Source organism: Pithys albifrons, chromosome 1, assembly GCF_047495875.1.
Source record: "Pithys albifrons albifrons isolate INPA30051 chromosome 1, PitAlb_v1, whole genome shotgun sequence".
NCBI classification, from domain to species: Eukaryota; Metazoa; Chordata; class Aves; order Passeriformes; family Thamnophilidae; genus Pithys; species Pithys albifrons.
Window position 1 is genome coordinate 117139392 of NC_092458.1, and position 68967 is coordinate 117208358.

The following is a 68967-nucleotide window of genomic DNA, read 5'->3' on the forward strand; positions in this document are numbered from 1 at the left end:
ATCGTTCCACCTGGACCTCAATTTGCTCTCCAGATGGCTCGGTCCCCTAAGCTGCCCTGGCGTGCCGTGTTTTCCCTGCGCTGGGCTGGCTGTGCCGTGTCCCGCTCCTCCCTGGCTGTCGCTGACAGCTGCTGGCTCCTGCCCTGGAGCTCCCGGCGTGTCATTCAGCAGGAACAAAAGCGGATTTCTCCCCCACCTCTCCGCCAGGGAGGATAAAGGCGAAGCTTTTGTGCTTGCCCAAGCGTCGGTGCAGAAGGGCTGAGCTGTGCGGAAGGGACCGGAGTGCGAGCAGCTCCAGCGTGGATGAGAGCGCTCCGAGAGGCAGCCTGAGTGTGCGTTGGGTGCCACCGGGACACGAACTCCTGAGCCAGGTAACGCTGCGCTTTTTTGGGCTTGCAAAAACACCCCGAAAAACTCCCAAAGCAGCATTTGCTGCTCTGTGGGAATTGAAAGGAGAAAGTGACCCGCGGAGGGCAGTGGGGTAAACACACTCCTCTTTGGAGTTGGTATCACTTGCCTCATGGATAGACAGGAATGATGTGGGATGTAGAAGGGCATTTGGATTGATTGGGGGGGAAGAGCGAGTGGTTTCTTTCTGTAAGGAGGTCAGCCTGAGCTGTCTCTGCCCTGCACTGAGCTGTGCATGACCCTGATGGCTTGGGAATGTGCATGGATCAGGGAGCAAAGTGAGGATAATTTTTCTTCTCGGCCGCGTGTGTCAGCAGAGCGGGGAGTGTGCCGTGCTCTCCTCAAAGGCATCTCCACGGAGCTGCCTTTGTTGGAACTTCTCTAGGATACTTGGAACTAATAGCTGTTCCTTTCTGTACACAGCCCCGAGCACTCAGGAGCGTGTTGGGCGTGTTTGGAGCCTTCACCCACTCCCATGGGGGTTCTCAGATGTTTAGGTAGGGCTTGTCGAGCTGCTTCCCTGCTCTTTGGGTCTCTGCAGCTCCCTGGGGGCACTGGCAGCGGGGTTTTCCCACTGCCGGGGATTCTGAAGGCACAAAGGATTCAGTGATGCTTTCTCAGGGTAGCGGGGTGAAGATTTTCAGAACCAGGTGTGTGTCCCTGGTGCAGGTGCAGGAGGTGTCCTCTGGAGCACGAGGGAATCTGAGCTCCTTTGGGGTGTGTGGTCACACGTGGCTGTGCAGAAGATGCAGGTGTAGGAACAGATGAAGGACTAAGGCTAAGTTAGGGGTTTGACTCATGAGAAATTCAAGGTGATCCCCCTCCAGGGATGTGCTCCCTGTCCTCCTGCAGGGAGTGTGTGGACACCACAAAGCCACTGATTTTCTGGTAACTTATCACCCTAGAGGGGACTTGTGTTCCTGTCAGAGGCTTGTGGTGAGATGCTCCAGAGCCTGACCTGGGGGGAGCCCTTAAGAAGAGAGCATCTTGGAGCTGCTACAGAGCCTTAGAAAAGCAAGGTAAAATGTGCATGGCTGAGATCAGGAGCTCTGCCCTGGGTCAGGGCTGGGTCCTGCTGCTTGTGCCATCAGTGTGAGCTGTGAACTGTTAGAGCTTGACTGAGAGAAGTCTGCTGTGCCTCATGAAGTCCTTCAGAAAATACAAAAAATCATCTGGATACTCCATCTAGCACAGAGAGATGTCAGATGCAGCATCTCACCTGATTTTGGGCAGGTCATGCCATAGCAACCTTTGGCAAATCTCAGACTCACAGCCTTTACCTCTGGGTTCTGGGGAAACGTGGTGGGTCCCAAAAGCCAAAACATTGCATTGCTCTCAGCTGGGCTGTACTGTGGAGCACTCGAGAGGGTGGGGAAATCAGTTCATAAGAGCTGAGAGACATCAGAAAGAAAGGAAAGGGTGTTGAGGTGGTAGCATAGCACAGGTTGGGGAAGGCAACAGCCTTAGAAGGAACATCTACAAGCAGTTTGCCTGCTAAAATGGGGCTGGATTGGGAATATCACAGGGCCCATTTCTGTGCTGTGGTTTGGAGGAAGTGTTAGCTACTGTGGAGGAGTTGTGGGTGGATGAGGGGGCAGAGCCTGATTATATTTTGGCTGGATTCTGTACTTCCTCATGGCACTGAGGAAGATGCAGAAACCAGGATGTTGCTGACCATTGAAGGCAGATGTGTGAATAGTGTACTGACCTCTTGTCTCCTGCCTTGCTTCCCAAGCAGGATGCATCGAGTGATGAAAGAAGAATCCAGTTTGAGGACAAGCAGCCTGGAAAAAGTGCCCCGGGACCCAGGCAAAGACAAGCTACATGTGAAGCTGTGCAGTGGCTCCTGCCACGCCCAGCAAATCCTGCAGACTCTGAACTCCTTCCGGCACAGTGGCACCTTCACGGATGTGGTGTTGCTGATTGAGGGACAGGAATTCCCCTGCCACCGGGCCACCCTGTCAGCCAACAGCACCTATTTCAGGGCCATGTTTGGTGGCAGTCTTAAGGAAGGCCACCAGGACATCATCAACATCCAGAAAATCTCTGCTTCCACTATGTCCCTCCTTCTGGATTATATGTACGGGGGGAACATTGTCATTCAGGAGGACAATGTCGAAGGCATCTTGGAGCTGTCTGATCTGCTAGAGATCTCCAGGCTCAGGGATGCCTGTGTCACCTTCCTCGAGGGCCAGCTGCACCCGTGCAACTGCTTGGGCATCATGAAGTTTGCTGACTCCTTCTCCATTGCATCCCTGACAGAGAAGAGCAGGAGGTTCATGTTGGAGTGTTTTGTGGAGGTGTCATGCCATGAGGAGTTCCTGGAGATGGGTGTGAAGGAGCTGGTTGGGTACCTGTCAGACGAGCAGCTGGTGGTGCCCAGGGAGGAGGTGGTGTTCGAGGCGGTGATGCGCTGGGTGCGGCACGACGTGCCTGCCCGCAAGGGAGCCCTGAGGGACCTGCTGGAGCACGTGCGCCTGCCCCTGCTCAGCCCCACCTACTTCCTGCAGAAGGTGGAGATGGATGGACTCATCCAGGACTCCAAGGAGTGCATCCCTCTCCTGCACGAGGCCCGCAAGTGCTTCATTCTGGGGAACGAGGTCAGCTCCCTGCGCTCCCGGCCCAGGAGGTAAAACACAGCACCACCTTCCCTGCCCAACATGGCGCAAGCTGATGGATCCTTTATTTGATCGTTCATGTAGCTTATGGTTCTTGGGTTGGTTTTTTTCTTTTTTTTTTTTTTTGTTTGCTCTATTTTACCCCCCTCCTCATATTGCCTCACTTTTGGCCTCCCTGTTCCCAAAATGAAGGCACTGGAGTTGTGCCTGGCTTAAAGGATTCCTGGGAAATTTAATGCATGTGATGCTTTTTTTTTTCCATTGTGCTCTAATCACAGCAGGTGTTCAACGATCCTGTCCAGGGAGGTGTCCGGACCATGGCCAGGAGGAGATGTTTCAGCTCTTTATTTCTGTCTGCTTCCCCCAAAGGGTAGAGCACTGAGTTGAGACCTGGTTTCCATTCTCAGCTCTGTCACTGGTGTCATTTCATCTCTTTTGAGCTCTCCCTCACCTTCTCAGACTGTTAACAGGAAGCCTTGGATATATCTCAGTCCTGCTGGCCATCAGCATGGTGCTGACTCAAAGGCATTGCTGCAGGATTAGGAATTAATATCCAGGGGAGAAAAAAACATTGCCCATCTACCCACCTAGGCACCCCCCAGATTATTTATTTATTTTTTCTTTCCTTTGATTTACTGATGAATAGCAAGAAGGTGAGGAGATGATGGCCAGGCACCTTTGGTCTTTAGTGAATTGTCTCAGCCTGCACAAAGCATGGAAGAGCTGAGGACTGGACCAAGCCTTTCAATCCTCTTTCATTCTCCTCCTTCCTCTGCCCTCCCCTCTTGCAGAGAGGTTCTTTTCTCACCACCTCCTAGTTGGCAGGATTTCCCTTCCCCTGCCGTCTGCCTCGTCTGCTCGCTGCCATTAGGGCTGGAAAGGCAGAGAGATTTCCTGGAAACACTTCTCTCTCCAGGCAGAAAGCTTGCCCCAGGCAGGCTGCCAGGAGTGGCTTTCCACGCTCCTGTGGATTATTGGGCTTGATTGTGCTGGCAGGGGGAGGGTGAGTGGCAGGAGACAATGTCACCATGGACTTTTAAAGGTCGTTCTCATTTCTTTTCCCTGTGCGCTTTGGACCTGTTTCCACCTGAGCTGGGAGGTGCCTTTGATCTGATGGTGGGAACAAAAGGAAAGGTGGAGGGAGGGAAATGATTTGCCCAGAAAAGCAGTATTTGCTGCAGGAGAGGACCTTGTCCTGTCTACAGGACTATGCTGCTGATGCTCTAAATAGGATAGGGAATGATGGAAGGGAATAGGCTGGCCCAGGACTTACCCATGCCCTTCATGGTGCAGGTTCATGGAGCTGGCAGAGGTCATCGTTGTCATTGGGGGCTGTGATAAGAAGGGCCATCTGAAGCTGCCCTTCACGGAGCTGTACCACCCCGAAAGCAGGCAGTGGACAGCCCTCTCCAGCGTGCCCGGCTACACCAAGTCCGAGTTTGCTGCCTGCACGCTGAAGAATGACGTGTACATTTCAGGTGAGACAGCCTGGCCCAGATGGTCCCTTCCTGGTGACAAAGGACAGCACAAACGCTGCTTGGACAGACACTCTGTAGGTCTGTTCACCAGGACTCCTTCACATGCATCCTAGCTTTGGAGCAAAATCACCTCTTGGTGAAGGTTATGCCTTGGTGGCTTGGATTGTTCTGTCCCAAGGATTAATCCCACCTTTGAGGGGAATGATGGCAGTATTAAAAGCCTTCTGCTGGGCATCTCTCAAAGTGCTCAGCTGTGGAAGGAGCTGGTTTTGGCGGGTGCTGTCAGGAAGGGTTTCCTAAAACACCAGAGTCCCTGCCTGTCCCTCAGTTGGAATACAATGTCTGTCAGCTGAGTTCTGTATCAGGATGGAGCAGTGTGACAAGGACTGCAATCCCAGGCAGTACCTCCCTCGGGAAGCTGAGTTTATGTGGCCATAACCCCATAACCATATTCTGGCCTCAGCTGCTGCATTGCTTGGAGGAGCTGTGCAATACTGTGGTGTAGTGAGGTGGTGGGGCTGTCCTTGGGGTCACACCAGCCCTCCCCATCCCTCTTTTCCAGGGGGACACATCAGCAGCAGTGACGTTTGGGTGCTGAACTCCCAGCTGAACGTCTGGATCAAGTTGGCTTGTCTACAGAAAGGCCGATGGAGGCACAAGATGGCAACCCTCCAGGGCAAGGTGAGCAGGGGACCTTTAAAGCTGTTCCTGTGAGTGGATGTTGCTCTGGCCAAGTCCTGTCCTGCCCTCCCTTAGGCTGTGACAGCACAACCCATTAGGGTGACTCCAGGAGTTTCTAATTACCCTGCTGTGCTCCTCTTGTGGCAGATCTATGCTGTGGGAGGCTTTGATGGCTTTTACCGCCTCTCCAGTGTGGAGTGCTACGACACCTTCTCCAACAGCTGGGCCACCTTGGCCCCGCTGCCCCAGGCCGTGAGCTCAGCCGCCGTGGTCTCCTGCCTCAACAAGCTCTACGTGCTGGGAGGGGCTGTGGACGACACCTCTAACACGGACAAGGTACTGCTGGGGCATCAACAATGGGCAGACATCTGAGAAACAAAGTTTGGCAGGGAATGGGTTGTCCTTAAACTACAAGGGTGCCTTTTTTTCTGAAGACTAATGAAAGCTCTGTTCTAATAAGATGCCACACATTTAAAGAGAAGCCAGGGAGACTTAGGGACCAGAGAGGAAAAGTGTCAGGAGATGACAGTATGTTAGACATGCTTTCTGTAGAGCCTGGTCTGCCCTGGAACACCACTGGAACAAACCTTCCATACTGTTGGTGTTCACATCAGCAGCAATATGCTCCTCTTGCCTGGATGTGCATCTGCAAGGCAGATACTCTGCTTCTGGTCTCCTGAGCTGCAGGAAGAGCTGTCAGTGCTTCTTAACTCCATCTCCCAGTGCTGTCTGGGTCAAGCATAGCCTGTAGTTTGTCTGGAACACCTGAGTGCAAGGAGTGCTGGAACCCCTCATAGCTTTGCTCACTGCTCTGGGTGTTGGAGCTGCCACCTGTGTTTCTGTCTCGCTGCACTTTTACTTCTAGTGAGGAGCAGCTTTCCCCAAGCAGGGAGATGTGGTGAATTCATGTTCCCATAGCTGTGTTTCTTCTCCCAGGTCCAGTGTTACGATCCAGAGGACGACAAGTGGACGCTCTTGTCTCCCACTCCTTTTTCCCAGAGGTGCATCAGTGCTGTCTGCTTGGACAACATCATTTATGTTGTAGGTGGACTGCTCAGCAAAATCTTCAGCTATGATCCAAGGAAAGACAGCTGGCAGGAAGTGGCCACCCTCCCTGGGCCTCTGGTAAGGAAGAGGTTTAGGAAAGAAGCTCTGAGTCTTCTCTCTCTCATTGCAGCCCTCTGTGCTCTGCTGAGTTTGCAGGCAAGGGAAACACACTGTGGGCTTGGCTGTGAGCATGTGGACATGGCCTGTGCAGAGCAAACCAGCACGTGTCCTCACCATCAGTGTCCATGGAGGGATGTCCTCCTTTTGGAGGGTGTCTGTCCTACAGCAAACCCAAGTTTTCCTGAGAAGCTGGGTCTACACCAGCTATTAATGGTGGAGGAGTGGATCTCTGGGCTGGAACCACTGGTAGTGAGGACCCATTGTGCCCATGATACATTTCAGTGGGAGGGTCGTCCTGGTCTGTGTGTGGTGGTGGTTGGGTATCTTGGTTTAGTGCCATCCCAGGTGTGCCCTGCCCAGCCATGCTGCAGCAGGAGCTGGGGCTCAGGAAGAGGAATGATGGCACACAGCGTGCAGTGGTCTGAATTAAAATGCCCGTGAAAGCAGCCCTGTTAGTGGCTTTGCCAGGGAGGCACAGTCTGGCTCCCTGTGCCCTTGGTGTGCCTGGGGGACTGCCAGAAACAGCAGCAGTGCCTTCAGTGCCTTGAGGCATTTCTAGTGCCTAAACTCCTAGTGACCAGTGAGATTGGAGCACCTGGAGAGCCAGATGTGTCCTGTCCTCCCTGCTTTGCCTCCCTTCTGCTGGGCAGGGGACAGTGGGGCTCATTGAAGTGACTCAACCCCCTGCTCAGTTGCCCGAAGCTGGAGGTGTGATCCCTCAGCTCCTGGGCTTTCCTTCTGCCTTCCAGGAGAGCTGTGGCCTGACGGTGTGTGGAGGGAAGATCTACATCCTGGGTGGCCGTGAGGAGAACGGGGAAGGCACGGACAAGATGTTCATGTTCAACCCAGTGATGGGGCTGGTGGAGCAGCAGCCACCGCTGCAGCGCTGCACCAGCTCCCAGGGCTGTGTGACCATCCTGCAGCGCAGGGACAGGTGACCAGGGGCTCCTGTCTCACCCAGAGCCTGCCCTGGAGCCAGCCAGCTGGTGGGCAGACACCTCCCCTCTGGCAATGCCAGCCCCTGCAGAGGAGATGCTCCACCAGCCTTGGGCTGGTTTGTTCGGACCTCAAGCTGGTGCCAATGGATTTGATGCTGATCCAGGGGAGAGGAGGAAAGAGTCCTGAGCTGGGTGAAGCTGCATCACAGACCTTGCCACTGCAGCCCCTGGGACTTCTGCATTTGACCTGTACTTAGGTTTTCCTGGCTGCAGATGAGCGTCTTCTGCTGTGTTTGCAACAGGGGTTTGGTGTCCTGAAAGGACGTGTGTTTGCTGCAGAACTGTTCCTGTAAGAGTTGCAGTTCCAGGATCCAATCCTTTAGCTAAAAGCTGTCAGGTATTCGTGCATTTCTCTCTGTAGAGCCCCGTGCCAAAGCACAGTGGTGACCTAATGAGGTCCTCAACATCCATGAACAGTTAGTCTGGGCTTGGGACTTCCAAGTTGATAATGCCAAGAAAATGGCTGTCTAAATCCCCAAAGCCTGGTTAAAGAGTTGCTTGCAGCTGTGCCTCTGCACAGGCTGCAGGAGGGTCTGTGCCCCCAAAGCACAGAGTGCTGTCTCTGTTCATCCGTGTTTGGTGGTTGGACTGCTGTGTCTGTGTCACTGAGTGCACAAGTGAATCCTGCAGGCAAGGGTTCCTTCTTGTGAGAGCAGAAGTGGGGGAATATTCCTGTGTAGGAATGAAGAATGAAGGCCTGGTAGCCACAGAAGCACATCTGTCTCCTTTTGGCTCTGGGGTATGTACAAATATGAAAGTAAACTCCATCTTTCCCAGAGTGGGGTCCCTGGGAGCCCGAATGTGCTGCTCGTGTTGTGTGGAGGATGTTTGATTGCACAGACTGCATCGCTCCAGGCTGCTCTCAGCTCTAGAAGTGACCCTGAGCAGGCTTGATTTGGTAGAATAACCCTAGTTTTTGGTGTTGGTGTCTTTAGGCTGTGGCTGGAAGTGGTAATTTCTCTTGGCTCCGTGTAAATGGTCGTGTTATTCATTGAGGGAGGTGGGTTGGGCGGGAGGGGCGGGGCTTTGTCACGGAGGGGCGTGGCTTGTGCCGAAAGGGGCGGGGTCTGAGGCGGGGGCACGGGGCTTTGGCCATGGATTTTTAATTTCTGAGAGCAATTGCCAGCTAAAGTGTGCAGCTCTTTTGGTTGTGATGAAGAAGTTAGAGAAAAGGAGGAAGGAAGAAAAATTGTTACTTCAGAATAAAAGATCGAAAGAGATGATTATTCTCCTCATCTGCCCTGACGTTTCTGTCATCTCTCCTTTGGCCTGGCTTGTTTGAAATGAAAACGACTGTTCTCCTGTGCCACTTCCAAAGTACTGTTTGACTTCTTTGCTGGTTTTGTAGGGAGTCCTTAGGAGAACAAAGTTCCTGAGAGTAGGCTGGGGCGTGGCTTTGGCCAAGTGGGGCGGGGCTTGTGCCGGGGGGTCGCGGGTTTGAGCAAAAGGGGCCGCATGTTGGGCAGAAGGGGCGGGGTAAGGCCGCTCGAAGGCGGGAGTTGTGCATAAAGGGGCAGGGCTGGGGCTGGGAGGGGCGTGGTTCGGGCACAAAGCGGCGCGGCTTGTGCCGGGGGGCGGGGCTTTGGCACAGAGGGGCGGGGTTTGTGTCTGGAGGGGCGGGGCTTTATCCGGGAGGGGCAGAGATAGGGCAAAAAGGGGCGGGGCCTGGGCTGGAGAGGACGTGGCTGGGCAAAAAGGGGCAGGAGAAGGGCCGGGAGGGGGCGTGGCTTCCCCCGGGAGGGTCGGGGCTCCTGCTGGGAGTGGGCGTGGCTTTGGCAGGGAGTGGGCGTGGCTTTGTCAGAACAAGGCGGGGCTTCTGCCGGCAGGGGGCGGGGTCTGTGCCGGCAGGGGGCGGGGTCTGTGTCGAGAGAGGCGGGGCTTGGGCGTGCCGGTGGCGGGGGGGTTGCGGGGGGGGAGCGGAGCGTGGCGGGCGCGTGTCAGGCGGGGGCGGGGTCTGGGCCATGAAGGGCGTGGCTTTTGCCGGCAGGAGAATCTGTGTCTGGAGGGGGCGTGGCTTGAGCGGGGGGCGTGGTTTCCGGGGGTGTGGCTTTGGACGGGGCGGGCCTTTGCCACTAAGGGGCGGGTCTTGTGTCAGTGATTTCTAATTTATGAGAGCAATTGCCATCTAAACTGGGCGCCTCTTTTGATTGTGATGAAGAAGTTCGGGAAAGCAGAAAAAAATAAAAATTGTTCCTTCAGAATAAGAGGTCTAAACCCCCGGAACGTACCGGTTGTGTGCCAGGCACTTGCCAGGCATGTTTCATGCTCTGCCTTGGTGTGGCAGAACACAAAGCATGAAACTGCCCATCACTACAATCTGCATCAGCTCCGGAGAGGACTTTTCTCAGCCCACGTGCACAGCCCCTCCTGGCTGTGTTTGCAGCAGTGCCCAGCCTTGCTCTGGGAGCTCTGTGTGGCAAAAGTTGTAAAAGGAAGGAGTGATCATCTGCAAAGCACATGCTGTAATTTCAGCTTGATGTATTTAAGCTTTCAGAAACAAAATAAAAGACTTTTTCTTGCTCTCCAAACCAGCGATTGTCAGTCACTTGCAGGTGGTACAAATCCATCCCTGTGGGTTTCCTGCTGCCTGTCTCAGCTGCTGGGTTATTTGGGGCATCTTTGTTTTATGCAGGGGAGCCAGAGGGAAGATAAAGCTTTTTGTGAACAAATCACATCGATGGTGTAGACAGCAAGGTCTTGGGGGCCTGATAACATTTGTCTATGACGCACAAACCACAGGAATTATAAATAACCTGGAAGACCAGGCTGCTGTGGAAAGCAAGTTGAACTGTTTAACAAGTAAAAAATGGCCTTTTTCATCCTTTTTTGGGAAAGATTTCACCGCTCAGAATGTCCACTGGACTCCTCCAAGGTAGAAAGTGGAGCCTCCTCCACAGTCCGCAGGGAGAAGGGACCCCTCGAAAGAGTGAGTGGTGGAATCCCAGAACGGTTTGGCTTGGAAGGGACCCTAAAAATCACCCAGTGCCACCCCCTGGCCGTGGGAAGCCACTTCCCCTTGTCCTGGCCCTTGGTGCCTATGGAAACATCCCTGTCCTCCATCCCCTGGAGATGTGGGAGCTGCCTTTGCCTTGGGCTGTCCAGCTGGCAGGAGATGATACCATCGTGGGGGGTGGGGGCAGCAGGGCAGGGCTGCACGTCCCAGCTGAGAGGATGAGCTAGAGCTGATTAATTCAGATTAAGGGCCATAATGGCCAGCTGGGAACTGGTGGGCAGAGATAAAAGCAGTTTCACTGGCTGTCCCTTTAGGTTGAAATATTCCCAGAAGAAGGAAGGAGAGGAGGCAACTGTGTCAGATTTATTGCAAGGTTGATGTTTGCAAGATTTATTTCCCATTAAATAATGGTAGGACCAGCAGAGTCCTTGAGACCTGGTCTCTGGTTTCAAATGCCCATTTCATGTGGCATTCTTGTTCCATATGTTTATCAGTTTGTAGAGATAAGGACCCCGCTGGCCCCGAGGGGATGCGGGTGCCCAGAGCACCAAGGAGCTGCTGCTCTGCTTTGTGTGCCCAGGGTTGCCCAGCAAGTCAGTGGCAGAACATGGGTTTCCATGGACATGTTCCATAGTCTGTGCCAGGGCTTTTCAGCCTCCGTTCTTTCAGTTCCTGTAGTCTGCTCCTTGCATGCAAACATGAGTTTCCCTGGCCACAATCCCCTGCTTTGTCTGCAATGCCTTGGCCCAGGGGAATCGAGATGGGCTTTGCATGACTCCCATGAACAACCACCCACAGCTGGGAGAGCTGGAAAAGGCACCAGTGCACAGGCAGAGACATTTCAGGCTTATAAAAGAGAAATAGCACAAATTCCAGAAGTGGTGCAAAGAGACTAAATTTGGGCATTTTCATAATGCACAAACCTGAGGTCACGTAACTCAATAGCCAGGTGGGAAGTTGCAAACGTGCTGAAGTGAATATTTCCTTTCCTGTCAGTAATGAATGGCAAAACTTTGCATGGGCTCAGGAAAGCCAAAGCTACAACCTGCTGGGGGAACACACCAGTGACAGCTCAGGTAAGATCTCTCACCCTGCAGAGCTACCCCAGCCCTGGGCAACAACAGCACAAGGACATGGAGCTGCTGGAGAGTCCAGAGGAGGCCCCGGAGCTGCCGCAGGGCTGGAGCCCCTTTGGAGCCAGGCTGGGAGAGCTGGGGGGGGTCACCTGGAGAGGGGAAGGGTCTGGAGAGACTTGAGAGCCCCTTGCAGTGCCTAAAAGGGCTCCAGGAGAGCTGGGGAGGGACTGGGGACAAGGGATGGAGGGACAGGACACAGGGAATGGCTTCCCACTGCCAGAGAGTAGGGATAGCTGGATATTGGGAAGGAATTGCTGGCTGTGAGGGTGGGGAGGCCCTGGCACAGGTTGGGCAGAGAAGCTGTGGCTGCCCCTGGATCCCTGGGAGTGTCCAAGGCCAGGTTGGAGCAACCTGGGCTGGTGGGAGGTGTCCCTGCCCATGGCAGGAGGGATTGGAACAAAATGGTTTTAACGTCCCTTTGAACTCAAACCATTCTGGGATTCCAGGTCTTACTTGTCCCTTCCATTGGTCTCAAAATACTGGATTAGAAAGATGTTTAACCTGAGCCCAAAGAGCTGGTTTAGGGTCTAAAGGCACAGTTTGCCAAGGGCTCATGTAACACCTGCTCCCACCTGGAAAACCCAAGAAGAGCAGGCTCTGCTCCAGCTGCTGAGCAGCACCAGCCTTCACCTGAATGTCCTCTTGGGCTGAGCTGAATTTGCCTCCCCGAGAGGGTTTGGCCTGAAACAGCTTTGCTGCCAGAGCTGAAGGGATGTGTGGGGGCTACACAGAGATCCAAACCAGCTTTGTCCACCATGCCCCTCAGACAGATGAGGTGAGTGGAGTGATCCTGTTGATGGAGCTTTGATTTGAAGGCAGGCTAAACAAGAGAGATTTCTTCAGGTCAGGGGAATACTGAGCAGCTGGTCACATGCTAAATCTTTCTGTCCAGCTGGGGGACTCCTGGGAATGATATTCCCCCCATTTGTAACAAAGCTGGTAGCAGACACTGCAGGGCTCATTAATGGACTGTGAGGTGTCTGTAAATGCAGCCCTGGGGACTTGGCTGGGCACAGCACGGGCTGGAGCTGCTTTGGCTGTGGAGGAGATTTTTGGAGTGACTCAGAAGCTTTTCCAGCTCACATGTGGTGAGACTTTTGTCCCTTGCTTCCCTGGCTGGTGACAATTTGCTTTCTAACCAGGGGCCAGAGGGAAGAGCTGCTGGTTTTGATTGCAAAGACAGTACAAGAGATTGTAAAAAGTCTCAGGGCATTCCTTCTGCCTTTACTGTTCCCTGCTTGGGCTCTGGCAGAGGCCAGAGGAGGCTTTTGCCTCAGCAGAGAAGGATTTTGAAGAGAACTGATGGAAGGGTTTGCCCACAGAGGTTGTGCAACCTCCACGCAGGGAGGTTTTCAAGCCCCAACTGGGTGAACCCTGAGGTGCCCCTAAACTGCCCCTGCTGTGAGCAGGAGCTGCCCCAGAGCCCTGCTGGGGTTGCTGCAGGCACTGGGATGCCATGGGACAGCCCTTGGAGTTGGTCAGGAGAGGCTGATAAAGAGCAGAGAGAGGATTTTGCCTGCCCCAGGTGAGGAGAATCTCCTGGAGGCTGAAATACCCCCAAAGCCATGTGGGTTCCCATGCTGGTATTCTAATTTTTCAGCCTTTGCTCTGTTCTTATCAGTCCTGCTGGCTCCACACATTGCACACTGAGGCAGAGGCAGTTTTGCTCTCTTCTGAAAGGGGTTTCTTCTCTCAGAGGGTCTCCCCCAGCCCCTCCATGCTTGGCCCCCATCCTGTACCTCCCCCTGGAGCTGCTCAGGATTACAGGGCAATGTTGCTTCCACCAAGGCCAGTGGGGTCAGAATGCAAATGGGGGAATCTCAGCATGAAATTTATTTGTCCTCCGGCTGATTCACATGGAAGGTGTCAGAAGTGGTGATGGACAGGCTGAGCTTTGCCCAGAGGGGACAGCCTGGGGCAACCCTTGGTGCAAAGAGCAGCCCCAAACCCATCACTACACAAATGCACGTGCAGGTAAAAGGAGTGCTTCCCACCTGTGCAGAGGAGAAGGAATAAGAAATATTTACTTTCTCCACTGTCAATATTTAACCAATTTATTCCAGGAAAAAAGTAGCAAGTGAAGAAACAACTGAGTAAGACGGGAGTGGAGCTGCCCCAGTGGGAATTTGGAGTTTGCCTTCTCCTCCCATAAAGGAAACCTCCTCCTTGTGCCCAAATCATCCTGGGAAAAACCCAGCAGAGAGCACTGGTTGGTTTGTTTTCTCCTCTTTCCAAGCAAATCTTGTCAGTCAGGTAAGCCAAGTAATGAGCTTTCCATCTGAGGGGTTCTTAGGGCACTATTCCCCAGGGCACTTGGGAATCACGGGGGGTGTCTGTGTCTATACACAGAAATGTACGTGTATTTAGCTTGACATTTTGACCCATGTTTTTATTTGTAAAGACCCATAAAAAGCCAGTTAAAAGCATAAACTTTCCATGAGAGAGTTTTCCAGGAAAACGGAAATATTTTGTTCTATTTTTCATAATAATGATAACAATAATAATAATATTATCAATAACTACAACGATTAATAAAAATAATTTTGGTTAAAATTCTGAAAAGGTGTAGAATTTTTTGGTACTAATTGTACTTCCTAGACTACTACTACTTCTATGGCTAAAGATGTGGAATTCCCCTAACAAAGATGTTTTTCCCCAGCAAAGAACTGCCGTAACTACATGGAAAGCCCAGCGCGGGGCTTGGGGTGCCTGTGGCTGTAGATATTCCGTGTTATCAGTGGGAGAGGAACGAGGCGGAGCAGCCAAGCCAGCGAGGCGGAATCCGGGCTGTTTGGGGACACCTGTGCCAGCTGCGGTGCCCAAAGCCCGGCAGCGCCGGCACTGCCCCATCGCCCAAGAAGCGCCTTCCCAGCCCCATTCCCTGGGCAGAAGCGCCATCTGCTGCAAGCCCATCGCTTCTCCGTCCCCAAACTGCGAAGGTTTCCTAAACGCCACCTAATTTGGAAAAGCAGAGGACAGAGCAGGTGTTTCCCATCTCCACAGGTCTCTGAGGCACCTCTGCAAAGCCCCTTTTGCTTCTGAAGAACATTGGGCTCCCCTCCCTGTCGGGGCGTCCAGCGCACACAAAGCTCCCGGCTGGACCTGCAGCGCTGGAATTGAGGTGGGTCCTTGTTTGAAACACGAGGAGGAATCAGATGAGAGGAAGGTTCAACTGAGCTCTGGGCAGGGGAAGATCATTCTCATTACACTCCACTGCAGTGCAGCTGGGAAAGTCCGGGACAAGACTCCCAGGATAATCCAGGCTCACCAGCTCCTCTTGGCATCAAAAAACCCTCATCTCATTCCTGCCATGGGCAGTGGCACCTTCCACTGGACCAGGTTGCCTGAACAATGTCCCTATTGATTTTTGAAATGGCTTCTCTTTTCCTTCTAATTTTTTTCTAAGTCTTGTGCAGTTCCTTGTTCTTTCCTTGCTCTCTGGGGCAGGAACTCTTGCTCTGCACTTTGAAGGGGGTCTTATATGGCCATGTGTCCCCACTGGAAAGTACCAGGATCTTTGTCCATGGCCTGGACTTTGAAATGCTCTGCTGATCCATGAAATAATCCCCATGGCCATCTCCGAAGGTGGGAGGGATGGGCAGTCCCAGAGCAGCCTAAGCTGCAGATAAACGTGCTTGCACTTTTAGGGGTATTTCTTTTGGTGTTCTCCTTAAATCTGGTCACTTCTAAGGGCAGTTTGGAAACTGAAGACCGACCCCGAGGCTGTTCCAAGTCCCAGGGCAGTGGGGCCAGGACACTGCTTGCAGTCTTGCTCCTCTCCACCGGGTGTCATGTCGAAACCAGCAGCCCTGCCCTCTGTAGCTCTGCCCGGGCTGTACTTGAGCTCACGTTTGCTCTGCTTTCCAGTAGGAATTTCTCAACCTGGAAAGGGCGTTGTCCTCTTCTCCCTGAGGCTGTGCTAGTTCAGATTATTCTCTGCTGCAAAGGGATCTGCATGTGAATATTGTCCTTGGTGGGTGCCCTGTGCTGTCTGTATGGAATTCTCTGTCTGGAATTCTCTGTGCAGAATTTTAAGAACGGAGCAGAGAATTTTGAAGCAGACTGGAAAATACAGTAGTGCTCGTATTTTTATTGGAACATATGGTCATGCTCATATTTATATGGGATCATACGGTAGTGCTCATAATTATATGTAAACATACGGAGTGCTCATATTTATACGGGAAAATACAGTAGTGTTTGTATTTGTACTGGAAGATACGGTAGCGCTTGTATTTATACGGGGCTATACGGTAATGCTCGTTTTTATATAGGAAGACACGGTAGCGCTCGTATTTATACGGGAAGATACGGCAGTGTTCATATTTGTACTGCAAGTTACGGTAGTGTCCATATTTATACGGGACGATACGGTAGCGCCCATATTTATAATGGAAGTTACGGTAGCTCTCATATTTATACAGAAAGATACGGTAGTGCTCGTATTTATACGGTAAGATACGGTAGTGCTCATATTTATATGGGACGATATGGTAGCGCTCGTATTTATACGGGAAGATACGATCGTGTGGTCCCGTGGTGTAGTGGAGAGCACTCCGGACTCTGAGTCCCCAGGGTCGTGAGTTCAAGTCTCGGTGGAGACCGTCCCCTGGCAGTTAAATGCCTCCCTGCCATCCGATCTCGTCAGATCTCGGATGCTACGCAGGGTCGGCCCCGGTTAGTATTGGGTGCTGTAGACAGTCCCGAGGACTTCACTGTCACTGTCCAAGCTCGCTCGGCCGTGGTAGATGGACCTTAGGACTTAAACGGTGGGGCCAGTTCTGCGCATGCTGTGCCTCACCTAAAAATCCACTGCGCAGGCTGGAAGGGCTCACCCACGTGGGGAGAGCCTTTCTCAAATATTCGTTCGCAAAGTTTGGCCAGACATATACATAAAATACGCTAACTCTCGTATTTATATGGGACAATACGGTGGCGCTCATATTTATACGCGACATACGGTAGCGCTCATATTTATACGGGAAGATACGGTAGAACTCGTATTTATACGGGACGATACGGTAGCGCTCGTATTTATACGGGACAACACGGTAGAACTCGTATTTATCCAGGAAGATACGGTAGCGCTCATATTTATATGGGACATTACGGTAGCGCTCGTATTTATATGGGACAATACGGTAGCGCTCGTATTTATATGGGACATTACGGTAGCGCTCGTATTTATATGGGACAATACGGTAGCGCTCGTATTTATATGGGACAATACGGTAGCGCTCGTATTTATATGGGACAATACAGTAGCGCTCGTATTTATACGGGAAGATACGGTAGCGCTCGTATTTATACGGGAAGATACGGTAGCGCTCGTATTTATACGGGAAGATACGGTAGCGCTCGTATTTATACGGGACAATACGGTAGCGCTCGTATTTATATGGGAACATACGGGAGTTCTCATTTATACGGGAACATACAGTAGTGCTCATATTTATATAGGAAGTTATGGTAGCTCTCATATTTATAAGGGAAGATTCGGTAGCTCTCATATTTATAATGGAAGATACAGTAGTGCTCCTATTTATGTGGGAACTTATGGTAGTGCTCTTATTTACACTGGAACATATGGTAGTGAGGATCCTCAAAGACCTGGAAAACACTGGAGCTGGTCCCAGCAAGGCTGGATGCAGCTCTGTCCTTACTCCTGCCTGCCTTGCATGGAACTGCCTCCTGATACACAGAAGGGCAACACAGAGGGTTCAAAATGCAACACTCTTCTGAGCTTGTTGTTATAATTGTGTTAAGAAAGGCACACGAGCCAGACACGCAACCAGAGAACACCCTTTCCATCTCTTGCAGCTGGTCCTAAGCATCTCTTGAGTGTCTTGGAGAATTTTTAGAGCTGAAGGAGCCCATTCACAGACCCATCAAACTGCAGCAGGACTGCAATAATTCAGGTGCTTGCAGTTGAGCTGATGATTCCTGAGGTGCAGCTCATGCTGGAGACTTGGGATGGTGTCAGATCTGCTGCTGCAGAGACAGACTGAGAGAAGGGGAATGGGTGGCTCCTCACAGGGTGTGTTTTTATTCCCTCCTGCTGCCTCTTCCTGGACAACTCGCTGCTGCATTTCAATGTAAAAGTTGGGTTTTGTTTTTTTAAATCACTGGAAAGAGGTTAAATTGACAGGCTTTGTTTCATTTTCAGCAGAAGAGATTAGATTTATTTTTAATTCACCTGTCTCTCTGCAATCATTATCTGCTTTCAAGCTGCGTTGCTAATGAGTGTCAGGACCATTATTTTACTGACAGAGAAACTGAGGCTTGGGCAGTGAGTGTGACATTCCCCAGGGAATGGGGAGGGAACACTGCTGGGGTCTGAAACCCCTGCAGCTGGTTCCTGTGCTGCAGCCCCAAGCCAGTGGCAGGGAAATTACCCTTCATAGATGAAGTCTGACTGACTGCCCTTGCACACTTCCTTGGGAATGGCTTTTCTGAGGGCTAATTAGCATAGAAAAGCAGTCACAGAAGCAAAGAAGAGAGGTAATGATCCATGTGGCAAAGCAGCATGAGCAGTGGACCTCCAGACTGACTGGTCAGGCAGAAACACTGCACGGATTAGATTGGTTTAGGAAGAGTGCAGGGTAAAAACATCAAGCAACATTTATGGATGCAGAAAACTGACTTTTTTCAGGAAAAGTCAAGGTAAAATACATTTCCACAGGTTGAGAACTGGAGTCTGGGGTGCTTGAAACAAGGGTGGCCAGTTTTGCATAGACTGGGTTGCAGTCTTGGACCTCTTTAGCCTAAAGGAACTGACAAGAAAGATGGAGAGAGACTATTTACAAGGAATGGAGTGACAGGACAAGGGGAATGGCTTCTCACTGCCAGAGGGCAGGGATAGATGGGATACTAGGAAGGAATTGTTCCCTGTGAGGGTGGGCAGGCCCTGGCACAGGTTGCCCAGAGAAACTGTGGCTGCCCCATCCCTGGGAGTGTCCAAGATCAGGTTGGACAGAGCTTGGAGCAACCTGGGCCAGTGGGAAATGTCCTTGCCCAGGGCAGGGGGTGGAATAAGATCGTTTTTAAGGTCCCTTCCAGCCCAAACCATTCCATGATTCTGTATCTTGTTCTGCTGGTGATGCCCAGGGTAAGGTGTGTGGAAATGGGACCATCCTGAAGAGAGCTGAGGGGTTTCTTTTCTATTTCCAAAAAGAACAGGAGCTTGAAAACTGCGGAGTGATGTGCTGCTGATATGAGGTGCTATTTTGGGTTGCAAATGCAGGTATTTGAAAGCTAGAAAAAGCCAAGTTGGGATTTGAGAGAATTACAAATGCAGTTCTGCCAGGGATGTGTTTGCCCAGCCCAACATTTCAGCCACACATTTCAGCCTTCCCCGCGATGCTTCTGCCTCGCTTGGTGCCCAGAGATGACTGGGGACAGAGCAAACCTCAGGAGAACTGCACTGCCTGGGTCATCCCAGTGTCTCCATGCTTGGCTGCAGCACTGAAAGCAGCAGGGTCTCACCAAGAGAGCTGGAGAGGCAGCCAGGACAGGGGTGCAAGGTGCTGCAGGGGTACATCATCACTGTCCCCAGGCAGCAGGGCATGGGTTGGGCTGGGGAGCTGCTGCTCTGCTCATCCCTGCCCATAAGTGACACATTTAAACCTGATATCTGGAGTAGAAAAACACAACCAGATGTTGCTGGCTCTTGGGTGACAGGACACCTGATAGCTGCAGGACCCACTGTTCCCTCTGCTCTGGGACTGACATTTACCCCAGGACACCACCACATCTCCACCCCAGGGGCTTCTGAGAACAGCCCACGCTCTGCCAGCATGTTGATGAATTTATTAACCAGCTCTCCACCCCCTCTTTCAGCTGCCCCAGGGATGATGCTGCCTCTTGGAAACTGGATCCACACTGTGAGACACAGCAAACCCCGGGCTGCAGAAACCAACTCACCACCCAACCAGGGACAGACCCTGAACTCCAGACAAAGGACCAAATCAGTGTGGTTTGGGACAGCTGTTGCCTTGTGGTGAGTAAAAGGTCTTTAGTACCTCCCTGGAGTTGCCAACCCGAGGTTCTGTCTCGTTTTGTTCAAAAGCAAGGATAGGTGTGCTGTGACTTCTCTTTGAGGCCAGCCTGGATAGGACCTGGAGAGACCTGCTCTAGTGGAAGGTGCCCCTGGCCATGGCAGGGGATGGAACTAAATGGTCTTTTAAGCTTCCAACCCAAACCATTCCATGATTCTATGGTTCTCTTGCCAATCTCTTCCACCTCCTTTCCACACCAGTGCTCTGCTTAATCTGCTGAAAAGAAGGAAGATATTTATAACCAGATCTTCTGACAGATTAAGGGTGAGAGAAACCTCCCAGAACTCCGGCATCTGGATTTGAAGTGGGCAGGCTGGAACCCAAACAAGCACCTGGGCAAGGCAGCTCTTTGTCACACCCACAGCAAACCTGCTTATGAGCAGAACTATCTGCTGAACATTTGGCATTTTGGTAGAAATTGGAAGAAATAAGATTAACCTGACAGCATCCATCCAGCTCTATCCCCACTAACAAAGGGGAAAACACCATGGAATCACAGAATTGTAAAGGCTGAGAAAGCCCTCTGAGATTGCCCAATCCAACCATCCCCCAGCACTGCCAAGGCCACCACTGACCCCTGTCCCCAAGTGCCACATCCACACAGCTGTTAAATCCCTCCAGGGATGGGGACAACCCTTTTGGGGAAGAAATCTTCCCTCATATCCAATCTAAACCTCCCCTGGCACAAACTGTCATTTGCTTTAGGTCATGACTCCCCCAAGCTGGCCAGTGAAACCTGTGAACTGTGGGCCAAGGCTGCAGAGCCAGGCAGGGAAATCAGGTGGACAGAGCAAATGTCACCGTGTAAATGCACTGATGTGACTTGGGATGGGTCTTCCAATGGTCAGGGAAGTTCTCTTTGGAATAAACAGCAGGATATGGTGAAATCCTGGAGCCCTGACTTCATGCTGAGGCAAACAACGTGCCCAGGCTGCACATCTGAGTATGAATGACAGCTATGAGGTGGCACCAGTGTGAACACTTGTGCATTTATGCACAGAGAAGATGCAGAGCTGCTGTTATGGTCATGGGCACATAGATCCATTTTAAACAGACCCCCTGCTATATAAAGGGTGGCTCAACAGTCCCCCTTGCCAGATGAAAGGAGGAAATATTCACTGTCAAGCAACACCTGAGCAACTCACCAGGCAGAAATGGCTCCAGGTACTTTTTATTTCAGTTGTAAGGGATTTGCCAGTGCTGCTGTGTGTGCAGGGTGATGGGAGAGGATGAGGGGTTGGTACTGTGGTGGGGGACACACATTCTGTGACAGCCCTCACTTACACTATGGCAACCTATAAACCAAGGAAAAAGATTTACTTTCCCTGAGCGGGACTCTAATCCATGAAATCATCTTTAGCCTAAACAGGGCAAGGAGAACACGAAGAGCAACAGTTATAATAGATGTTCTTGCCATAAATGTTGGCAGGAATATTAACATTCATATTCCAAGCTTAAGGCAAGGATCAGCATGATGCCTAATGCTTATGTCCAACCCTACAGGCTCCAGGGCATTCCCTCCAAAGGGTATTTGTCTGAGATCAAGTTTGTGGTCTTTGCAGCACAGACAGACAGCAGTGTTAGATGTCACAGGCTGAAAGCCTTTCGGCTGGACAAAGATCACCAAGTTCCACAGGCATGTCCCAGAGAGCTGGTGATGCACAGGTAATGTCACCACCTCTGATGGCAGGGCCAGCAGACAGGCGGTGCCACCTCAGCAGCACGGGGTGAATCACAGCACAGCGAGGTACTGCCATGCCTCAGCTGGCATCACACTCCACAGTGCCCCCTGCTCTGCTCCTGAGGACAAGGCCTCCAGGGGAAAGGAAAAATAGGAGAATGCCAGGGAAAACCACAGGAACACACTCTAGTTTTCCTGGAGCAGCCGTGACTCCAGCCAGGCAGACACTGCTGGTAACACTGGCAGCAGGACAGCCCCGAGGGCACCTCCTGGTGAAGGGGTTTCCCTGAATTCTAGGGAGGGCTGAGCTTACCCTTGGTGCCAACAAGGCACCCAGGAAGATGTGCCCTCAGCCAGCACAGAGGCAAGAGACTGGGAATGAATTCCCAGGAGCCACCCCATCCTCAGCAGAGGCCCCAAAGGCTGCTAACCCTTCTCTCTCTGCTTTGCTGCAGCATCCTGGTTTTCTCCTCTGGCCATTGCCGTGATCGCCGTGGGGCTGCAGTGGCCACAGCCAGGTGCCACCTTCCCGGCCATGCCCCTGTCCAGCCTCTTTGCCAACGCTGTGCTGAGGGCTCAGCACCTTCACCTCCTGGCTGCCGACACCTACAAGGAGTTCGTAAGTGTTGGCTCCTGGGCTTTAGCTGGGTGGCTTCAGGACTGGGACAGAGACCACTCAGCTCTTGGTGTGTCCTCTGCCTGTTTTCAAGGAGAGAGGGTGTTAACAGCACAGGACAGGTTGTGTCCCATCATACTGGACCCTGTTTCCCCCTCTCAGATCTCTGCCCCCCTGATCCTGCACACCCTTTTTGGGGCTATGGCTGCACATGGCACAGATCCTTTGCAAGGCTTTCCTGTGCCAGTCACCTTTGGGCCCTGGGAGAGTCAGTGTTAAAACCATCCAGTTCCTGCTGCTGCCAGGAGCTGGCACAAGCTTTCACTTTGGCAACAGCTGTCCTTGGGGGTCAGTTAGTCCTTGGGAGAACCTGGCCCAGGTGTGGTTGACATTCACCTCAGCACCTTGGCTTAGTGAGAGGAAGACCTTTGGGTCCAGTAACTGTTGTGACAACACAGTATTCCTGCTTCCTACCTGCTAACCCTGTCCAGAGGCACCTGGACACAAACATTTCTTGCTAAGAGTAACAATTCAGGACAGCTTGGGGAAGTGTCTGAGGTCTCCTAGGGAACATGGGCAACAGCTCTGAGTGCATCTGGTGTGTCTCCCCACAGGAACGCACCTACATTCCAGAGGACCAAAGGCACACAAACAAGAATTCCCAGGGAGCATTTTGTTACTCGGAAACCATCCCTGCTCCCATGAAAAAGGATGATGCCCAGCAGAAATCGGTAAGTTCTTGCCCTCAGGGCAAGCACAGACCTGCCTGAAGAGCCCAGCTGTGCTTCCCTGCAGGAAGACAGTTTCCATCTGTGCCCATTTGGGTGCTTCATCCCTCCCCTCTCTTTTTTACTATTTAAACCCTGCATGAAAAAAGAAATAATCCTCTTGGTTACACTATAAATCATATTCCCCCCTGCTAAGGATGAGAAAAACTACTGTCTGCAGAGGACATAGGTCTGGGAGTGCTCTGCAGCCTGAAAACTCAGTGTCTGCTGAAGCTGCAGGAGTGGTGGCACGTCCCTGGTCCAGAGGGAGCAGGACACTACACCAAATACCTCCCTCTCACAGCTTTGAGCCTTTCTTCCCTTAATTTCAGGACATGGAGCTGCTTCGGATCTCGCGGGTTCTCATCCAGTCCTGGCTGAGCCCAGTGCAGTACCTCAGCAAGGTGTTCCCAAACAACCTGGTTTTCGGCACCTCAGACAGAGTGTACGAAAAGCTAAAGGACCTGGAAGAAGGGATCCAAGCTCTCATGAGGGTAAGTCACAGCACGTGGCACGATTACAGAATAACAGAGATCGCCCAGACACAGGCAACTCATCTCTTGGGGATCCAGAGACCATGTGAAATCTCCCCACCTTCCACTCTAGACCAGTGGCATCCTTTGGACTTTGCTTACCTTTAGATAATGAGATCAGGACACCTCCACTGCACAGGTTTCATCACTGGGGAGGATAAAAAACCACAAACAGATGTTAACACCCATCACAGAGCAGAAGTGATCAGGAATCACAACAGTCCATACCCAAAGTCTTCCCAAATCCAGCAACAAAAAATATTCAGTCCCTTAAACCCACCGTCCTAACAGCAACATAATGTTTCCTTACATCTCCATGCACAATACTTTGAAATGGGGCAAGTGTCCTCCCTCCCTGCAGCCTTGTGCTCAGCTCTTCTCCCTGCAGCATCACCCCTGTGTCACTGCCCTTCCTGCAAACACACACACTCAAAAACCTGTTTGAGATATGCTTTAGGAGTGGGGGGAGAAACCTCTGACCTCGTGTAAAGCTCAGCAGCAGCCCTGGCACTGGGCTGTGGAGGCTTCGAGAATCACAAGATCATTGCGGTTGGAAAAGACCTCCGGGATCACCGAGTCCACCCTGTGCCCCATCCCCACCTGGTCACTCAGCCCAGAGCACTGAGTGCCACGGCCAGTCATTCCTTGGACACCTCCAGGGGTGGAGATCCACCTCCTGCCTGGGCAGCCCCTCCCAGTGTTTAACAATCCTTTCTTCGAAGAAATTCTTCCTGATGTCCAACCTGAAGCACCTCTGGCACAACCTGAGGCCGTTCCCTCTCCTCCTGTCCCTGTGCCCTGGAGCAGAGCCCTACACCCCCCCTCCCCCCCCACCCGCTGTCCCGGCTCCCCACTCCTGGCAGGGATTGCAGAGCCAGAAGGTTCCCCCTGAGCCTCCTTTTCTCCAGGCTGAGCCCCTCCAGCTCCCTCAGCCCCTCCTGCTGCTCCAGCCCCTTTCCAGCTCTATTCCCTTCCCTGGACATGCTCCAGCCCCTCCATGTCCAGAACAGCCCCAGGGCTAGAGATGCCTCAGCAGTGCCAGCACAGGGACTGTCCCTGCCCTGGTGCTGCTGCCACACTGTGGGTGACACAAACCAGGGGCCATTGACCTTCTTGCCCCACGTGGGCACACCTGGACTCACATTCAGCAGTCATCACCAGCACCCCCAGTGCCTTTCCCAGCTTTCCAGCCTGGAGCACCCAGAGGATTGTGGTGGGGCTCACTCCCAGACCCCTGCAACCTCCCCCAGCCCCTCTCCACTCCCCGCAGGAGCTGGAGGACCGGAGCCCACGGGGTCCCCAGATCCTCAAACCCACCTACGAGAAGTTCGACATCCACCTGCGCAGTGAGGATGCGCTGCTGCAGAACTACAGCCTCCTGTCCTGCTTCAAGAAGGACCTGCACAAGGTGGAGACCTACCTGAAGGTGCTGAAGTGCCGGCACTACGGAGAGGGGAACTGCACCGTGTGACACGGGGACAGCTCCGCTCCCGCTCCAGCCCCTGCTGACCATGGCTGCCCTGCTCTTTGGAAAAGAAAATTGGAGAATAAACCTGCTACTGCCAACATGTCTCCGGGTTTTGGGGGGCACAGCCCATTGTCAGGGGCTGGGAGGGATGAACAGCCAATAGGACAGGGTGGATTTCAGAATTGGGGAGTGGATTTGGGGCTAAGGGAGCATATTTGGGGCTTAGGGGGGCGGGAAGTGGATTTGGAGATGGATTTGGGCTGTTGGATCTGCAGAATTTGGGACTGGGGGAGTGGATTTGTGGCACTGGAAGTAGATTTGGGGCTGGAAGGGGGTGCATTTGGGACTGAGGAGTAAATCTGGCGTTTGAGGGTTAACTGGGGAGAGCTTTTCCCCCACAGCCACAGCAGGATCAGGGCACCAGAAGTGGCCAGACCAAGCCATGCAGGGTCTTTGGTGGTGCCCTGTGCCAGGACGAGCAGCAATGGCCATGAACTAAAACACAAGTTCCTCCTTAACATGAGGAAGAAATTCTTTCCATGGATTGGTTGATCTTTCATGTCCCTTCCAAGCCAATCCATTGCAGGTTTCTGTGCTAGGGCTCCCTGACTATGACACAGTCCCTGCTGACAGACACTGCTCTGTGACACGAGCACAGCCCCTCTGTGACACGAGCGTAGCCCCTCTGTGACACGAGCAGGGCCCTGGCTTTATCTCCTGTGTCCACGGCACCTCCAGGCAGTCGTGGTTCGACCTCAGCACTTGCAGGCAGTGGTGTTTGACCTCAGCATCTGCAGACAGTTGTGGTTCGACCTCGGCACTTCCAGACAGTTCTGTTCGACCTCGGCGCCTCCGGGCAGTCATGGTTTGACCTCTGTGCCTTCAGGCAGTTGTGGTTCAACCTCGGCACCTGCAGGCAGTCGTGGTTGGCCATGGCACTACTCGCACGCCCCATGTACTCCCTGTTCCTGCTGGCCTTGCTGCTGGCAAGGCTGGGGCAGGCTGGGAAGCCCCCCGGGCCCCCCTGCAGCTCCCCACGGCAGGGGCTGCTGAACTGCCGCCACCTCGGGCTGACCGCTGTGCCCCCGGCCACTCGTGCAAGGGACCTGGTCAACCTGTGAGTACCCACTGACCACACACCACTCCAAAGCCCCTGCTCGGCTTGGCTGTGCTGGGAAGCCCTCCCAGGACAGCCTGGCAGGAGACAGCACTGGCAGTAGGCAGGCTGGGCCTGGGGGGCTCGTGCTGCAGCACCAGGGGGAAGCCAGGTTGGCCACGCTGTGGCATTTCCAGGCAAAGCCTGCTTCCACCTTGTGCAGCTGAATTTCCAGGGAAAAGGGTTTTCCTGAGGGCTGACAGTGTCAATCGTTCCTTTGCAGAGATTTCACTGACAACTCAATTTCGACCCTTGGACCAGAATCATGGAAGGAATACCAGTGGATTGAGACCTTGTAAGTACCATCTCAAGCATCTCAAATTTCAGGAGCTCAGGTATTTCCCATCCTTTTTTCTGGTTTTTGAGCAGCTGCACAACCAGTTCAAAGCTGGGCTGCTCAGCAAGGAGGGCTGTGAATCCCAGGGCTTCCTAGGGTGGCAAGAAATGCCATGAGTGGTGTGTCATCCCACGGGATGATCCCTGTGTCTGTTTCCCCAGGGATCAGGCTGTGTTCAGCTTCCCCTGGCCAGGACCAAGTGCCTGTTCCAGCCATGAGTGGGGACAATCCCTGCAGTCACCCAAAGAGGGGTTCCTGTAAAGCAGCTCCAGGATATCTTTCCATGAAAACACTGGTTCCTCCTGGCAAGCAGCTGGTGTAAAAAAGTCTGTTTGTGTCCTTCCAGAATCCTCAAAGACAATGACCTGCAGGCAGTGAAGAGCCATTCCCTGAAAGGGCTGTTCCTGCTGAAGAAGCTGTAAGCACAGTGGGCTGCTGCCTGCCCCTCCCTCGGGCCTCTGCTGCTCAGTCCACCCCCAGCTAGGGGGGCTTTATTCCTCCCGGGGCAGGAGGGTCGGCACAGGTTCCACAGCACTGCAAGCCCAGAGCAGAGATCAGAGCTGGGCAACACATATGCTGCCACGGCCAAAGCACAGGAAAGGAAACACGACAGTGCAAATGGAATTAACATTTTGTGTTCTAATTGAAACAGGGATTTATCTGGCAATAACATCGAGTCAATTGAGGAACGTGCCTTTGAGCCACTGCCTTTTCTGCAACATCTGTGAGTTATAGAAACTTCTTCCTCGTGTATTTAGTGAAGTCTTTTTGTGTTTATAAACCTCTCTGCATTGAAAGGAACAAGAACCTTTTCTAGAACAGTGATGCTTTCCCCTGCTAAAAGACAAACAGAACTGATTAATTTCTGTGATCTTCTCTTTGCCCAGAAACCTCTCTGGGAACCAGCTCACACAGATCCCCAGCGGTGCCTTTCAGGCATGGCACGGGCTGCAGTTTCTGCAGGAGCTGTAAGTGGGATGAGCTCTGAAGGCACATCAGACCGAGAGTCCGTAGGGGCAGTGGGGAAGAGCAGCTTTGCCCCACACACTCGCGGCCTTCCCATCGCCCCTCACAGCTCTCTGTTGTTTTTCTCAGGATCCTAAGTCATAACCCGCTGGCTGTTATTGCTGACACAGCACTCTTCAAGCTGCCTTCAGTCAACTATCTGTAAGTGTTGACTCATTTGGACCAGACTGATAGAGAACTTTGTCTCTCTGCAGTGCCCCGTCCTCCCCTCAGGAGAGCAGAGATACAGGAGCAAATCTCCCTCTTCTCCCAGCCTTACTCTGCGGAAGGCACAAATATGCCCAGCAGCAGCAAAGCAGGCAAAGGGCAAGGACCTCTGGTGTGCCCCCAGCTGCAAAGACCCAAGAAACTGGGATACAAACTTTAAGGGACTAGAGGCTGACCAGGTCTGGAGCCTCGGAGTGGCCAATGGGGTCCCACGAGGTCTGCAGGATCCCCTACTAATTCAGAGCCCACAGTTAGGAGCAGGTCCAGTGAGTGATGGTGGGCTTTTCAATCATTTCTGTTCGAGCTGGAGGAAGGGGATGCTTTGCCAACACCACCAGCATCATCAGGCCCCTGGGATACTTCTCAGAGTTCTGGCAATGTCCCCTTAGAATTTAACATGCTCTTTCAAACTCTTGCAGGGACCTGAGTGCAACACAAGTGTCTCCACAGACACTGCTCATGTTCCTCCAGACAGCATTACACCTGGAAACACTGTGAGTATGTGGGACTGAGCCCCAGTTTGGACTCAGAGACAGGCATTGGGATGACAGGTTTTCCAACAAGAACCTCTTGTCTTTAGCAAAGTGCCCAGTGACATATCCTGCTGCCTGTGCCAGAAACATGGCCCCATCAAGACCCCATGCAGGACCATCCAGTTCCTCTGTGAGAACCTGTGCAGCACCAGCACTGCCCAATGCAGTGGTAAGTGTCCTGACTGTGGGGATGGCCCCTCAAATCTGCCTCTCTTCCTCCAGACTGAGGAGATGCTGCAGCAGAGCCCCATTTTGGGGGCAATGCCTAGACAGTGTTGGCCACCTCCACGGCATCAGTCCAGCCTGGCAGTTCCTGGCCAAGCCCAGGGACACTAAACCTGGACAATGTCTCTAGAGGAACTTCATCCCTGGGAGGCCTTTACTTTAGCCCAAAAGCCAGTGCAGGCAGCTCAAGTGAGAGCTGGGAGGCCTCAGACTGTGCTCCCCCTCAGAGACACGTGCCTGCAGCTTGGGATGCACCTGTGCCCCTGTGTTTTGGCAGAAAGCTTGTCATGACAGCAAGTTGCTGATGTGCTCTCTCGGTGTTTTGCAGCTCCCATGGGTTCTCTGGCACAGACACAGGGAGAAATAGTGGAAGCAGCCGAGTCTGGACAGCTCAAGAGCAGCACAGTGTTGTACCTGAAAGCCAAGAACACTGTGCTGGGAGATGATGGCTCCATAACATTTAAAGTTTCTCAGAAGCAGACCAGCACCACGGAGGAACTCAGCAGCCAGGAAGGTTCCACAGCAACTTCATATTCCTCTCAGCACCTCTCCAGTCAGGAAAGCAAAGCCATTGATGAGCTGATGGTGCTGATGCATGACATTCAGAAACTGGGCTGGACCAGCAATATGGAGACAAGGAAACCTTATTTTCTAGGAGAGGAACTGGCAGGTTTGCTCAAGAACAAGCAGAGTGATGCTCAAAACACCCTGGTTGCAGAAGACATTGTCCCACACCAGTCATCATCTGCCAAGCACAATGTGCAAAAGTTCCCAGCAGTGGAAGAAAAGAAAACCCCTGTCTGGGAGCAAAAGGAGCTGGACATAGGTTTGAACAAGCCAGTATTAACCCAGTGGGAAGCTGCTGACAACAAAGCTGCCCTCAGACATCAGAGTGAAAAGGAAGCAGCAGCTCAAAGGAAGACTTATTCAGCTCTCCAGTTGTACCAGCGCAGGCAGAGGGACACCAGCTATCAGATTCAACAAAATCCCCTTTTCTACGACAGGTACAGCAAGGTGAGGGCAGAGGAAGAGCCCGCACCAAGAGAACTCAAAGGTCTAAACAGAAACCAGGACGGTCTCTTGGACCTGTGGGCCCAGAGCCGCCCTGCTAGCAGCACCATGGGAGAGGGCACTGCTGGAGAAGAGCGAGCAGAGCAAAGGTCCCGGCTTCCCACCCAAGCAGGAGGCTCTCACAGTCCAGGCCATGACCCGGACCCAGCGCAGCTCCTTCAGGACAGGATTGACCATCACCTGCGCTCGCAGGTGCCGGACGGGGCCGCGCGGACGTTCATCGCCCACGTGGCAGGAGCCCTGAGCACGGACTGCAGCCTGCCCGGGCTGCACCTGCCCTGTGCCAAGATGATCTCCAAGACTGGGCTGCTGCTGAAGAGGCTCAAAGAGAGGCAACACAGCCAGGGAGCCTCTGCTCTTGCAGACCAGTGTCTCCAGCAAGGAAAGCTTTTCAAAGACCTGGCCTGGAAGGAATCCGCAGCAAAGGTAGGAGAGATCCTGGTCACTGCTGCAAGTGTCCTTCTGGGCAATGGGCAATGGAAGCAGCAAGCCTCTCTCACCTCCTGATTTGCTTTCCTTTTCTCCCAGAAAAATCCAGTGCGCAGCTACTCTGTAGTTGGCAGTATACTGGTGTTTGTTATCATCATGATCTCCATCATCATCTTCATCCTCATCGTGATGGTGTTACATTTAATACAGGTAAGCCAAAACCTCCTTTGCTAGGTGTCAGTCAAGCCCTGTGGCTGCGGTGCCCAGATGAGGAGCCCCAGGTGCTGCTCCAGGTGCTGGGGAGCACAGGCCATGTTTGTCCACCCCTGGAGCTTGTGGCAGCCTCCACTTGCCCCGGCTCAGCAGCTTCTTGGAGGGGGCTTGTCCTGCCCTCTGTCCAGCTGGGCGTGGCTTTGCTTTGCTCTCCTGCCTTTAGCCTTGCAGCCAGGAGAACTGGAGAGCTCAGGGAATTCAGGTCATTCCAGAGGCAGGGAAAAGTGGCAGACTGGGCAGGGAGGATGGGCTCTGTAAAAACTTGGCTGTTTTCACAAACTGGCACATGTGTAGAACGGGGTGGGTTGGAGGAACAGCCTTTTGGCCTCCCTTGCTTCGCAGAGAAAGACCAGGAAAAACTGTCATGTTACAAGTCTCTGTCCTTCCCCAGACATGCTGCTGCCAACGCCCTGCTGATGCTTCTAAGCCCCAGAGCACTGAGAAGTCCTTTCTGAGAAGGTAATTGCTCCCTGCCCCATGCCACTGCTGTGCCAAGAACCGTCCTCACTCCGAACAGCAACTCCTCCCCAAGCCCCACAGTGGCCCAGGTGCCAGAGACCCACCGGTCTGCGTTGGAAACACATCTCCTTTGGGAGAAAGCAGGAAAGGGGCCCCAGAGCAGGAGCGATGGGCATGGTCATAGTCTCCCATCCCACCCAGTCCTTCTCCACCCTGGCACCTGTGGGGAGCTCTTGGGCTTCTGCTGTGGTCCCACTTTCCAGTCACACTCTCCTCTGGCGATGGCTCTGCCCTATTTCCTGCTGTCCCACTCCTGTCCTCTCCACATGCACTTCCCATGCAGGACTCCCTCCCAGCCGCCCCAGCCAGTGCCATCCCTTCCTTCTGGGACATCTGCCTCAGCCCTCCCTCTGGTAATTTGCCTTGTTGATTTTTTTTCAGATTCTTTGAAAAGCTGCAGTGGGGAGAGAGCGAGAACACGTTCAGCTGTGCATTTGATGAAAAGGCTGACAAACTGGCAGGGGCAGGGAACATGTTCCAGGGCTGCCTCTCTGCCTTCAAGACACCTCTCCAAATCCTGCCATGTATCAGTGCTCTGACAAACAACACAGAGAAGATCCCCACGTTTGAGGAGGTGGTCATGTTCTCCCTGGAAGGGGATGCTGAATGGCTCCCCCAGCCAGCCTGGTGGGTGAAGAGAGGAGACAAGCCAGCAGCTGACACAGCGGAGGAGAAGTGAGTGGCATGGCAGTGATCCCCATACACTTGTTGCCCCACTCTTCCTCTGATCCAGGAGGTGCTGAGGCTTTCCTTGGCTGCTCTTCCCCCTAATTATTTCCTTGTTGTTATTTCACAGCAACCCAGGGAAGGAAGAAGACAGATGGAATGTCACCACCTGAAGATGACATCCCCCAGCCCAGTCACACCCCCATAGGCCCTATAGATCCCATAGGCCCCATAGCCCACATAGCCCCCTTAGCCCCCATAGGCCCCACAACCCCCATAGGTCTCACAGCCCCCATAGGCCCTATAGGTCCCATAGGCCCCACAGTCCCCATAGGTCTCATAGCCCCCATAGGTCCCATAGGCCCTGTAGCCCCCATAGGTCTCATAGCCCCTATAGGCCCCACAGGCCCCACAACCCCCGTAGGTCTCATAGGCCCCATAGGCCCTATAGCCCCCATAGGTCTCATAGGCCCCATAGGCCCTATAGCCCCCATAGGTCTCATAGCCCCCATAGCCCCTATAGGTCCCATAGCCCCTATAGCCCCCATAGGTCTCATAGCCCCCATAGCCCCTATAGGTCCCATAGCCCCCATAGCCCCTATAGGTCCCATAGCCCCCATAGCCCCTATAGGTCCCATAGCCCCCATAGCCCCTATAGGCCCCATAGGCCCCATAGGTCTCATAGCCCCCATAGCCCCTATAGGCCCCATAGGCCCCATAGGTCCCATAGCCCCTATAGGCCCCATAGGTCTCATAGCCCCCATAGGCCCTATAGCTCCCATAGGTCTCATAGCCCCCATAGGTCCTATAGCCCCCATAGACCCTATAGCCCCCATAGGTCTCATAGCCCCCATAGCCCCTATAGGCCCCATAGGCCCCATAGGTCCCATAGCCCCTATAGGCCCCATAGGTCTCATAGCCCCCATAGGCCCTATAGCTCCCATAGGTCTCATAGCCCCCATAGGCCCTATAGCCCCCATAGGTCCTATAGCCCCCATAGGTCTCATAGCCCCATAGGCCCCACAGGCTCCACAGGCCCCACAACCCCCATAGGTCTCATAGTCCCCATAGGCCCTATAGGCCCCATAGGTCTCATAGCCCCCATAGGCCCTATAGGTCCCAGAGGCCCCACAGGCCCCATAGCCCCCATAGGTCTCATAGCCCCCAAAGCCTCTATAGGCCCCATAGGCCCCATAGGTCTCATAGCCCCTATAGCCCCTATAGGTCCCATAGGCCCCACAGTCCCCATAGGTCTCATAACCCCCATAGGCCCTATAGGTCCCATAGGCCCCACAGTCCCCATAGGTCTCATAGCCCCTATAGGTCCCATAGGCCCCACAGTCCCCATAGGTCTCATAGCCCCCATAGGCCCTATAGGTCCCATAGGCCCCACAGTCCCCATAGGTCTCATAGCCCCTATAGGTCCCATAGGCCCCACAGTCCCCATAGGTCTCATAGCCCTCATAGGTCCCATAGTCCCCATAGCCCCCATAGGCCCCACAGGCAGCCCCATAGGTCTCATTGCCCCCCATAGGCCCTATAGGTCCCATAGGCCCCACAGGCCCCATAGCCCCCATAGGTCCCATAGCCCGAGTAGGCCCCTTAGCCCACATTGGCTCCATAGGTTCCATAGCCCCCATAACTCCCATATATCTCACAGCCCCCATAGGTCCCACAGACCCCATAGTCCCCACAGCCCCCATTGCCCCCATAGGCCCCACATCCCTCACAGCTCCAATAGGCCCCATAGACCCCACTGCCCCAGAGCTTTTGTTTTGTTTTTAATAAATAAAGTTTTTAAAATATTGAGAGTGTGGGGCAGTGCTGTGGGAGCCCTGGGGAGCAGCTGGAGGGGAGGCCTGGGCTGGCGTGAGTGTGGCTGTGGGGCTGCCCAGGGGCCAGTGCCAGCTCCAGTGGGGCCAGTGTGGTTGCCACAGGAGGCCTGGGTGGCCACACAGGGCAGTGCCTGGGACTGATGGGACCCTGGGCCACTCCCTTGGGAGCTTCTGTGCTCCAGACACTGGGCACCAGCTGTGTTCCCCTGGGCCTTTGGGGCAGGGAGGAGCCAAAGGATTGGTGTTTAAAATTCCCTGAGCAGATTCCATCTCACCTGGAGGGTGCTCAGTTATGGAACTGCCCTGGTTGGTTGGGTGTCTCTGGAGCTGCAGCGTTTTGACAGAGCTGGGGCAGGTCAGTCCAGAAGCAGCCTGAGCAGGTGAGGCACACGCAGGGTTTGGGGTCCCTGTGAGGCACACGCGGGGTTTGGGGTCCCTGTGAGGGACACACGGGGTTTGGGGTCCCCATAAGACACACACGGGGTTTGGGGTCCCTCGGAAGACACGCAGGGAGCACATCCAGGGCAGGTCTCCATCCCAGGGGAACAGCCCATCTCCTGCCCTTGTTGTGGCAGCATTTCAGGGGACGTGAGAGCTGAGCTGACCTTGGGAGAGAGAGGAGACACTGATAGCAGAGCAGTTCAAGGATTTCAGAAGGCCGAGTGGGAACCCCCTGCTGAAGACGTTCCCTCCCAGTGTCTGCTCTGTGCCTGTGAAGCCCCTTCCCAAAGGAGAGCTGCAAGGACAGGCACAGTCCCCTCCAGCTCTGCTCTCTGAACGGGCTGTGCTGCTGGAAACATGAAATGCCACGCCAGGAGCAGCTTCTGCAGAGGGTGAATGTCCCTGAAACACTGCTTTGTTTTTCGGATGTGGAGATTCCTGAGGACCAGCACTTGCTTGTAATGGTGGTAAGTCAGTGTCTGTTTCTGAAAGAAATGGTAATTCAGTGTCTGTTTCTAAAACAATAATATTTGGCAACTCTGTGTCTGTTTCTAAAACAAATATTTATGAAAGCACATTTTCCCACACGTACTTTTGTACTGGGCAGGAGGATGGCGAACAGGCAAATGGAATCTTGAAGACTTCCTCCAGAATAGGAACTGCTGTAGGTGCTCCCAAGGGTTTGTCTCATCCCCTGTGGCTTGGTTAGTGGCTCAGTCACAGCAGCAGCAAACCTTGTTCCTTTCCCAAAGAATGCTTTGGATGGGAACTGGGGGACACTGTTCCCTTGGCTTCCAGGAGGGCGACATGCAAAGAGTCCTGCCCGGGCAGGGAACTGCGGCAATTACCCCAGGAGAGCTCCGGGGCTTCGTGCCATTCCAGAGGCAGGGAAAGGGGAACTGGGGAGGGAGGTTGGGCTGGCTGGAAACGTGGCTGTGGGCACACATTGCACGTGTACAGAAAGGGCCTTTTGCTGTTAGAAACATAAAAAGACTCGTAAATGAGAAAATGCTGCCGAGTTGCGTTGTGGTCCTCGGGACGTAGAAGCACAGGGCTGTTGGATATGGAGGATTTGGGACTGGGGGCATGGATTTGTGGCACTGGGAGTAGATTTGGGGCTGGAAGGGGCGGATTCGTGATTGGGGAAGCGGATTTGGGGTTTGAGAGTCAATTGGAGGGGCTTTTCCGCCGCATCCCCCGCGGGACCGGAGCGGAGAAGGGGCCGGGCAGGACAAGGGCAGGGCGGGCTCGTGAAGGTCTCGGGGCGGAGAATGGCAGGGGCAGGGCAGGGCTCGGGGCGGTCCCGGCCCGGCCATGGCGGAGCTGGTGCAGTTCCGGGAGCCCTTGGGCAGCGCCCGAACGTTGCTGGTGTGGGGGCTGGAGCCGCAGCCCGACCTAGAGGTGAGCGCGGGGCCGGGTCGGGCTGTGCCCGCAGAGCCGCCCGGGACAGGGCTATGCCCGCAGAGCCGCCCGGGGCAGGGCTGTGCCCGCAGAGCGGGACAGGGCTGTGCCCGCAGAGCCGCCCGGGGCAGGGCTGTGCCCGCAGAGCGGGACAGGGCTGTGCCCGCAGAGCCGCCCGGGGCAGGGCTGTGCCCGCAGAGCGGGACAGGGCTGTGCCCGCAGAGCGGGGCAGGGCTGTGCCCGCAGAGCGGGACAGGGCTGTGCCCGCAGAGCCGCCCGGGGCAGGGCTGGCTGTGCCCGCAGAGCCGCCCGGGGCAGGGCCCGTGTGCCGCCTGTCCCCGCGGGGGCACAGCGGCAGGGACCGGGCTGAGGGTGTGGGTCCGTCTGTCTGGGCACTCCCCTATGCCACACTGCTGAAAACTCCCCTCGGTTTGCTCGGTCTTGTGAGTGCTCCTCTCTCTGCCACAGTTGCCCAGCCTGTGGAGCACCCCTGGACATGTCGAACCCCCTTTTTCCCCTCTGATTTTCCTCAGCATTCCCTGTTCTCGGTGTTCTCCAGCTTTGGGCCACTGTACTCCGTGCGTGCACACCGCAACGCCGCCGTGGCAGGGCCAGGATGCTACGGGGTCATCAAGTTTTACTCGGCCAGAGATGCCAGCAGAGCCCAGCGTGCCTGCCATGGGCACAGCCTGTTCCAGAGAGCTCCCCTGAAGGTACAAGCACAGCAGCCCTTGGCACTGTGACCTCCCATCCACAGTGGCACAGGATCACAATGGTCACATGGAGGGGTCCAGCACAGGCGATGATTGAGGGGCTGGAGCATCTCTCTTGGGGGGAGAGACTGTGGGAGCTGGGCCTGCTTAGTCTCAGTGCCAAGAGGGTAGTGCCAGGTTATTCAGTGGTGCCCAGGGACAGGACGAGGAGCCGTGGCCATAAATTAAAACACAACAAGTTCTCCCTCAACATGAAGGAGAACTTCTTTCCATTGTGGGTGGCAGAGCACTGGAACAGCTTCCAGGGGAGGGCATGGAGTCTCCCTTTCTGGAGACATTCCAAACCCACCTGGTTGTGTTTGTGTGTCACCTGCTCCAAGTGACCCTGCCTTGGAGTAGGTGATCTCCAGAAGTCCCTCCCAACCCTGATAATTCTGTGGCTCTGGGAAATGCTTGATCTCAGTGGTGCAAAAGCTGTCCTGACTTGTGGATGGGTACTGCCACTGTGCTTACAATCCCCCACTGTTGGCTCCCAGGGAGCACTGAAGCAGGAAAATGGCAGCATCCTCCCTTGGAGTAATTAACTGGGCTGGTTCCTGAGTAAAAAACAAATATTTCACACACCTCAGAAGCACACATGCTGTAAAGAATAGGTTACCTAAGGGTGACTCTCCCAGGGCTGTCAGTGGTGTGGCTGGAGTGGGAGCCTCACAGGCAGAGCCTGGCTAAGCAGGGTTCTTCTCTCCTGGGCAGGTTTGTGTTTGCACCAAGCAGAAGGGGTTTCAGCAACAAGGCCGTGCTCTCAGCAGCAACAAATGCCAGGAGTTGGCCAACCACTACCTTGGTTTTAATGGCTGGTCCAGTCGCATCATCACAGTAAGGGGCCCTTTGCATTTATCCATTATCCTTCCCCTCATCCTCCTCTTCATTAGAGTAATTGGTGGAATAAAAAGAGTTGTCCTCAACTCAGCAAATGATAGTCAGCTATGAGAGCTGAGTTTTGGGCCATGAACGGGGGGCATTTGAGAGCCTGGGGGGAGCAGATTGTGATGGGTGAGGGCACTGGCTTGGCTTCTGTCAGTAAAAGTGGGGGTGGGCTGTGATTAAAACAAAGCAGGGTCTGACAGTGCTCTTCATGTGCTGAGAGTGAGATGGCTGAGACTCCCAGAAGATGGGCACTATGAGGTATTTCTAAAATAGGATCAAACCAGCAGATATCCCTCCTCTGTCTCCACCACCTACTTCTGCCTTGGAGTCACAGGCTGTATAGAGAGAAGGTCTGCGGTTTGCAGGCAAGGCCTAAGTGGCCATTAGCCTTCCTATCCCCACCCTCTTTAATCAGAAATAACTGTGCTCTTCCCAACAGCTGCAGAACGTGTCTGGCTTTGATGGTGAGAATGAGGAGCTGGGAAGGACCTCACAGAAGGGATCAGTGAAGTTCCTGTGTGCTCTGGAGGTGACGCTGCCCAGCCACGGGGTCCGCAGCAGGGGAGTTGCCCTGGGCGAGGCAGACGTAGGAACTGGGGAAGGTAGGCCTGGGGGACAGTGGGAGTCTCTCCCAGCAGCTCTTGCAGACACTGCTCAGTTTTGGTTTTGCACAGTTGGTGGGATCCTGAACTTCTCCCCTCCCTGCTTCACACCAGTGTCCTTTTCCTGCCCCCTGTGCTCACCCTCTTGCCTGCAGCATTAGTCATTCCCATCACAGCCACTTCTGGTGTGAAGCTGCCACATGAGTGTGGCCTGGACACCACTCCAGCACCTGCTTCATGTGCAGTGTCCTCTCGAGGTCAGTAACATGCTGCTGCTTGTGTTCAGATCCCCTGGAGTTCCTCATGGCCACTAGAAGAGCTCAGAAGCTTGCAGTGGGGAAAGCTCTGTCTGGGGCCTTTCAGAAGATCCTCCTCATAGTCTTGGGTAAGACCTGGGATTGTGTGAAATATTTGGGCAAATATTAGAATTTCTGTGATCTTTGAAGAGGATTCTTTTTGCTCTGAACCTTTCTTGAGGGAGCCAAATGAAACTTGTGTTGTGGTCTATAGTGATTTAACAGAGAGGTTCCTCCTTGTGAGCTGTGGGAGTGAAAGGACAATCCAACAGGAGGACAGATATTTTTTTGATTAAAAAAGTCATTGAAAGTCCAGATTACAGGAGTCTAAATGGTGGCAGGGAGATGTTTTTAACACTACAGGTGCATGCTGAACAGGGATGTGAGGAAGGTCTGCTTTGTCTCCAGGGGTAACAGGAGCAGGGGTAACTGCAGCACTTTGCAAGTTCCTGTCCTGGCCATTAATGAAGCAAAATTGTCCCATGTTTGAAGTTTAGGGTATGTTGTTGTAACATGGAGTGGTTACTAACCACATCTCTGTCTGTTTATTCTGTTCCAGAAAATGGGAAAGTGGCCGTGGAATATGATTCCTCGCAGGAGGAGCCCACAGACTCCTTAACAGAAGAGGAACTGAAGGGGCTTGTTCAGGTAAAAGCTGTGGATATTGAGCTTTTCCATGAGACCTGTGTGACAGTCTCCTTGGATGCAGCAATTACCTCCACTTAAATCCTGGGAAGTAATTACATCTTGGAATTGTGCATCAGGCTAAGTTTTTAAAACTCCTGGTTATCTTTGTGCAGAAATGCATTTATGATGTAGATGGGACAGGCAAACAAGGCCTGCAGGCTGTGACGGTGCAGCCTGACAGATCTGACACGACACAGTGTCCAGGGCTGCTCTTTGTGCAGTCTGGGGGAGTGAAAAGCCCAGTAAAACCATAGGTGTTGTAGAAGAGCAAGTATGTTCCAGAGAAAGAATTTTACTCTTCATTTCTCTTCCCAGGTAAATGAATTGTCCTTGGAACAGTTTGACTTGGAAGGAGAAGAAGTTTTGTCTGATGTCAGTTTTCATGATGCGCCATGAAATGCCATGTTTGGTTTTCCTCCAAATCCCTAACAGTGAAAGCAATGGACAATAACCCCAGAGTGTCACTAAAATGACGCCCCAAAATATATGCTGGTTTTGGACAGGAAGTGTTTTCCTGGCAACACACTCAGGCCAGCTCTATCTGTAAGGCAGCTTAGCTGCATGGTTATTGTTTAGACAGAATAGCAGATCCCTCAGCCCAGTCACACCGCTGCATCCCAGGACCTGGCACAGGCCCCACAGACCCCACGGACCCCATAGACCCCACAGGCCTCAGAGCATCTCTAAGACCTCATATCCCTCACAGTCCCCACAGCCCCCATCCCCTCACAGCCAGGTGTGTTCCCTTGGGGCCTTTGGAGCAGGGAGGAGCCAAAGGATCGGTGTTTAAAATTCCCTGAGCAGAATCCATCTCACCTGGAGGGTGCTCAGTTATGGAACTGCCCTGGTTGGTTGGGACTCTCTGGAGCTGCAGCATTTTGGCAGAGCTGGGGCAGGTCAGTCCAGGAGCAGCCTGAGCAGGAGGTTTGGGGTTCCTCCCAAGGCCTGCAGGGCTCCATTCTACTACATAGAGGTGTCATTTCACAGTGAATAGAATTGATTGGCTGTGGAACTATTTGGGGACAAAGAGGTTCTTTAGGAGGCACCTTCTAACCCAACTGAGACCAGCCTGTTGTGTCAGGTCAGTAACTGAGTTTTGGGAATCCTTTGTGGGTTTATATTGATAGTAATTTCCACCCTATGACAATCCCTTTAGCCTTAATTCTCTTAGTTTGGTACTTGAAATAAAGTTGTATGAAAGGGCCATGGTCAAATAAGTGCCTTGAAACTTCTCTCTTTCCCTTTCAGTACATTAGCAGGAATGCTCAGTTAAAACAAAGAGACGGCTCTGGAGGAATACATTGGTGTACTGGGATTTAGAGCATTATAATAACCACTTCATATTTTTCCAAATGGGTACAGAATTCGTGGCATGAGTAGGGCCTGTTTAAAATACTGCCTGAGGCAAAGGTTCATTTGCAAGTGCACGGCTTTCAGAGCTCCTTGAAAGCACTGGAGATGGCACCAGCTGTGCCCTCTCAGCCTGTGTTTGCTTCTCAGGATTAAATGTGGCAGGATGGTTTTTCCAGTGAGATCAGTCACCTGGTGTTTCTGGAACATCCCCCTATGCTGCCCCGATCCCCCTACTGAACACAGCAGCTCGGGAGCCCATTAGCCCTTCCAGAAGGAAGGTCCTTCTGCACAGATGCACTGTTGGCTCTTCACATCAGCACTAAAATGAAATCCAAACCACATCTTACCAGGTGACCGAAGGGCTCAAAGTTAGAAATTGCAACTCATATATTTTTAAGCACATTATTAACATCCTCCTGAACTTAAGCAAGTTGCATTTTGTCCTCTCTGGCTTAGCAATGAACTGTTCAAGATGTGTCTTTTCTCCACATGAAGGAACAACATACTGAGACAAACCAAGAGGGAAAATTCAGCCTTAGAAAATGTGGATGATATCTTAGAGGTTTTCAGCAAGAGCCAGGGAGATACCCAAAATATTTTGATTTGTGGCACAGGGAGGGCTGCCTGCAATCCAAACCTCTTTGGTGTCCACAATTAGAAACACTGAAATACAAGGGGAAAAAAGAAATCCTGTACCTTTGCATGGTGGCAAGGGAGACGAGAAAATGGATGAGAGAAGCAGGATCCTGTAAAGCAAAAGACATGATGACTGGGGAGAAGACAGCAAAGAAGGGAAGAATGGCTGTGGATAGGCTTTAGGGGACACCAAGAACAGCCAGAGTAACCCCAACATGACCTAGAGTAACCTCAACATGACCTAGAGTAACCCCAAAATGACCTGGAGTAACCCCAAAATGCTGAATGTTTGACCTAAAGTAACCCCAAACTGCTCGACAGAAAGTGAGTTTGACCCAGAGTAACCCCAATGACCTAAAGTAACCCCAATGACCTGGAGTAACCCCATCATGACCTAGAGTAACCCCAAAATGCTGAATTTTTGACCTAAAGTAACCCCAAACTGCTCGGCAGAAAGTGAGTTTGACCCAGAGTAACCCCAATGACCTAAAGTAACCCCAACGACCTGGAGTAACCCCGACATGACCTAGAATAACCCCAACATGACCTAGAGTAACCCCAACATGACCTAGAATAACCTCAAAATGCTGAATTTTTGACCTAAAGTAACCCCACAGTGCTCGGCAGAAAGTGAGTTTGACCCAGAGTAACCCCAATGACCTAAAGTAACCCCAACGACCTGGAGTAACCCCGACATGACCTAGAGTAACCCCAACATGACCTAGAATAACCTCAAAATGCTGAATTTTTGACCTAAAGTAACCCCACAGTGCTCGGCAGAAAGTGAGTTTGACCCAGAGTAACCCCAATGACCTAAAGTAACCCCAACGACCTGGAGTAACCCCGACATGACCTAGAGTAACCCCAACATGACCTAGAATAACCTCAAAATGCTGAATTTTTGACCTAAAGTAACCCCACAGTGCTCGGCAGAAAGTGAGTTTGACCCAGAGTAACCCCAATGACCTAAAGTAACCCCAACGACCTGGAGTAACCCCGACATGACCTAGAGTAACCCCAACATGACCTAGAATAACCTCAAAATGCTGAATTTTTGACCTAAAGTAACCCCACAGTGCTCGGCAGAAAGTGAGTTTGACCCAGAGTAACCCCAATGACCTAAAGTAACCCCAACGACCTGGAGTAACCCCGACATGACCTAGAGTAACCCCAACATGACCTAGAATAACCTCAAAATGCTGAATTTTTGACCTAAAGTAACCCCACAGTGCTCGGCAGAAAGTGAGTTTGACCCAGAGTAACCCCAATGACCTAAAGTAACCCCAACGACCTGGAGTAACCCCGACATGACCTAGAGTAACCCCAACATGACCTAGAATAACCTCAAAATGCTGAATTTTTGACCTAAAGTAACCCCACAGTGCTCGGCAGAAAGTGAGTTTGACCCAGAGTAACCCCAATGACCTAAAGTAACCCCAACGACCTGGAGTAACCCCGACATGACCTAGAGTAACCCCAAAATGCTGAATTTTTGACCTAAAGTAACCCCAAACTGCTCAGCAGAAAGTGAGTTTGACCCAGAGTGAGCCCTGTTGCCCAATGCCCAGATTCCTGTGGAAATAGACACTCAGAAACAATACTAATGGAGAAAAGTAGATGGTATACCTTTATTGAAAGCTTTCAAGGTGCACACCAGAAGGTCTGTGACACACATGCCAGACATGCACTCAGACCTGCACCCCTGTGACCAGGCATGTCACGGCTTTCATAACTTCTTCAGAAATTTACATTTGAGATATCGATAACCAATCATGAACTTCATTTCCCTCTGTGCCCCACCCATAGGGGTCCTCAGAACTGCCCTTTGGAGATCTTCCAGGACCTCCAGGCCTTCTTGTTGTGTTTTGTCTTCACACTGTCTACAGGTGGTTTCTCACAAACACCATGGCCTTGGCAGGGCATGAGAAAGCTCACGAATCTGTGAGAAAGAGCTTTGGTAACTCACCTAAGATGTGAACAACCCAGGAGAATCTATGTAAGTTATTTAATCTCAAAAATCTACAAAGTATACTAAAATCTTTAGGCATCATCTTCCCCCTTTAGAGACTCGACAAAACTTATATTTTGCCCAGTCTCTACTACTTAACTTATTTAACTCTATACCATAAACAACAACAATTGCATCAAATTATACAGCTAGCTATTATGCAAAACAGGGATGATAAACATAACTAATATAAACACTTGTTATATCTAGGTCCAGTTTGGTAACCATGAAGTAGATTTGGAGTAGTAAGTCCAGGAAACATGCTATGCAAAAACCAATCCATTTTGTTGCCCAAGATGACATCAAGTTGTTAATCTTCTAAGTGCTCCTGGAGTGTCAACCACAGGTGTTCACCTCTGTCTCCTTGACTGTGTTGTAATTAACAATACTTGAGATGACTTTTTCTAGTTACCATGCAGGGGTTAGTGCCCCACCAGTCAACACAAACTCAGTCCTCAAGCTGGAATTGATGAACAGGAGTGTCCATTCTTATCAGTCTGGATAACAGGACGAATCTCTGGAGTTCCTGCAAGGCACAATCTAAACCATTTAATAATTTTTCAAACCAATTTTCTCTTATGTGAACATGAGATATCATTGGAACTTATGTTGTCTCTCCGTCTTAGCTATGAGCAGGGCCTGAACTCATAACATAGGTGTCTCTTGACAGATTTTACCTACTTGTGTTTTAGGAGTACTATTCATACTTCACTATTCATTTAAGGTCTATAAAGGAGTGTGCAATTTTGCAAATCCCAGGCAATTTTCAAAGGGATCTCGAATTTCAGAATTCTTGCATTATGACTATCTAAGAGGGATTCAGCTTTTATAAGATGAAGTGGTTGACTGCCAGTCACAAATTTATGGGCCAGTCAGGAGCTTACCAGAAGCAGGTTGTGTCTGGTGTTTGGTGCAACATCAAACGACACCCTGGCACTAACAATTGCTCTATACAGTGTGCTTGCATTCTCCAAACAGATTCCAGGCCCAACTGGGGACAGGCTATCCTGCCACAGTCTGTCCCTGACTGCAGTCAATCCCCTTCAACTCACAGAGTGGCTGTGCAGGAACCTCTTGGTATAAAAGCATCTTCATTAATACCAAATTGTATATGTGCATGATACCATGTTAAACCAGTCAGCATCAAATTACCTACTAACAGTGGCATCTTTGCATTAGCCATACTTAGGTCTTTAAAAGACTGTTCTGTCTATTCTGCTGAAAGAAATTCAGGAGACATAAGAGCATGAAGAAAGTATCCAGAACATGATTGAAATTCACTTAACATTAAAACAAGGTACAAGTTAGACATTTAAACAACTTAAACAAACAAACCATCAAGCTATTGATGTTACCAGTTCATCTTAAAGATTGCAGGCTAGATGTGAGTCAGTGTCCATGAGAGGGTCCACAAAATCAATTCCTCAGCTGCAGTGCTGTAAACCACCTACCTCCTTGCTTTTAACACAGGACTCTTCTGTGAGGCTTCTGTGGGCTTACACACTGTAACACCAGATGACAAAACATTTTAGAGACAAATTCAAAATAGACAAACTTGATCTCACAATCATATGAAATTTTGTGTGGACTCCTGTCTTGGGTTGAGCTGGCAAAATGCCAACTGCCCAACACAGAGTCAGAGCTTCCCTCCCCCCTGCTGAGAAAAGGGAGAAAAGGAAAAAACTCCAAACTATGTTTATGCTTAAACTAACTATATATATTTATACAGAAAAGAGAAAATTAAGAGGAACTACAATATAACACACACTTACCCAAGTTAGAAATAACAAGAAACAACTCCCCACTCCCCATCACAAACAGAGTCTATCACTCTAGATCCATAAGCACCCTAAAAGACACTCAGCAAGAAACAGAAAGTATAACAACAAAATATTTCTACTTCCCTGAATTCAAACAAAATGCAGGTAGTGGCACCAGCAGCAGGGCCCAGACAGCAAGAACAGCAGCTGCGTGTCCTGCCTCTACTTCAGCCACGATGGAACTGAGTGAACACCTCCCACTGCTGTATTCACATCTCAGGTTTGCGTCATCTGGTGTGAAATATTTCTGTGGTTAGTCAGGTGATACCTGTCCCTCCTAATCTATGTAGATTCTCTAAGCCTGCTAATTTGAGGCCTGGCTAAAACTACCACAACTCCCAAACTAGATCCACATAAATCTCTTTCACAAGCTGCAGCAATCAGAGAGAAGACTTGGATATTCTTCACAATGCTCGCACAATGCTACAAAACTACTGGAACAAAACATATTCAGAAATATGAATATTGCAAAACAACCAATGTAACAAAACAATATGAGTTTTCAATTCTATTGCCATATCATCTTCCTTATGAACCACTGTCTTATTTGAGGGAAAAAACCAAAATGTTTACCAAAAAGCAGAGGAGACGATTCCTCCACAATAATCACGTGATTCCTCCACAATAATCACGTCACTCTTTATTAAATTTAAGGAAAAGGACCTTTAATTAGAAAATGGATATAAGAAGGATAACTGTTCTTAACTACTCTCTCTCTCTCTATATATATATATAGATATAGATATATAGGTACAGATATAACTGTAAACAGACCGGAGCTAATTACTCCCCAACACCAAAAGTAAAACCAAAAGAGAACAACCCCCAAACTGTAGGTTCCTCCTGGAGCAGTTCTATTATGGACAGTGTCAGTGTCACACCTCGGCTGGTTGCGAGGTGAATTCTCAGTCTTTTCCCAGAGAGGCAGAGATAAGGGATGAACTCACGTGGACTCTCCCTCCCTCTCTCTCTCCTTGTCCTCTGTTCCAAACAAAGAAGGAAAAAGCTGGGAGTGGAGGAAATGGTGATAATTCCCAGGAATCTCCTTGCAGTCCAAATTGACCCCAGGAAGAGGCAATGAAAAAGGTCTGCAGTGTTCTGAAGCAGCTGTCTCTCCTCTCTTCTCTCTCTCCCTGAAGCTCAGGGTGCCCAGAGATGGAGGGGGAAAAGCAAAGAGCAGAGCCAGAAAAAAAAAGAGCTCTCACCAGCAAGCAGTGGCTCCTTTTCTGCAGCTGCCCAAAAGAAAACCCCCCAAAAAGTCAAACCAGCACACACAGAACAAAGAAGGAAAAACTTCTTCACACCCCCAGGTGCTGGGGTTCTGTTTTCTCACCTCCACCCCACCACTAAGCTTGAATCTGAAAGTCATGGCTATCTTTTGTCCTCAGTCCTGGCACTCCAAGCCTAAACCTTTTATGTTGGTATGGTGAGAAAAATTCTCTGAGGGGGCTCCTTCCAACACCACCTTCCTGTGTTTGAACCTTTAACAACCACCTGTAAAAGGAAAACTTAATTCCATTCAGACTTGTCTGTAAGAGACTAATCAAACTTATCAATCTAAACAATAAAACCTAGAAGATAATGAAAGACAACTGAAATACAATAATCAATATTATTCAAATTAGATTAGCCAGCCATCCTTTTGGAGTTTTTTCAGTTCAGATACAATGATCTTTATCAGATCTGATCATGCTGTTTAAATGTCTTACCCCAATTTGGATTCCAATTCAAAGCCTGATGTTTATATACCACCTGTGGAAGTTACAGGCTGATCTAGAGCTATTCAATTTTGTCAGAGTACTTTGGAGGGTTGGCAATTTTGTTTCACAATAATTCTTACTGTGACAGGAGCTTTCTTTATTTTTCTTTAAGTGTTTCGAACCACATTTGCTATTATAATCAAGGCCCTTCAGGATGATTGACTGATCCAGGTACAATTCTGCAAACACAAAGAATAGATCACTTAATATTATTCATTTTTGATTTAATTCAATCTTATTTATGTGATCTTACTGCTTTGTTTTTCTTTTTCAAGTCCTGTTTACTCAGGAATTCTTATCGCAGTCCAAAACTTCCTGTCTTGGCATATCAGATGTTAAAGCCTCTTGTCTTGATCACCATATTTGCAGCTGTAAATGCGTGTTCTGTCACTCATTTACCCTCTTGCACGAAGTTGTTTTCATTTATATGTTGCTCTCAGTCTCAGTTTTCCATTAACACATCCCTCCCTCTAGTCCAGTCTGTTTGCTGCGAACAGTCCTGTTCTAACAGCAGATTGTTGGCTCACGTGAAGGACAAAAGATTCAAGAACCACACACTTCCTCAGTGCTGCTCAAAACCATGTGTGGTTATCAAACTTTGCGGGAAGGTGTTTAACAAGTATGGAGCAGAGGATCACAGAATCATAAAATCGACTGGGTTGGAAAAGACCTCCGAGATCATCAAGTCCAACCCTTGGTCCAACTCCAGTCCCTTTACCAGATCATGGCACTCAGTGCCACGGCCAAGCTCAGCTGAAAAACCTCCAGGGATGGGGAATCCACCCCCTCTCTGGGCAGCCCATTCCAATGCCTGAGCACTCTCTCTGCAAAGAATTTTTTCCTGATCTCCAACTTCAATTTCCCCTGGCAGAGCTTGAGCCCATCGTGCCCCCTTGTCCTATTGCTGAGTGCCTGGGAGAAGAGACCAACCCCCACCTGGCCAGAACTTCCCTTCAGGATGCTGGAGGATTTCTGACAGCCATTGCTCTCTTCTCTGCACCAGTTTAACACTGGTCCCAACAGTCCCAGAGCACAGGCACCAACACAGAAAGTCTTTTGCTTCGCTTTCCCAAACCAAACCTACAAGAAAGGCTTCTGATGCAGCATTAATAAGCAAACCTCAAACCTCCACAAGCATCCCCCAGTACAACACACAGACTAGTCCTTCTCACAACTGGCACACTTGTTTTTTGTCTCTGCCTTGGTCTTCCAAAGAAGAGGCTTATTATTCTCTCCAAAGGTGGGAATAAGGAAACACAGACAAAACCCTTTTACTTCAATATAAGATTCAGTTCACTGTATACCAATTATTAAAAGACAGATGGTATTTGTTATCACAGCAAATTAAACAGGATTAAAGCTCACAGCATTAAAGCTCCTAAAAGTTCCTTTCTCTTAAATCCAAACTTTCTTAAATTTATCTGTAATTAAACCTTAAGTTAGTGTTCTAGCATTTATCTAAGTTGGAGTTACACTTTTCCTCCACGTAGCCTGTGACATAACAACGTAGTAACAAAACTGTTTCAACCTTCCGCCGTCCCCCCTTTCCCACATGGCCAAGTGGCAGCATCAGTGAGGGTGAGGGAACCATAGCAACGAAGATGGGGAACACCCCTGCCCAACCACCCCCCTTTCCGGGAATTGCTGACACTGCTCTCTCCAGGATTCTAGACCAGAACCAGCCCTGCAGCTGAGCGGTGCTCACGCAAAGCCTCTGCCCCAATCACCGGGAACACCGGGGCCGGTCTCGCCACCGCCCAGCCATGAACGGGAGAAGGAGAGGCAGGAGAGATACCGTAATTCTCTGTCCCTCGGCTCTCTGCCATCCCAGCGCTGCCCGCCGCGGTCCCGCTGTCGGTCGGAGCCGCTGTTCCCCTGCACAGGAGGAGCTGGTGCCGGGCAGGGGCGGTGCTGGCCATCCCTGTCCCACCTGTGTCGGTCTCGGTGCCACCCCTGTCCCACCTGTGTCGGTCTCGGTGCCGGCCACGCCGCCCTCCTTCGCTATGGGAGGGGCTGTGCCCGCACCGGGGACGGTATCACCAGTGGCGCTGGTGACGAGGACAAGGTCTGTGGCCGCAGCAGCCCCCGGGACAGTACCCAAGTTAGGGCAGGGGCTGTCTCGGCTGCCTCGGGGGTGGTGCCGCTGGTGAAGGAGGTGGCTCCTGCCGCCTCAGCTCCACCCACATCCCCTGCAGTCCCTGTTCTATCCCCCGCCACCTCCGTGCCATTCCCCCCCCCCCCCCCCCCCCCCCCGGCTCCCTGGCCGGGAGAAGGGACAGGGAATATTTCCTTATGCATATGCAACACCAGAACTCTCAGTTCTGTGGGTGTTTTCTTAGACTCACTGTCCCTTTCCAAATCTGGACCCTCCAACAAAAGGAGAAATAATTCTGCATACCTGATCTCCCTGCACCTTTCTTCTTTTCGTAAGAACGACAGGAGCTGTGTAACTATTTCAATTTGTAAAGCTCCATGCTCTGGCCAAACTCCTCCTCTTACCTTAGTGTAGGCTGGCCAGTGAAGACTGCTTAGTCTAAATAGCTCTCACTTGTTAAGTTCCATTTCTGGGCCAGCAAGATAGTTCCGGTGTTTTAATATTACCCCAAGATGTGAATCTTTAGGGATCCCTTGATTTGACTGCCACGATTCCGTATTTCAAATGGAAAACAATAACACAGCAGCACCACATACTCCACTGGAGAGGAGGAGAGGCTTCCTTCCCTCCTGCTCCCTTTCCAGCTCCATGTAACCACTTTATAGTTGCTCTGAGAGGTACACACTTGTCTTTGTGAATGGAGTGGCTTGGGGAAACTCCAGGTTTGGGCTCCTACCAAAACCTACTGGGCCAGATGCAAATTGGACAGTTGCCACTTTTGCCAATTACAGCGCGAATCACAAGATAAGAACAGTATGCAGATACAGAAACAAGGGAAAGAACAGAATTCACAAAGCAACTTGAGGCTCTTCGCCCTCAACTTTAGATCAGGGATAAACAAACAATTTTTGCCCAACTCAGCTGCCCGATCTGCCCCTCGAGGACCTGCTCTGTCTGCACAGATTTCCAAGAGCTAGCTAAAACCTTAATAGGTTGAAAACTTTTCTCTTACCTCCCGCACAAGTCATGAGTCCTTGAAGTTGCAGCCATGTACGCTTCCAGTCAATACAAATGAGTTCTCTTTGAAGTGCCAGCCGAAGAATCCCTTTTAATGGAAGTTTCTTTATCGAGAGAAGCCAACTTGTCAACTCTGATTTCCTGGCCGATGCACAAAACTGTTGCCTGATGCCCAAATTCCTCTGGAAATAGACACTCAGAAACAATATTAATGGAGAAAGGTAGATGGTATATCTTTAGTGAAAGCTTTCAAGGTGCACACCAGAAGGTCTGCAACACACATGCACCGGCCCACATGTGTACACAGACCTGCACACAGACCTGCACACTGACATGCACACAGACAGGCACACAGACAGGCACACAGACACGCACACAGACACGCACACAGACATGCACACAGACATGCACACAGACAGGCACACAGACATGTACACTGACAGGCACACAGACAGGCACACAGACAGGCACACAGACATGCATGCACACAGACAGGCACACAGACAGGCACACAGACAGGCACACAGACATGTGTACAGACATGCACACAGACATGCACACAGACATGCATGCACACAGACAGGCACACAGACAGGCACACAGACATGCACACAGACATGCATGCACACAGACAGGCACACAGACATGCACACAGACACGCACACAGACATGCACACAGACATGCATGCACACAGACAGGCACACAGACATGCACACAGACACGCACACAGACACGCACACAGACATGCATGCACACAGACAGGCACACAGACATGCACACAGACATGCATGCACACAGACAGGCACACAGACATGCACACAGACACGCACACAGACACGCACACAGACATGCATGCACACAGACAGGCACACAGACATGCACACAGACATGCATGCACACAGACAGGCACGCACACAGACAGGCACACAGACACGCACACAGACACGCACACAGACATGCATGCACACAGACAGGCACACAGACATGCACACAGACAGGCACGCACACAGACAGGCACACAGACACGCACACAGACACGCACACAGACATGCACATAGACACGCACACAGACAGGCACACAGACAGGCACACACATAGGCACACAGACATGCACACAGACATGCACACAGACAGGCACACACACAGGCACACAGACAGGCACACAGACAGGCACACAGACATGTGTACAGACATGCACACACACACGCACACAGACAGGCACACAGACAGGCACACAGGCACACAGTCATGCACCCCATGACCAGGGATGTCACGGCTTTCATAACTTCTTCAGAAATTAACATATGAGATATCGATAACCAACCATGAACTTCATTTCCCTCTGTGCCCCACCCATAGGGGTCCTCAGAACTGCCCTTTGGAGATCTTCCAGGACCTCCAGGCCTTCTTGTTGTGTTTTGTCTTCACACTGTCTACAGGTGGTTTCTCACAAACACCATGGCCTTGGCAGGGCATGAGAAAGCTCACGAATCTGTGAGAAAGAGCTTTGGTAACTCACCTAAGATGTGAACAACCCAGGAGAATCTATGTAAGTTATTTAATCTCAAAAATCTACAAAATATACTAACATCCTTAGGCTTCAGATGTTTTGGGTCGTTCTGGTGGTCCATCTCCATGCTGCTTAGCCCTGAGACAAAGGCCACCAGTGCATATTGTGATGGCTCATGAGTGTTCTGCTTTGACTGGCATAGAGACAATTTTCTTCTTAGCCTCTTGATTTTTCCACTGTAGGACAAGATAAATGTGGGTCCTTTCCTTTCTCTTCTAATCAAGACCCCAAACAAAAGCATCTTCTCAGCTATTTCAGCTTTCCCCTTCCCCTGAAACTTGTGGCTTATCTTGCAGCAAAATACCATGTGGGAATAATACCTTCCAGCCCGTCCCTGTTCCATTACCTCAACATGGAAAAGCCATTTCAGGATGGTGATTTCATTATACATCTTGGATGGGGGATAAATTATTAAAGCAGAGTCATAAAACATGAAAGACATTTTACACAGGGAAGGAGTCCTGACAGTAACCTAGATATGTCACAAACATTGACTGCCACCAAATAGGCAAACCTGCCCCTTGCCAGAGCAAAGAGGGGTAAACTATGAAAGATGCATGAGGGGAGAGGGAGAAATGAAGTGAGTGGAATGACAGAGTGGGAGACAAGCACACCAAGGGAAAGGAAACAAAAAAGACAATGGAGGAAAGGGGGAGTGAATGGGGGTTAAAGAATTCAGGTCAGGATTTATAACAGCCTGGAGGAAACAAGGGAGCATAAGTCATCTAGAAACCACTGCTGGGGGGAGGAACCAGCCCAACGGGTTATTCCCAGTGTTAGAATTGCTGTTGGATGTTCTGTGCCATTTGGACAGACCTTGGCTGGTGTAAATCAGCAAGGAGTTGTGGCATTTATACCTTCTGAGGATGTAACCCATAAACCAGAAGGGCAGACTCAACAATTCCTGCACTTTTGGCCACTTTACACCACAGATGCTGTTGGCCTCAAATCCTAAGGAATCCCTCTGTTCTGCCCTGGTCTGGGATGGATGTGTTTGGGAGCTCTTCCCACCCACTGAGCTCCTCCAGTGCTGCCTCATTAAATGGAAATACCCCCTCAGATAAGGAGCTTTGCACCATTAATCCCTGTCCCTGCTCTCAGTGCGGCTGGTGGGCAAAGCATCTCCTGGGAACTTTACACATCTCCTCACCCATGGGCAATGTTTTCCATGAAAAATCAGCACATGTCCTTAGAGCCCTAAGATCTGGGACCTACCAAGGGTGAAACCCAGCCTGAGACACACTCCTGAGCACTTTCTTCTCCTTTAGTTTCCAGTACTGCTGCTCCTCTTCTCTAGGCACCAGTGTTACCACCCAGCTCCTGGAGGGGGGAACAGAGAACTTTGCCTCCTGCCTTGATTTCCCTCCATTGTATTAATTTATCATTTCCTTGCTCTAAACTTCTGTTCTGCTCTGTTGCTCCTATTCCAGCCCTGGTTTTTCTTGCTTGGGAGATTCCCTCCTCTCCCTCAGCCTTACATATTTGCTCCTGACAGAAAGCACCACTGGGGCTGGAAGGATGTGCCACGTACAGCACAGATAAAAGCAGGCATGCAAAATTCAGCAGCATGGAATTAAGCTTGCTGGTGGGAGGATAATTCCTATTAATCACATCAATTACAGTAATACCTCAGGATAAGACCAAGATTTTTGTGCAGAGCACAAAATTAGGGAAACTTTCAGCTGCAAAGACTTTGCAATCTTAAAAAGAAAAGCATGGCAGGAAATTGTCTGGGCAGTGAACTAACTCGATTATTTCTGAGAGTAGGAGGAACCTGAGTAGGGCATATTATGTGGGGAAAAAAGCTAAATGGAAGAAGAAATGGAAGGAAGCAGGAGGTTGAGGATAGCAGCTGCCACAAGGGGAGGGGGAGAGGAATATTAGCAATGGAAACAGAATCTGCCAGAACACAGAAAAGGTTGGTTTTTCTTAACAAACAGTATATTCCAGCTTGTGGCAAAAGGAAAATGTTGAGGTGAGAAGAAGGTGATGCTGGGCTGATCCCACAGCAGGGGAGGGAGGAGGGCATTCTGCCCCTCAGGTGAGCCCCCTCACCCTGCAGAGCTGCCCCAGCCCTGGGCAACAACAGCACAAGGACATGGAGCTGCTGGAGAGTCCAGAGGAGGCCCCAGAGATGCCCCAGGGCTGGAGCCCCTTTGGACTGGGAGAGCTAGGGGGGGTGGGGTGGGGTGTCACCTGGAGAGGAGAAGGGTCTGGAGAGACCCGAGAGCCCCTTGCAGTGCCTAAAGGGGCTCCAGGAGAGCTGGAGAGGGACTGGGGACAAAGGGATGGAGGGACAGGACACAGGGAATGTCTTCTCACTGCAGGCAACCAATATCTAGTGTTGGAGCTTTGGTCTGGTCTCCTCTCTAATAATGGTATAATCATGGTAATTATATAAAAAAGTTAATTACTTAATCATGTGTAACAAGGACCCTTCAGCTACCGAGCAAGGCAATTATTCATAGACGTGTAATCTCCAGCCCTTTGTACTGAATATTTCATTAGCTACTATTCACATCTTCTCAGAGGTGCTTTGCAATTGTTCAGTGACTGGATTTACTCCAATTTCCTCTTGCCTTGTGCAAACTACATTGTGGCAAATATTCCTCTGCATTTCATCCCTTTAATGAGGGATGCCACATGCATCCTTTACAGTCATAGGATCATTACAGTTGGAAGGGACCTTCAAGATAATTGAGTCCAACCTCACAGACACAGAGAGCCTCATCCAGAAAATATGGGCATACAGAACAACCAACCCTGGGCCAGCTGAACTCTTCCTACAACATTTCCAGTTAGTGCTTCACAATTTTTGAGTTAAACATTTGTTATAAAATATGCTGAGAAGAAACACTAATTTGCCAGCAAGTTTTGGTGTCTTGTCCAGCATCTGGTAAGGGACTAGAGCACCTTCCCTGTAAGACAGGCTGGAAGAGCTGGGGCTTTCAAGCCTGGAAAAGAGAAGGTTGTGTGGAGACCTCACAGCACCTTCCAGTATCTGAAGGGGCTACAGGGAAGCTGGAGAGGGACTGTTCATCAGGAACTGCAGTGAGAGGACAAGGGGCAGTGAGTGCAGACTGAGTCTATTTAGATTAGATACTGGCAAGAGACCACTGAACCCAGTGCTGTTTCACAGGAATAAAGGGAGAACTGAACCCATTTGAATTTCTGACTTTACTGTACATAAACCAAGGCACAGACATGCTAAGTGCATCACACAGACCCTGGTGACATAACCCCTCAGTGCTGGAGAGACAAGAGAAGCCATCATTCAGCTCTGCTCATCAGCTTTATTGGGTGCCACCAGGCCATACACGTTTCATGCAGACTACACGTTTGCTCCAGCAGCCGCTCAGAAGGGACTTCCACCTTCATGTGGGTTGCTCCTGCACTAAGGTACTTGGCTCTTGCTCTGTAGCACCAGTGTGTTTTTCAGAGGTCCTGGAAGCAGAGAAAGAGTATCATTGCAAAGCTGTCAGAGCAATCAGCAGCACATGACAACAAACTGCCACCCCAGGGCTGGAATGTGCCCTGTGGCCCTGCAGTGCCCCCCAAGCACATGTTTGCTATGTCCTCAGGCTGCTGCTGAGTCTGGTCCTGGTTCCTGAAAGGAACTGCTTCAAAACCCATGGATGTCCACAAAACTGGGAGGCTCTAGAGTTTGAGCAGCCCTTGGCTCAGCTGTGACCAGGATCATGCCCACCATCAGTTACAAAAAATGGTTGCCAATTGATTATAACCTGCAAGGAAAAGCACCTTGCTGTCCAAGTGTCTCCCAAAGAAGCTGCTCATTTCCCTCAGGTGGGTGGTAAAAGCCCCATCCCAGGGGACCTGAGCTCTTATGCTGCTCAGCAAGGACCTGGCCCCTGCTCAAACAACCTAGGCAGGAAAACAAGCCCAGCTTACATAGGCTAACCCCACTCTGAGAGCACCCCTCCTCTTCCATGCCCCCAGGAGACACCAGGAGGTGAGGATTGCTGCATCCAGGCGTTGGATGCCTGCTAGGATCAGCTCTGGAGCCAGCTCTGGTCCTGAGCTACCACATGCTGGAGGGAAGTCTGGGTCCTGTGGAAGCACAGAGGGAGGAATGGGGAAGGAAAAACCTGCAGGGAACAAGGGAATCAATCTTCATTAGGAAAGAGAAGGAGGAACTCCAGGGATGAGGAGAGAGGTGTGATGGATGGGGAGGGATCTGTGAGGCAGCAGAAAGGCAGAAAGCAGATGGAGAGGCAAGAGAAAAGTGCTTTGCTTTAAAATGGGCAGTTTTACACAGTGATTGCATGAAGGGACTGTGGAGACCGCTGTCCATCCCCCAGCCTGACATTGTCTTTGTGCAGGGAATGGCTCCAGGTTAGAGCAGGGAAGGAGGTGCTGACACCACAGTCAGGAGAGCAGTGGCTGGTGGCAACCTCCTTGGGCCATGGAACCAGTCCAACCCAAACACAGAGTCCAACCACCCCTGCAGGAGAGGCACATGGGGCAGGACCATGCCCCAGTCCCAGCACCATCCCTTGGCTTCCTTTTTGTTGGCATTGAATACAGACAATTGTGTGATTGTCCATCCCAGTAAAGCTCATTCCAAGCCTGCTTTAAACTGGCAGGAGTGGGAAGGGGAGGCAATTACACTATATTCTCCAGGGACACCAGGGGATGCACAGCAGGGAAGAGCCTTGGCTGCTCTCTGCAGGGCTGCACAGCCAGGTCTGGCCCCGGGTACCAGCCTTGGGAGGAGGGAGCTGGGAGGGCAATGCAGAATTCCAGCCTTGCTCTGCCCCTCTGCGAGCAGAGGGGTTGCTGCCATTGCACAGCTTGGGTCAGACCTGGAAATGAGCACCAGTTTGGGGCCAGCAAAGTCTGAAGGAGGAGAAAGTGCCTGGCTGTGCAATATGTGGGTGAGCAACAAGGAGCTCAGCCCTTTAGAGTTCAAACCAACATCCACCTGCAAGAAGTACAGAGAGAAGACCTTACAGAGCTCTTCTGGCACAAATCTAATCTCAGAAGTCTTCAGTGGACCCCCAAGGTCAGCTGGGGACCTCAGCAGCACATCTAGTCCTGGGCTGGGATGCAAGAAGCAGATGTTCAGGGCACCTTCTGAGCCACAAGAAGCCTCTGGGCATCCATCCCTGCAACATGCCAAGCCAGCTTCTGCTGCTTCCCCTGAGAGGTGCATCTGCTTGGACTTCCACCAGCATACTTGTGCCCACTGTTCCACAGCAGTGACATTCCTTTACCATCAGCTGCTTCTGCTTTGGGCTACAAGAGGAGCTCTCCTTCATCCTCCTCGCCTGCTGCATTTGTTGAGCCACCTGGCAGCACAGGGCACCTCTGCAGGAAGCTGGAGAAGGGCCAGCCTCTATCAGGTGCACCAGAATGGAAGGGACAGAAGGTCAAGCAGTGCTGAGCGTGCTGGGCTCCTACATTGCTACCAAAGCTTGTTCCTGTGGCTGCAAAAAAGAGAAACAAAGGTACCAGAGGACAAAAGCAGAGTCATCCCAAAAGACCACAGAGAGACACAGCAGTGAGGCCAACTGCTCGAGTGGTCATAGGCACAGACACACAATGCACCTGCAGACACATCCAGTGAAGCCACACCAAGAAAGGAGAGAGAGAAGGGGCAGTCGGTGGGTGAGGCATCATTTATTCCAAGCAGTGAGTGAGCTCACACAGTACAGGCAGAGAGAAAGGCTTACAGTCTGAGACACACAGACAGGAGACAGTAACTGGGGGGGACAGGAAAGACGGGGCTCCTGGTGGAACTGGGAATTCAGGATGACATGGAGGGGAAATGTGGGAGAAAGCGAAGGGTTGGAGAAGCAGCTGTGGGACAGGCAGGGAAGAGCTGGCAGGGAGGATGGAGGGAAAATGAAGGCAAGAAGGAACAGCAGCATGGTGGGCAAGTGGGTCTGGCAGGGGGTGAGGGCATTGCAGACTGCAAGGGCAGGAGCCAACAGGGATGTCTGATCAGCAATGGAACCTGGGGAGAGGGGAGGGAGCAGAGCAAGGACATGCACTGTCCTGTGGCTCCAAAGCATGACCTGTGCCATTAAGTTACAAGTGCCTTGCTGGCTTGTGTCCCTGCTGATAAATCATAGAATCGACTGGGTTAGAAAAGACCTCATAGGAACTGAGGCAAATATCACCTGTGCTCCTGTCCCATAAACTGACCGACCCAGTGCTTTAAAGTCTTTTTTAATCATCCTAGCACTTCTTCCATTAATGTCCTCACTGCCAGCTTGGAATACTAACAGGTGATAATAGCCTGAGGACTGAATTAGCTCAGGAAGCCTCCTACCAATATCCCTCACACTGGCCCCTGGAAGGCAATAGACCTCTCTGTGGGATGGGTCTGGGCAACATACAGGGCTCTCTGTTCCCCTCGGAAGGGAGTCACTGACTACAACCACCCTTCTTTTTACCCTTATAGCTGCAGTTGTAATCTGTCTTGTAGATGGTGTCGAGCCAGGAGGCTCTCCAGACAAATCTTCTTGGCTGTTCTCTGACTTTCTGGGTCCAGGACCTCATATCTATTCCTTAAGGGCACCCAGGGTGGTGATGGGGTTTGACAGAGGGTTCTTTTACCTCTCCAACCTGTTTCCGTTCCCCCCCATCAATCTGGTCTGCTCCATCTGACTTATGGCAGGAGGGGCAGGGCTTTGCTACCTCTGGTTGGACTCCCTTAGGGGTCAAAAGGTTTGACTCCACCAGTCAATTTCCTTTTCACTCTCCCTAATACACCTTAGTCCCTCTACCCCTTCCTTAAGCTCTGCCACCAGGCACAGCAAGTCATTGACCTGCTCACATTGTACACAGGTGCCTCCCATACCATTCTCTGGTACCAATGCCAGGCTCAGACACTCTGCACAGCCAGAGGCCTGGGTGGCTGCATCAGTCTTGGAGGGTAGTGTCTGTGTAAACACACTCCTTATATTAACAGCAGCAATGGCTCTCATTTTTCTGGAAACCATTCCTAGCTTTAGATAAGTTGGGGAGAGAGAGGAAGAGAAAAAACCCCAAAAAAACAAACAACAAAAAAACCTCAAGAAACCATCCCCCACTCCCCCCCACCCCAATCCAGGAAAAAACCAAACAACAAACTCACCTACAAAAGCTGGCTATACCCTACCTGCTACCCCAGCCACACCCCTGCTTGCCCACTCCTGTGGCAGGCTCTTATACAGCCTCCCCAGCACCTGCTAACGAACCTGACCCGCCCCTCACTCACCTGAATCTGTTCCCACCCCTCACTCACCTGAATCTGTTCCGAGCCACGCCCAGGCAGGAAATCAGAACAGAAGAGTTTGGGCTGGAAGGATCTTAAAGATCATCTCGTTTTAAACCCCCTGCCATGGACAGGGATACCTTCCACTATCCCAGATTGCTTCAAGCCCTGTCCAGCCTGGCCTTGGACACTCTCAGGGATGGGGCAGCCACAGCTTCTCTGGGCAAATCCCTTGGCTCTAAACAAGGTGGCCACAGTTGAACTTGTCTTCAATTGGGTACTAAATGTGAACCAGTCCAAGGAGCAGGTCAGTGCAATGGCTAGAGGCTACTCTCAAGATTTTCCTATCCTGACTATCTTGTACTGGCACCTTCATGTTCTCCTGCGTGCTGCGTAACTCATAAAGATAAACTGATGTGCCACCCACTGCATGATGAGATCCCCTCCACCCTGTGCCATGCATGGTGCTCCTCACCCACTGCTGTGCCCCAGACCTCCCTCAGAGCCAGGCAGGACATGCAGGTCATCCCAAGAAGACAAGGATGACCCAGCTTTGCTCAGGGGCTCGGGGTTGCTGCATGCCACAGGCTGGGTTAGGGTGGGCAGAGGACAACAAGGAGGGTCCAGAAATGCTTCCCCTTTCCATGTCTCACACCACTGAACACAATGAAGGCAGAGTTCTCATTCCTCAGGGCTCTCACACATCACTGTGATCTGTCACTGCTCCTCATCCATCGTGTTTCTGGCACTGGTCCTTGGCCTCCCTGGAGCCACTGCCTGCAGGGAGGGATCCTTGCCATCTTCTCCACATCAGTCAGGATCAGGGAGCTGTTCCCTGGGGCCCCTGCAACACAAACAAAGAGTGTTCACAAGCAACTCAGAGATCCAGACAGACCACCAGTCCCGAGGTGCTCAGAGCTGTGTCACCCCATCCCACACCCCCAAGCCTGGGAGCAGTCCCAGTGCCATTATTGGGATTGTTCCCAACCCAGAAAGCTCCCATGAATAGTGAGGGGACAATTCCCCGTCTGGATCAAACTCACCATGACACTGCTGGAACCAGGGAGAGCTGAAGGCCATGTCTGAACATCACAGTATTTTCCAGCTGTGGAAAAGATACTCTGAGCACATCCACATCACCGTGTTCATATTGGAGAATTTCCTCCTCCTGCATGGCTCCTCTTCTTGAGCTGATGTCACTGTTGGGGATGGTAGTTATTCCTTGGATGTTGGGAGTTACAAGTTATGACAGAGACATCTTCTTAGAAGTCCCTTCCTCTCCTGCACTGACACATCTTTAAATAAACCCTGAATCCAAAGACTATTATGACACAGAAGGCTGCATTTGTATAAGGGCTGACATGTCAGCTGATGAAACATCCTTTTACCAGTCAGGGATGTAATGATGATCACTGAGGTTTTCAAAGGAAGCTCAGAGATTTGGAAGTGTCAAAACTGTTAAATCTCAGTCCTGTGCCCAAGCTGGAATGGAAGGATGGGGGGAACTTCTTCATCCACCCATGCACAAGGATCCCAGGTGTGTGCAACTCATCAGAACTGGAAGGCCACCCCTTGTGGGGCTGCTCATGGCAGGCAGGGTGACACCTCTGCAAAGCCACTCTCTGGTCACAGAATTATTTAGGTTGGCAAAGACCTCTAAGATGCTCTACTATTAAGAGTTTGAGAAGATGACTTGACTCTTCAAATTTGTCTCCCCTCCCTGCCCCCTCGCCCAGACCCCAACACTGACAATCAGGGTGGGAGCAGGTGGGTTCCCCATCCATGCTGCAGCACGGGAAAGACCTCAGACCTCTGTGTCATGGCAGAAACATTTTGTTGGCTGTCATGGATTGTTACAGACAAGCCCCAAGAATGACCAATCTTTTAAAAGTGACCATTTTCTCCAATACCAGCTGTGATAAATCCCCTGACCTACAGCCTGGCTGAAACCCTTCCAAGATCACATAGGTATGTGTGATTGATGGATGGATGGAGCTGGTGGGGAAGGGAGAGGAAGGCAGGAGGACACAGCAGGACATCAGAAAGCAGCACTGTCATCAGCATGTGGTCACAGATGGCATAAATTCAGGAAGTGATCTGTGAACCAGGCAGGATGTGAAATAGCACCCAGCAAACAGTAAGGCAGAAAAGGGTTGGTGCTCCAGGGAGGTCAACAGAGCTATGGTAAAGAAGAGATCTCAGTCACAGACCTTTAAAGACCATCTAGTTCCAAACCCCCTACCATAGGACACCTTTCATTAGACCAGATTGTTAAAAAATACAATCATTTTCTTCGGGTTTGGGGGGGGTTTTATGGGAGTATCCATTAAGAGAAAATATGATTAAAAATTAAAATTGCAGGCTGATTAAAAGAAAAAAATAGTAGGGTCACCATTTAACATATAATTGTGCCCCCAGCACTGGTTTTTCACAACCATCATTTTCTCCACATATCCAGGACTTTCATTAATATAAAATCTGTGCTTTGCATTTCCACAGGCTCTGAAAATGCTCAGCCCAAGAACCTGCCACCTCCTTTCAGTGAGGATTTACAGCCCCTTGCCCCCTCTTTTGGGCCTTTCACATTGTTTTCACAGAATCCCAGAATGGTTTGGGTTGGAAGGGACCTCAAAGCTCATCTGATTCCATCCCCTGCCATGGGCAGGGACACCTTCCACTAGCCCAGGCTGCTCAGGTTTGGTTAGGAGAGAAAAGCAAACCTGTAGGCAGTTGGAAAAATGTAATTAACATTGGAAAGGGTTTGTAATTAAGTCACCTCATCCACATCACTTCCCCTCCCTCCAGCTCTCCACAGGGTCTGACCTTGCTCCCTGAGCCAGGGCAAGGTGGGCATGAGCAGGGCACGCAGGGCTCTCACTGCACAGACCTCTGCCCAGAGACATTACACAGAAAACAAAACCAAACTGCTCCAACCGAGTGACTTCAGTGTCCCTGTAGTGCTGCAGGCTGTGTGAGGTCAGCAGCCACCCTGAGGGGTCAGGCTGTGCCTTGGCAGGCACGGAAGGGGCAGGGCTGAGCACCACCAGCCTGATGGCAGCTGGAAGGGCATTTCTTTCACTCAGCTTTGCTTCTTATTGAGAAAACAAGCTCAAGGAGGTGGTATTTGTCTTTAGCATTTATTTATCGTTGGAAAAAGAACCCTTTGAGCAAGCAAAGATCACAAGCACGTCACAATCAATTGGCTATACATTAATTTGTGTGTGTGTGTGTGTGTGTTTGTGTGACTCTCATCAGAACAGCAACAATGAAAAAGCACCACAAGGAGGTGTGCTCAACATGATTACAAGAGACAATCCGTGATATGCAACCAAACCCAGGCCACAAAATATTAATTAGACACTTCCTATCTGCCTCCAAGAGGCAAGAGTTTGTGGAATTCACGGGTGCCAGGTCTGGACACCAGGCAATGGAGAAGCAGGTGATTGGTGTGCGAAGCATCAGAGAAACAGGAGCTCAGTCAGCAATTAGCACCATTTTGCAGAAAGGAGAAACAGTACAATACAGTGGAAATGCAAAAGCAAGCAACAGACAGCACAGGAACTCTCACAGGGGAAAAAAGCAAAACATTTCTTTTTTCTTTTTTTTCTTTTTACAAGGAAAGCAAAACATAATTACAACTCAGCATCGTGGCAGCTGGAAACACAGAACAGCAGAGCACTGTGTCCCAGTGGGAGGTATTGACAAGCTCAGAGCCCAGCGTGAACTTGGAACAGCAGAGATTTGGTCTCCTTTCTGATAAACCTGAGTGGGTTGGATGGGCACAGAGTCTGTGGAGGGCAGAGTAGGCAGCATTTCCCCCTGGGGCTTGACTCTGCTGCATTTGCTGGCGTTCAGTGCAGTGCTAGCTGTGTGCTGGGATGAGTGTGTGTATGTGTGCTGGGATGGGGGTGTGTGTGCTGGGATGGGGGTGTGTGTGTGCTGGGATGGGGGTGTGTGTGTGCTGGGATGTGTGTCTGTGTGCTGGGATGTGTGTCTGTGTGCTGGGATGTGTGTCTGTGTGCTGGGATGTGTATCTGTGTGCTGGGATAGGTGTGTGTGTGCTGGGATGTGTATCTGTGTGCTGGGATCAGTGTATCTGTGTGCTGGGATGGGTGTGTGTGTGTGCTGGGATGGGTGTGTGTGTGCTGGGATGGGTGTGTGTGTGCTGGGATGGGTGTCTGTGTGCTGGGATAGGTGTCTGTGTGCTGGGATGTGTATCTGTGTACTGGGATGGGGGTGTGTGTGCTGGGATGGGTGTCTGTGTGCTGGGATGTGTATCTGTGTGCTGGGATGTGTATCTGTGTGCTGGGATGGGTGTGTGTGTGTGCTGGGATGGGGGGGGTGTGTGCTGGGATGTGTATCTGTGTGCTGGGATGTGTATCTGTGTGCTGGGATGTGTATCTGTGCTGGGATGTGTCTCTGTGTGCTGGGATTTGTATCTGTGTGCTGGGATGTGTCTCTGTGTGCTGGGATGTGTCTCTGTGTGCTGGGATCAGTGCATCTGTGTGCTGGGATGGGTGTGTGAGTTCTGGGATGGGATGAATGCTGAGCATGGGCCAGGATATCTATCCTGATTCTGTTCTTGTCTGAGAGGGATGTCTCCAGGCCCTACCAGTCTCCCAGGCTCTTTCTGCAAAGAAAATCTTCCAAGGACCATTCATCCCACCCAGAGTGAGGTGTCCATAACAGGCAGCTCGATGGCCCTTGGAAAGTTTCCTCTCTAGAGTGGGAATTTAGACCACTGGCTCACACTTCCTTCCTGGCTTCATAGTGAGCCCATGGAATGGTTTGGGTTGGAAGGGACTTTAAAGACCACCTAGTTCCAAGCCTCCTGCCACCAAAAAGCTTCATGTATCAAGGAACCATATTCTGACCACTCAGGGCATGTTTCACTCAGACACTGTGGTGGATGCTCTTCAGTGGGAAGAAGCAGTCCCAAAGCTGATGGATGATCAGCAGTTGATCCAGAGTCGTGAGGATGCTTCAATTAGGTGGTCTGAGCATCTTAATGATGTTCCTTGGGCAAAATTGAGCTAACCTTGAAGTCAAGGGCTAAATTCCCATTGAATTCAAGGTGAAACAAGTGGCAAGTGTGGTGTCTCTTTCAATGGGAAACTCGGGGCCACAAAACAATAGGGAGAATTGTTTGGTGTGGTCTGTCCCTGTAAGATTGGTGTGTTGGGCTGTTGGGAACTGTCTAGTGCCATCCTGACATGTCCTGCCTGCTGTGACTCGGCACCTTCACGGCTGCTGCCACATCCTGCGACAGGGAAGGACGTCACTGAGGGGTGGGAAGATGCATGAAGCATCCTGAAGGCCAAGGAAGCACACCAAGTCTCAGGAGCTCATCTTCTCCAGCCCAGTTGTCCCTTGTGGGTGGGAAGAGCTGTGAGCACACTCCTCTGGCCCAGCTCAGTGCTGGGGACAGAGCTGAGCGGTGCTGCAGGGGCTTCTGAGCACTCAGAAAAGCAATGGTCAGTATGGACAGGTCAGCATCTCCATGAGGGCATGCACATCAAAATTAAAAAGAAGCACTACATTCACAAAGATTTCCACAGTTTTACTTCCTGGAGGATTTTCCCTGGTTTCCTCCTAAACAGCGGAGGTTTAAATATATATATATATTTCTATATATGAATATATATTTTCCACAGACACAACCTGACTAGCTCATAGCACACAGTTCTAACACAGCAAAGCTTGGAAACACACCACTGGATTCAGAACACTACACTCACTGCTACTCAAAGGTTTCGGCTGCCAGCACAAGGCAAACAGGACACGTCACACGACACACTGAGCTTGGCAGTTACTCATCACTAAGGCCAGCAAATGGCACTATCTGTACATCACACAGCTTTCCTCTCCTTTGGAAGCTTTCTCTCAGCCTTGTAGCCCACCACTCTCTTCTGTTTCCAAAAAAACCCAATTCTGACAGGGTGAGACCCCAAAAATGGGGCTCCTCAATCTCCCAGCACATCCCTCTCTCTGTTACGTTTCACGTCTCTAAAACACCCTTAGCAGGAAGACTTTCCTCATTCCAACACCTCCACAGCAACACACCTTCTCCCTACCCTTCTCCCCATCTCTCTCTTTGTTCTTCCCAATTGTCCTCTCAAAGTTTCAAGCTGGACTTCATGTTAGGAGAGAAATTTGGGTGCTGAAACAGTAAGTAATGAGAATCCTGCACCTTGACTTGCAGCCTCTCTGCTGTGGGAGAGTTTCACAACTCGATTTGGTGGGGTCAGGATTAATCCTCAGGTATTTAGGACCCAATCCAGAAGTCAGGCACAGTAAATCTGGATTGGGACCACAACTCTCACAGCTTCCAGAGGTGCTGGGACCCAGATGTGGGGGATGCAATACCAGTCTGTTGGGCCAGTTCACACTCACTGACAAGGGGTCCTGCTGGGTTTAGAGCCTGCCAACTGGTCCTGGGCATTTCCTAGAGTAAGGGCACAGTGAATAGGATTGAAATCCTGAGATCTTGTCTGGAGGGAGTCTAGGGATCCCACCATCTTTTTTGTGGCCCTCTTGGGATGCTTATGAGCCAACGTGAACACCAGCAGCTGGAAGGGAAGGATCCACACAATGGGGGCTGTGACAGCTCCAGCCAGCCTTGGTGACACAGTTCTTTCTACCCCTTGGAAGATCACACCTACACACTAAACCTCTTTCTGAAACCTAACTCTGTCTCCTGGCACCCCAGAAGTGAAGAAAGCAGACAAAGATTCCAAACCAGCACTAACTAAAAAGATCCATAATGCAGGGGAAACAATAGGGAAGAACAACCTGCTGATAACCTTGTCTAACCTGTCACGTGCTTGGAAAGTCTTCGCTGCTCTCTGCATATTCCCTCATAATTTTTTTTACAACAAGTACTTTGAGTGGGGTGAAGCTGCCTTGATGCAGCGAGACCCACCCCCAGATACCCTAAGGGAGGATTTGGTCCTTTATCTCCACAGGATCTCTTTTCCCATTGCTTGTTGGAGCAGAAATCCCACCAGTGTCATCAGGGGGAATCACTGCTGGCCACATCACTGATTCTGGGGGATTCTCAGCAGATCCACAGCACCATGAATGGGGAATGGGGAACCAGGACCCACCACCTTCATCTCCTACAACCCCACTCGTGCATTCCCATGTCCCTCACTCTGTGCAGAGCCGTGTTGTGCAGGCAAAGCAGAACAACCTGACCTCAGAAACAAGGATTCCCTAATCCTCCTTGGAAATAAAACAGAAAAGCTTCTAATACAATCAGAACAAAAAGCAGATTAGAAGCCTCTAATTAATTTTGTGGCCTTTATTTAATCAAAGGGAAAAGAAAAAAAAAGAAAGGAAAAAAGAAAGAAAAGGAAAAAAATGAGTAAGAAAGGAAAGTGCAGTGACATTTACTCTTTTGCCTCAGCCAGTTTATTGTTCATCTCTTTGCTTTTCTCCTTGTCCTCTGGCTTTGCTGTGTTGGAGGTCTCGGCGCTCTTTTTCTTGGCAGCCCGGCCAGATGCAATCTGCTTGTCTTTGGCCTTTTTCAGGGGTTTATGGCTTGTGGTGGTCTTTTTTGGTTTGGAAGGCTTTATGCTAGGCTTTTCCACCTGCATGGAGGACAGGCAAAACAACACAGACAGGGAGAAAGAGACAGAGAGAGGGAGACACAAGGACAGGTGGAAAACAGGATTTAGCTCAGAAACAGGATTTAGCTCAGAAACAGCACAAAAGTCCCTCATCTGCTCAGCTCTGCCCTGCCATGAGGAGGGAGCAGCTGGGCTCATGCTGTGTTGCAAATGGCCAGCTCCTTTCCTGATGCCCTGGAGCCACAGTGCCCCTGGAGCCAGCAGAGCCCACTGTATCCAGAGCAGGACACAGCAGGATGAACAGGAGAGGGAATATTATCAGGCATTTTATAATCTCCCTCTGGACTGGAGGCAGAGAAATGGTGCTCAGGGCAAAGAGGCTGCTACAAATCCCCACCTTTCCTACAGGACAGGACTCCTCTGTTTGTCCTTAACAGATTCTCACAACAGAGGAAAATTACCTGGGGATACCTGGGGAACAGGACACTGCTTGGCACCTGAAGCAAAGCGCACAACAGTTTCTACAGCCCCTCAGAACAGGAAGAACAGCTACAAAGTGAAGGAGGAACAGAAGCCTTCAGCTCCTCCATGCCTGCCCTGCCATCCCTCTGAGCCCTCACAGACCTGGGCACTCAGAAGGGAAGGACTAATGGTCCTTGATTTAAAACTGCACAGACTCCTTTTACATGCAGACCCTCCTGGAAAACAAGACCAGAAGACATTTCAGCTCAGGCCCTTCTCCACACATGTCCTTGATCTGATCAAAGCCAGCAGTGGGTACTGTCAAAACCAGTGGAGGGCTCTGAAATACTGCAGATGAAGATCTGCCTCTTACCACGTTGTTCCTGGGAAAAAGTGTAATGTGGGGTTCCTTCCTATGCTTTTGGAGCGAGGAGGAGAAAGCTGCCTAAATAATCACATGGGAAATGACAGCACAAACCCCTCTTCATCTGGGCCCTGCCCTCACTTCTTTACAGTCTGAAATTGTCTCCAAAGTGCCTCAAGCTGTTCTAGAGCCCACAGAGTTACAGAATAGTTTGAGTTGGAAGATTCCTTAAAGACCACCTATTTCCAGCTCCCTGCCATGGGCAGGGGCACCTCCCACTATCCCAGGTTGCTCCAACATGGCCTTGGACACTCCCAGGGATCCAGGGGCAGCCACAGCTTCTCTGGGCACCCTATGCCCTGGCCTGCCCACCCTCACAGCCAGCAATTCCTTCCCAATATACAGTGTATCCCTGCCCTCTGGCAGTGGGAAGCCATTCCCTGTGTCCTGTCCCTCCATCCCTTGTCCCCAGTCCCTCTCCAGCTCTCCTGGAGCCCTTTTAGGCACTGCAAGGGCCTCTCAGGTCTCTCCAGACCCTTCTCCTCTCCAGGTGATCCCCCCAGCTCTCCCAGCCTGGCTCCAGCCCAGAGGGGCTCCAGCCCTGGGGCATCTCTGGGCCCCTCTCTGGACTCTCCAGCTGCTTCACATCCTTGTGCTGTTGTTGCCCAGGGCTGGGGCAGCTCTGCAGGGTGAGGGGGCTCACCTCAGGGACAGAGGGGCACAATCCCCCCATACCTCTCCACCCCAGGGCAGGGGGTGTCTGGATGCCACAGCACACACCAGGGAACACTGAGTTTGTCATTGCCCACCCTCTCCAGGGTGGATGCCATGGGCTGGAGTGAAGGTGCCACCCAGGGAAGGGGGCTGAGGGCAGGCAGGTGCAGCCCTGCCCTGCCATGGGACGTGCCCCTTGCTGTGTCCCTCACCTTGGGCGGTTCCTTGTAGGGCTCGCTGTAGAGGGTGCGTATCCTCCTGCGCTCCAGGTACTTGTTGTCAGCTGGGGAAGGCTTGCTGGGCTCCCCCTTGAACTGGGCGCTGTAACTGGTCTCGTGGATCATCTTCTCCTCTGGGGGCTTGTACTGGGGCCTGGCTTTTATGGCCTTCACGGGCTTCACGTCTATCCAAGGCCTGAACTCGTTCCTGAGGGTCAAACGAAAAGGGCTTCAGGGATCAGCCAACAGGAGAGCAGAGATGACATGGGGATGGAATCCCACACTGCTCCACAGGGGCTGTGTGGAGGGGCTTCTGCCTCCATCCAGTCAGGATTACACAGAAACAGGCTCATTTTTTACCTCATCCAAAACCTATTGACATAGTGCGAGAAATTGAAATGAAATGTGGTCTATAAATATCAGCCAGTCCTGGGCTCCCCATGGTGGAGAGTTGTGTGATTTCACCTGTATTGCACCAAATCATGCACAGCATTTTTGTTCATTCCACACTAAAAGATAAATCATTGGGATGAACAGGCAAAAAGATAAAATTGTCTTAGGTGTAAACTTGAGCAGAGCAGGAAATGCACAGTTTATCAGGTATTGTGAGCTATGGCTTCTCTTTATTAGCTGATAGTGAATTCCTGACTTACAGGAAAAAAATAACACCATCTTTTATTGCTCTTGGACAGAGCTGCACCTTTCTGAAGGAAAAGAACCCACATTTGAAAGATTTTTACCATCTGCTGGCCACGTTCCACAGCATCCTTCCCCTCTTTTTTCTAGTTCCTCCCAATACAGCACCAACATCTGCCCAGTTTAGAAGCAAACCCTTTCATTTTCTCTCTAAAAATCCCCACTCCTCTGAGAATGGGGATGGAGAAACCCCAAATGTGTTGGTACCTTACAGGGGTTGTGCTCAGACAGTCCAAGGCAGTTTTTAGATCCTTCAAACTCCATGCAAGCCAGGAGCTATCCCAACAGTGGAGGTACAAGCCCTCTGCAGAGGTGAATTGTCCTTGGAAATCACAGAATGGTTTGGGTTGGGGGGGACCTTAAAGCCTGTTTCATTCCCACCTTCCATGGGCAGGGACACCTTTCACTACATCAGGTTGTTCAAAGCCCTTAATTTTAGGACTTCTGAGGCAACAGGACCTCTGCACTGCAGACCCTGCCCCTCCTGCCCTGCTCCACGTTTTTGGGCTGTGTTACTCCTTTTCAGCCTGGATTAGCAGGGAAATGAACCCTGTGTGAGGGTACTGCCCGTCAATCCCTTTCCATAATACCTCTGAACATCTTAATCAGCTTCTACCAAATTTGACAAATGGGCATGGAGATATTCAGCTTTCCCTTTCATGAAGATAAGCAGCTGGACTGAGTCCAGAGGCTGAGGAAAGCTCCAGCATGGACATGCACACACCACCAGAGGATGCTCAGATGGGGCTGCAGGAGGTCAGCTGGTGTCCTGAGGGAGTGGGAAACCAGGATCCCTCCATGTGCAGGATCAGGGCAGCTCCTTGTCAGCTCTTGAGCAAGCCCTGCAAACACCCTTTTCCCCCTGTTCTCAGAACAGCAGGTCACAGTGGTGTCTGGACCACTGCAGAATGCTCCACACCACATCAGCTCTCAGAGTATTCCCCAAAAAGCTCAGCCCACAGCTCACCTACCCCTGAACAAAAGCCAAAGATGAGCCATGCCCCAGCTCCAGTCTGGATGTATCCAACAGGCACAGCTTAGTCCAGCTTTGGGATTCCTTATCTAAGGGCTTGCTCTTCACTGTGCTGAGGAAGATTCTAAGATGCTGTCTTGGCATGAAATGAAGGGGCTGAGCTGAAATAGCAGCAAATTACAGGTCTGCCTAGTCCCAAAGAATAACTAGAATCAGTAGGGAACCCAGTGCTGACCTGAAATGGAACTGGAAATGAAACTCAGCAAAAAGGAGTACATGAGGCACCAGATGACCTTTTGCAAGCCAAGTTTGATGGGAAAAATTCCCAGGGAAGTTAAAGAGTTTATCCCTGCTCAGACCTGATGAGACCACAGGGCTACAGGACGGGGCAGATGCCTTGCAAAGAAATAGGCAGCAGATCTCCCAAGGTGACAATAGCCTGGTCTGCTCCCCACATCTATCTGTGCACACCACGCTGCTCCAGCCACACCAGTCACTTCATTTTAACTGCATTTCCCCTTGGCTGGCGTTTGCTGGAGGCCATGGCAGGTGAAGGTGACCTGAACACCCTCCTCCAGCCCA

At 51.2% G+C, this 68967-nt stretch overlaps 5 protein-coding genes and 1 long non-coding RNA gene across 7 annotated transcripts in view; 3 read left to right on the forward strand and 3 right to left on the reverse strand.

Annotated features, from left to right (window-relative positions):
* Positions 1-259: 259 nt before the first annotated feature.
* On the forward strand, positions 260-8346 carry KLHL35 (kelch like family member 35). Of its 2 annotated transcripts, none has more exons than XM_071573286.1 (7): positions 260-371; positions 2144-3037; positions 4320-4504; positions 5067-5185; positions 5333-5521; positions 6122-6310; positions 7102-8346. In XM_071573286.1, the coding sequence occupies exons 2-7, from the start codon at positions 2148-2150 to the stop codon at positions 7288-7290; spliced, it is 1761 nt and encodes a 586-aa protein (XP_071429387.1). In that variant the 5' UTR covers positions 260-371; positions 2144-2147; the 3' UTR covers positions 7291-8346. The 2 variants fall into 2 exon arrangements, with proteins under 2 accessions (XP_071429387.1, XP_071429378.1); XM_071573277.1 differs by having other exon boundaries at positions 2147-3037.
* A 13366-nt stretch (positions 8347-21712) lies between these two features.
* Positions 21713-24564, forward strand: LOC139680566 (somatotropin-like). The gene is made up of 4 exons (XM_071573295.1): positions 21713-21796; positions 22408-22524; positions 22893-23054; positions 24364-24564. Exons 1-4 carry the CDS (start codon positions 21713-21715, stop codon positions 24562-24564), a joined length of 564 nt encoding a protein of 187 aa, XP_071429396.1.
* A 6688-nt stretch (positions 24565-31252) lies between these two features.
* LOC139678187 (shematrin-like protein 1) lies at positions 31253-32589 on the reverse strand. Its single transcript, XM_071568837.1, has 2 exons — positions 31970-32589; positions 31253-31898 (listed from the first exon to the last, which is right to left on the reverse strand). The coding sequence occupies exons 1-2, from the start codon at positions 32587-32589 to the stop codon at positions 31253-31255; spliced, it is 1266 nt and encodes a 421-aa protein (XP_071424938.1).
* A 1983-nt stretch (positions 32590-34572) lies between these two features.
* Positions 34573-39113, forward strand: RDM1 (RAD52 motif containing 1). Its single transcript, XM_071573309.1, has 7 exons — positions 34573-34680; positions 35214-35393; positions 36147-36269; positions 36760-36922; positions 37209-37307; positions 37778-37866; positions 38221-39113. Exons 1-7 carry the CDS (start codon positions 34594-34596, stop codon positions 38299-38301), a joined length of 822 nt encoding a protein of 273 aa, XP_071429410.1. The 5' UTR covers positions 34573-34593; the 3' UTR covers positions 38302-39113.
* A 2388-nt stretch (positions 39114-41501) lies between these two features.
* On the reverse strand, positions 41502-47598 carry LOC139680579 (uncharacterized). The gene is made up of 3 exons (XR_011699376.1): positions 47278-47598; positions 44604-45661; positions 41502-43953 (listed from the first exon to the last, which is right to left on the reverse strand). It is a non-coding gene; the product is annotated as an uncharacterized lncRNA (long non-coding RNA).
* Positions 47599-64670: 17072 nt separating this feature from the next.
* MAP6 (microtubule associated protein 6) overlaps positions 64671-68967 on the reverse strand; it is a 22244-nt gene continuing 17947 nt past the window's right edge. Inside the window, exons 2-3 of the mRNA XM_071564952.1 lie at positions 66711-66924; positions 64671-64979 (exon numbers count right to left, since the gene is read on the reverse strand). Of these exons, the coding sequence (XP_071421053.1) occupies positions 64779-64979; positions 66711-66924 (415 nt within the window). The 3' untranslated portion in view covers positions 64671-64778. The remainder of the gene's footprint in view (positions 64980-66710; positions 66925-68967) is intronic.

Bases quoted from the DNA above. Each gene is read 5' to 3' on its own strand.
- KLHL35 (XM_071573286.1), top strand. From the start codon at position 2,148: ATGCATCGAGTGATGAAAGAAGAATCCAGTTTGAGGACAAGCAGCCTG. The intron at 5,186-5,332 runs GTGAGCAGGGGA...CTCTTGTGGCAG, and splicing joins TGGCAACCCTCCAGGGCAAG to ATCTATGCTGTGGGAGGCTT. The intron at 5,522-6,121 runs GTACTGCTGGGG...TTCTTCTCCCAG, and splicing joins ACACCTCTAACACGGACAAG to GTCCAGTGTTACGATCCAGA.
- LOC139680566 (XM_071573295.1), top strand. From the start codon at position 21,713: ATGCCCCTGTCCAGCCTCTTTGCCAACGCTGTGCTGAGGGCTCAGCAC. The intron at 21,797-22,407 runs GTAAGTGTTGGC...GTCTCCCCACAG, and splicing joins CCGACACCTACAAGGAGTTC to GAACGCACCTACATTCCAGA. The intron at 22,525-22,892 runs GTAAGTTCTTGC...CCTTAATTTCAG, and splicing joins ATGATGCCCAGCAGAAATCG to GACATGGAGCTGCTTCGGAT.
- LOC139678187 (XM_071568837.1), bottom strand. From the start codon at position 32,589: ATGGGACCTATGGGGGCTATGGGGCCTGTGGGGCCTATGGGACCTATA. The intron at 31,899-31,969 runs GCCTATGGGGGC...TGGGGCCTATAG, and splicing joins GGACCTATGGGGGCTATAGG to GGGCTATGGGACCTATGGGG.
- RDM1 (XM_071573309.1), top strand. From the start codon at position 34,594: ATGGCGGAGCTGGTGCAGTTCCGGGAGCCCTTGGGCAGCGCCCGAACG. The intron at 36,270-36,759 runs GTAAGGGGCCCT...TCTTCCCAACAG, and splicing joins GGTCCAGTCGCATCATCACA to CTGCAGAACGTGTCTGGCTT. The intron at 37,867-38,220 runs GTAAAAGCTGTG...TTCTCTTCCCAG, and splicing joins AACTGAAGGGGCTTGTTCAG to GTAAATGAATTGTCCTTGGA.